Raw genomic sequence first — 72,089 nt, 5'->3', positions numbered from 1 at the left:
AGAGATTCTTGTATTATTGTGAGAGTTTTCATTGCAGGCACCAGAATCCTATCATTCAAGATAAATGTGTGGGTGTTAGCAATGCCACCCTGAGGGAGGCTTGTCACTATTCAGTAGAGGAAAAAAATCCAAATGTGAAAAGAGAGCAGGCATTTTTGTGAGAAATTTCAATTAGCCAAATAAACCAAGTATTTGGTTTGCTCTAGCACCAGCCCCCCAAAAGCAAAAAAAAAAAAAATCTTCAAGAGCTCTGGAACAGGGGACCCAAGTGCTGTTACTGAGAAAGAGCTGATAGGCAGGAGAAACACAACAGAGTCCCTTTAGGAACTGAACTTTTGTGGCCTAAAGGGGCAAGGGCTTAGATAAAGTGCTGCTACAGAACATGGTAAGAGGCTTAGTCTAGGGCCTCTGGAGAAAACCCTGGGAAAGAAAGACAGAAAGACCAAACTGGTGGCAGTACCTGCTAGTAATAGGGGAGACAAACTTCCTAATCAGAGGCTGCACTGAGCTCCAGAATGCAAACTAGTGCAGAGATTGCTGTTGAGAAGAAACTGGTTCCAGATGTGGACTTGCCTCTGACAAAGATAAACCAGAGGCCAATGAGGCTAAAATGAGATAATAGAAAACTCCCGTGCCAGACCTCTTAGATAGGGTTCAGCTCACCAGCCAGGCTAGGGGCAGACATGCAAAAAGCCTGAGCCTGAATTGATGCAATCTTTGCAGGTTAGTTTAACCTGCCTAGGCTGAACTGGTTTGTAACCACACAGACATCCCCTGTGGACTGAGAAAATGTCGGCACATGCCTGCAGTGACTCAAGCTAGAAGCTGGGGGGTGCTAGAGCAGCCCTCCCTTTCCTTCCACCGTAATGAGCTGGGGCGGCGGGGTATGGCCAGGCCCCGGCAAGACACTCTGATTAGGGAAGCGTTCGCCCCCTCCCTTTGCTGCTCCTGACCAGCGAGGGAGCCTGCATGAAGTTAAAACTGTGAATTCTTTTATTCATTAAGAATTTACAAGGCACATTTCTAGGATACTCAGAAATGTTGATGTTGCATTCAATTTCTAAGGACAGTTTCAATTGCTACATTGAAAGTCAATAAGTTTTCTTACCAGCCTTCACCTGGTTATAATTTACTACAGATTATGAATTGAGCTAATTATTCACTGTATAAGGAACAGAATTTACCAGCTTCACTGGCAAGGCCATCATGGATGGCATTTTATAATATTACTGTAAAATTAATATTATTACTGTAAAATTAATATTTACATTATTAGCACAGCATTAACTTACATAGCAGGGAGTTATACAGGAAGTTGATAACAGTGCAATTATCAGCCCATCAACAAAACAAAAGCCTCTCTCATTAGTTCAGGCCCTTCTTAAGCAGCTTTTTCCAAGGAAGGAATGGAGGGACATTACCAGCTACCTGTTGACTAGCTCCAAAAAGCCCTAAGTGGGCACTGTTCTGTCTGCCTTACACAGACACCTCTCAGCATTAGCTAGCACACCACACACTGGCTATGGTCCATGCTGTGGGAGAGGGGAGGGGGGAATCCCTGCTTGAGCAGGGAGTGGTGTTCGGGTGGGGCAGGGGGAAGCTAGGCAGACTCTGCTGTACCTCCCATCTCTGCCGGAGCTTCAGTCAGGGAGCAGAGTGGCAGGGCCAGCCCAACTCTCTGGAGCAGAGAGTCCCGCCCAGGACTGCAAAGCATCTGAGATGCTGTGGGACTCTGATTTAAGTTAAACCAGGAAGGATTCTGGGACAGACCGGTTTGACCCAAATCAGTTAAGTCTGATACTACATTCAACCAGGTTTGTCTCATACCGGTTTCAGCCATTTTCATAGTGGCTTGTGTGCACTGAATGTCTGTTCTATTACAGGTTTCAACCAGTTTCTGATCACTTAAACCAGTTTATGTGTAATGTCTGTTCCTAACCTGGGGAGGAGCTGGGTCAGTATATACATTGATTCCAGGAAAGGAGGACAGTTAACCCAGAGTACCAAGAAAGTAGAAGCGTTCTTGCAGAGTGGGTAAGCTGTGGCTGAGGCAACTCCTTGGAATTAGAGAGACTGTTTACAGAGGATAGAGAAGTTTTGTTTTTGGCAGGTGAGTGTGCCTAGAAGGGTTAAAGGTTTTATTGAGAGCTATTTCAGTTCTAGTTGGGAGTGTGTTGAGTCACCACTACTGGTTTAAGAGTGGCTAGAGATGGTTTGGAGGCCATACAGTGGTGTGTCTGGGTGCTCTGCAAATGGATTCCTGCGTGGAGCAGAGGTAATAAGTGGGCTGATGCTAAGGAGCTGAAGCCAGCAGTCTCAGGCTGAAAGCTACAGCTAAGATAATTCAGCTAAGGCTGAGGAGGCTGACCCTTGGACAGAGGACCTGTGCCAGAGTGAGCAGAAACAAGTATCCAAGCTGCAAGGCTCAACATGTGGAAACTGTATAATACCTGTGAGGTACGGGCATGGCTATGAGGGATGCTGGGGGTACAATTCCCACTAAATTTAAATCTGATTGCTCTTATCCTTAAAGCTGGTATTTCACTTGGCCACTTTCCTCATTAGCATAACACTTCCCATGGCCAGACCAACTGCTTAAACTGTCTGTCCTACTTTGAATTTTCCTTCTAAAGAAGGAACAGTTGTTAGAGTAGAGAGGTAGGGACTAAAAGCAGGAAGGTTTTAAACAGGAAACTGAGCATGTAAAATGCAGATGTTGGGATGTATCTTCTTACGTCATGCTTGTCTGCTTTCAGATTGGAAAATCATGCTGTTCCTTCCTGGGGAGGTGTAACTCTCCTGTTCTAAATCCAGACTGTGGTGGGACCCACCATTTCCTGTACATTGGGATACTTTCTGTGCTCTGAGGAGACCAAGCTTGGGAAGGAGAGAGAGAGAGAGGCAGAAGCTGGGCAGGAGCAACAGGTCAGAGCTGACTGTGGAGAGGCCTTGGCTATATGGGAGTTGGGTGAAGAGAGAGAGAGCACCTGTGGCTGTGGCATGTGAAGGACAAGATACAGAGGTTATACTAAGTTAACTGCCCTGGATTAGCAACTCTTGATGTGCCACTTCTGTGTAACTAGAACCAATTGGGCCTTCTATATTTGTATTTTTTTTCTGACAGTGCTTATTTACTGATGACTAGAGCCTGAAGCGCCTTGTGCTTGCCTTGGAGGCTGTGGAATGCTCTGTATGCTCCAGCTAGGGACAGACATTCAAAAAGCCGGCACCTGAATTGATTCAATCTTTGCAGGTTAGTCTAACCTGCCTAGATGGTGTAGTAGTAATGGTTAGCTCCTTTACTAAAGAGTGATGTCTTCCATAAGAAAGGGTCAGTTGACCATTTTGGGTCAGGGGTTAGTTGCTACAGTAAAGGCTTAATGAGGACAAAGAGTCTTCCTGCTTGTTCCTAAGATCCAGAATAACACAGAATGAACTGATTTGCAAGTGAACAGACATTCCCTCTGGACTGAGGAAAAGTAGGCACATGCCTGCAGTCACTCAGGCCAGGAGCCGAGGGGTGCTAGAGCAGCCCTTGGCTTCAGGGAAGCTGTACTGGGGGGCGGGGCAGTGGCCAGCCCCAGCAGTAGCCTAAAGTGAACTGGCAAGGAGAAAACTTAATTTCGCCCTCCCTGTCCCATGGACCTGAACTGGGGTCCACCTGGCATTGGCACTGGCACTCTTCCCACCACCCCCCACAACTACTACAGGGGCCAAGGCGCCAAACTCCAACCAGCATGGCCGCTTGAGGCAGAGGGGGCATGGAGGGGGTTTATTATACCCCCCCCCGGCTCCACTTCCTCTGCCCCTGGGGAACCATAGCCAAAGTCTGCCAGCCCCAGCCACTGCCAATCACTCCCTGCATGGGGCAAGTGGCAGAATAACCCCCCTCTGCCAGATGCTGGGCTGCAGAGCATGCTGGGATGCTGAGGACTCTGGTTTAACTTAAACCAGGAAGGACTCTGGGACAGAAGTTTCATAAACTGGTTTGAGTTCAATCTGTTAAGTCTGCTACATTCAAACAGGTTTATCTCAAACTGCCTTCAGCCATTTTGAAACTGGTTTATGTGCACTGAGCTTCTGTTCTGTTACAGGTTTAAACCAGTTTCTGCTCACTTAAACCAGTTTATGAGTAACGTCTGTCCCTAGCTGGACACATAAAGGACTATGCAGTGACCCTTGCAGTGGATCTAGTTATGGCAACGTCATTTGTTGGAAACCATCAGGACAGGATGAGTAACAACAGGTCAATTCTCTGTCTCCAGTAACAGCTTCGATGTTTACAGAAACTCAATTGAAGTTATTTTCTGGGAGGTAAATGCCACTGCTGATCTTACAAGACCTTCAGGTAAGCATATACCTTTCCAACTAAAAATTAAACTAGATCTTTAGGACTACAAATAGTCCTGATGGGCCTGGCTTCTACTCGCTGAAACTGCTATTTGTTTGTTTTTTTTAATTCATTTTACTTATCCTCATTTTACATAGATATAAATGACCTCAAGGAATACAATGTAGTGGAAGTCATTGGGGGTGAAGTAGGAGAGTGGTTTTTGTTTTGTTTATATTCTTTTCTTTTCCCCAGCATAGAATACATGCAAGATGAATAAGTATTTCTAAAGGTTACAACACGCTATGGCAAGAGTTAACCAAAAATGGAAGGTCTAATAAACTACAGTGAATCTTTCTGTTCTATTGGTAAATCTGAAATAAGGTTTTTTGAGCTTCCCATACATGAATGAAGCTTTTTTGTGCATTAATAATATTAATTTTACAGTAATATTATAAAATACCATCCATGGTAGCCTAGCCACTGAAGCTGGTAAATTCTATCTGGTCTTTATATAGTGAATAAACTCTATTCATAATCTGTAGTAAATTATAACCAGGTGACAGCTGGTAAGAAAACTTATTGGCTTTCAATGTAGCAACTGAAACTGTCCTTAGAAATTGAGCGCAACATCAACATTTCTGAGCATCCTAGAAACGTGCCTTGTAAATTCTTAATGCATAAAAGAGTCGCAGTTTAATTGGCTTGTCTGATCTCAGCCCTTTGTGGGAACAAACAGATTTGTTTACAGTGGCATCCTGGTAGCTATTCTAGGTTTTGATATTTTGCTTTCTGAAACATAAGATATTTTGTTTTTGTTTGTGGCAATTTTTTTTAATGCATATCACTTAAGGTGAACTTTTTTGTATGTTTCTAGCCTGTAGTTTAACATAAGTTTATTTAAGTATAAAGAAGTGATGTGTGGGGCATTTTTATTGAATTCCAACTCCTATCCAAAAACAGCTTGACACAAATCACTAGGATTTAAAAACAAAACAAAACTACGAAGTAAAAAATGCACTTCACCATCTTACCATGATAAAAGGTAGAACTATAGAATTAGAATGCATTTGTGTTAATCCCATCCAGGAAGAGCACACACCAACTGCTGAAGCTTCCTTAGCCTGACGAAGGGTTTTTGAACCCAAAAGCTTGCTTAATAACTATTCTCCAACCATTCGGGTTGGTCTAATAAAAGATATCAAATTCACCCAAGGAACCTTGTCTGTTTGTGTTAATCTATGTTTTAATGCATTATTTGTCTGCAATAATCTTAATGCATTTATTTGTTTTGTGTGTGTGTGTGTGGTTGTTTGTTTGTTTGTTTGTTTGTGTTCTCCTTTTCTGACCAAAAAGTTCTAAATTCATCATAAAGGCTACATTTAGCTGACACTAGCATCTTAATGAGTACCAACCAATTGTTGGCTCTACATTTAGGACCCAGATGCCTTGTTCCAAGCAAGGGTGACCCACCCTCAGGCCGACCACAACCTTTCCATTCAATAATAGGCAAACTTATTGATACACAGTGATAACAGATAAGAAGCAATATAAACAATCAAGTAATTCTATATATCTACCAAATCCTAGGGCTGTCATGAGAGTCAAAGTATATCTGGCCAGGATGCAGTCTTCTCTCTGAGGCTGACTTAGGTGTCAGATGTCAGCAGTCTGGAGATGGGATGTTGAGCCCCCCTCACCCCCCACCCCCAGTGGGGTGGATGAGATGTGCTGGGGGTATGGCCTCGAGGACCCCTCTTAGGGAAGAGGAAGACCAGGGTGGAACCAGGGAGGAGGGACCCTTTGTTGCTCTCATGTCTCTGCTTTGTATTCTCCTTCCCTCCTGATGATTCCTGATGACTCTTCAACCATGGCTGTCACTGGTTGGTCTCTCTGAGTTCATCACACATCCATGTAGCTCATCACATGCACACATACTAATTTGGTGTTTCTGGGCCTTCTTCTAATTTGGTCTGTTCCCCCCAAAACTGGGACTCAGCCTCCCTCCGCCCCCCCCCCCCAAATTCTCTGGGGCCTTGTTAGCTGGTGCCACCTTATCTCATGTTATGGACCAGTATGGTACATGCCGCCAGTTTCTCAGACTGTCTGTATGTCCATTGGTCTTGTTATGTTAGACAGCCTGTCTACTTCAAAGGCTATGTGAAACTGTGTGAGAGACACCCAGATTTTCAGAAATTAATTAACCCCTGCTACCCATCCTGAACCATTCTAATGCATATACATATACCTGTAAGCCAGTCATGGGAATTAACGAGTTAATTAACTAGTTAAAAAGTTAAAGTAATAGCTAACTTTTAACTTTAACTAGTTAAAAAAGGGTTAACTTTAACTTTTTTTAAAGTATAAGTTAAAAGTTAAAAAAAATTTAAATTCAGCTTTTCCTACCTAACACAGCCACTCTCTAGGACTTACATGGAGTGATATTTCTTTATTAAAACTCTAGGACTTCTTGTTTGAGAGACAGAGAGTAGTGTGCCTTCTTATGAAATATGGTCTCTTAAGAACTACAAAATCCCAGAATTCCTTAGGTCATGCTGACATTTTCTGTGCATTGGCAGAAGTCAACAGGGCAGCCAGTTGGCTGCAGGAGAGGGAACAAGCACAAGTAAGCAGAGACATTGATCCCAGTAAGAGTGGGAGCAAGTAGTGAGGGTGAAGCAGATGATGACTTCTTAAAATTTTAATGAAGATTAGAACCAGCAGCCCAGAGCCCAAGACGTTGAGCATTACTTCTCATCTGTGAGAAACCTATCTGTCACCTACTATGAAAAAACTATTAATCCATTATAATACAAGCATTCTCTCATCTGCCCATGAAGGGTGCATCCACATATGCAAGCATGTGTGCTTGCAGCAGCTCAAATAGAAGCAGTGCAAATTTGAGCCGGGGCTTTTTGCCTCAGCACGTGCTTGGACATGTACTTTGGTGTGGAGCAAATTGTGCCACTTGGGGCAAAATAACCCTGCCTGGCTCCTCCCAAATCTGCAGCCAGGGGGAGCTAGAAGCTGGGGCTAGCACCTGTGCTGTCCCCAGCAGTATAAAAAGCTGCCCTGTCCTGGCCCCAGCAGTATAAAAAGCCACCCTGGCAAGTAGCTCAGGGCTACTAACTCTCAGGAGCTTCTGGGGCCCAGCCAGTTGGTACCTGGGGACACTACCCCTTGTGTCAGCTGGACTTTTGAAGCAGCCCTGAGAATTCCTTGTACCCTCTACCCACTGCAGCAGTCTGGCAGTGGGGACTGCTGCCTGGCTGTGACCTGCTGTGCACCTGCCAGACCTGGATGGGGACTGGACAGCCAATGGAGGCATCAGCCCCTCTGGGCCAGCTGCCAGTGGACTGTGGTTGCAGGGTTGGCCTCTGTGTGGCACTACCGCCACGTGTGCTCTCTGCCCAGACATCTGGGCAACTATCACCTGGAAGATGTTCCCAGTGTGGTGACCTGCTTTGAACTGTCAAAGTATGTCATACTGGCTCCATTTGGTCAGGAGATCAGCCACAGCCAGCTGGGTCCAAGGTGCCAGCTCTGAGCAAGCAGGGTCCTGCCACTGGCCTCCCTAGTAGGAATTCTGGTGTTCCCTATTGGAAAACTGAAAAATCCCTGATAAAAAAAATCCCCAAATCACGCTCTAAAATACCCACAAATCCATGTTCCTCCACAAGTAAAACAAAAGACCACTATAAAGAGAAAGAGTGAGACAGAGACAGCGATCAGTTGGACAATGTTTTATTGATATATCTACAGTATTAAAGCACGTCTCATCATAATAATAAAGTAAACTCTAAATACATGTTTCATGAATTCATGAATATATATTTTGATGCCCTCCCACAGGGGCAATGGCCCCCACACAGGGGTTATGGCCCCCCAACAGGGCTACAGCCCCCACACAAGGCCTATGGCCCTCCAACAGGGGATTCAGCCCCCCAAAAGGGCTTCGGCCCCCACACAAGGGGTTCAGCCCCCCGACAGGGCTATGGCCCCCACACAAGGGGTGCGGCCCCCCAGCAGGGACCAAATAGCCCCTGCAGGGGCTACCCCACCCACAAGGCCCACATGCCCCACCCCAGCCCCCCCAATGGTTGCCCCACTTCCCCAGACACCACAATGGCTGCCCTACCCAGCCTCACCCCCCATCTTGCACCCCCAGGCCCCTAAGGCTACTTCTACACCCCCAAGCACCATCACTTAAAAAAAAACACCCAGGAAAAAAAATGGAAAAAAAAGCCTCTACTTACCTTAAAAGTGGGGGGGGGAGGGGGTTGCGGCTCCAGGGCCTCCTAGCAGAGCCTGCTAGGCAGTGCAGGACAGCAGGCTGGGGCCGCTGGGGCTGTCACCCTGCTCAGCAGTGTGCGGGCTGGGCGCCAGTCAGCCAGATGGCGGCTCCAACTGCTGGTAAGTGCCGGGGTTTTTGGGTTGTTGTTTTTTTAACTATGGGGGAGGGGCAGGGATTGGGGGATTGGGGGGGGCTGGGGCCGGGCAGGGCAGGGGTCGGGGCTGGTGGCGGGAGGGGCCAGCCAGGGCAGGGGTTGGGGGGAAAGGGGGAGTGGACAGGGCCATCGGTGGTCCCCCCCATAGTCCCCTCCCCACTCCTCCAGCCCCCCTGGCCCCTTACCGGCACTGGAGCCCTGGTGCTAAAACATGCAGCCTGGCTGGCTGCATGTTTCAGCACCAGGGCGAGAGGCCAACCACAGAGATGCTCTGGCAGCCAGAGCATCTCCGTGGAGGACCCAGCCTCCAGTTGCCTCAGGGCATGGTCCAGGACCATTCCCTGCTCCGCTTTTTTAAACTTTGATTTTTTTAGACCCCTGGATATCCAAAGGGGTTTGAGATGGGGCAAGAGGCACATGCACGCTCGTCTGGACGCGCCCATAGAGTGATTGTTCAGTAGTGGGGGCTTACTTTTGCAAGACAGAAGAGGAAAATTGTCAGATGTAAATTTTGAAATGCAGCTTTTTCTGTAGTTCAGTAAGCATGTTCAAACAGTTTCTGCTATGCAACTGGACATTCTTTTTCTCATTTAAACTGATTTTCTCATTTCAGTCTAATTTTGATTTTCAGACACTTTCATTATTTCTAATTCAGATGTATTTCATTCCTTTTTGTTATCTTTTGAGCAATAAAAATTGTAACAACAGAGGTTTTTTGTGGGAACAGCTTTCATTTGTCACCTGGCTATGAATATCTCCTTTCTGTTATTCTGGTATACCTATATGATGCAATGACTTTTACAAAGTACTCCACGTAGAGAGGGTGAGAAGGATCTAACATTACATATGTATTGGTAAATTGTTATTCTGAAAACTGTATAATGTTCTTTTCAAGTAAAGCAGGGTGAGTTCCAAGTAAATTAGTGTGCTTCTGTAGGCTTATGGAAAAGAAACCCACTCATTGTATTTGAAAAATGTAAAATGATGCTAAGAGGCAATTCACCGTGTTTCACGCATTTCTCACAAATCAACTTCACTTTAACTAGTTACATTCTTTTTAATTTACCTTTTTACTAGTTGAAAGTGGAAAAATTTAACTTTTAACTTAAGTTAATTTTAAAGGCTGCTAACTTTTAACTTTAACTAGTTACAATTTTTATAAACTTTTCCCATGAATGCTATAAGCCAATTCCCAAAAAGCAAACCTTTAAATACCAATTTTAAGCCGTCAGCAATGAGAATCAGCTTTTGTTTAAAAAGTGATTAAAGGTAGATATGCCAAATGAGATGATAAAAATCTGTGATTTGAATCGAGGCTTTGGGATTGCAATTAGCATACAAGAATAAAAAAAAAATTCAGTGTGAGGCTTTTTTTTTTTTTATCAATCCAGCCTAACTTCTGTTGAGGTTGCCAGCTGTCAGTTGTGCTAACAGTTATGCTTTTGGACAGTTGTTCTCCAGGAACTGGAGTAAGATCACTGATTGGCACAGGCTGCCAGTCAGCCATTAGATGGCAATAGCTTTTGATCATTTCAGACTTGGGCTGGATTAGAAGCAATGAACTGAAAGAAAAGAGCTTAATATTCTACTACTGCCATCCTGAGCCTTCCAGTCCTCTGCTGTCAGATCCTTTTAATGTAGCACACAGTTGGGAATATTTATAGCTAATTTGGTAGGAGTGAAGCATGGCTTCATCATTATTCAGTAGTGTCAAGGCTGCATAATGCAGACAAAGTTTCTGCCTCTGAGTCTTGTATTGTGCTACTTTATTTAGAGCCCCACTTAGGGGTGATGCAGAACAGTACTGCCTCTGAAGGAATTCAGGGATTCTTCCTTAAGCTCTTCATTCAGTACATGGGAGCACCTGTTTCTGCATTTCATGTGGGGTGCATCTTGCTCCCACTTCTTCCCTATGTCCATCCTCACTTACAAGTTGGTACACACGTACCTACCTTCTTCCAGCCTCTTGCTACTGCATTTGGGGTGCTAAGTTCCTTCTACACCAAGACTGCAATTGTGCCAAGCCCTCAACCTGGTCATGCATGTGTGGGGGACAGGCTTATTCTATTCAATTCCACGCTTCCAACCTTCTCCCCCCTGCACCTCCAATGTACCTCTACAAGTATCAGGAACAAGTTGGCATTGAGTTAGAATGCTGTTGAGCAATGCTGCTCAACTTCTTGACCCTATGGGCCAGATGACTGATGTGGGGCCAGTCTGCAGGCCAGATTTGAGCCATGGGGCCCAGAACAATTCCTCTCTGCCCTGTACTCTGGAACTGGTCTCTAGGAACCTGGTGCTGCCCCCATGCACAGGGGTTGGGGCCTGGTGTTGCCCTCACTTAGCCCTGTGTGCTGGTGCCCCATTCTTCACACAGGCCCGGGGCTCCCCATGGGCCCAGAAATTTGGCACTGGGGATCAATGACACTACTTCCCCACTACCAAATTTCTGGACATGTGAGAGATGCATGACATGGTGCTGTTGACCGGGGTTTAAGCACCCTTGCTCTAGATCCATTAAAACAGTTAACGGACGGTGTGACCAAAAGATGAGCCAATCTTGGAATCAAGCTGCAATATCTGATCCCAGAGCTTGGGGGCATTTGGTACAGAGTTTAGCTTCACCCTTCGTAGGAACATAGGTTGGCCATTGTTTGCTTTGTATAAGGAGTTGAGGTCTTCTGTAATTTTAGTTCCCAGGTACTTTATCCTGCTTAAAGCAGAACAAACTGAAATATTACTCTCTAGAAATCTTTCATCACTATCTATATTTGCAAAAATCCATGCACAGGATTTATAGCAACCTGACAGGATATAAAATAAACTATAGGCTTCAGTACTTCTTACAACTTCTGGTACTGATCTGCTTGTTTGGGATGTATATTTAATATCATATCATCTGCATATAATACAACCTTATACTTCCTTTTTGAGAATATAACTCCTCTGATACCTTTGTTCTCCCTGATACTATGAACTAGTGACTCAAGGGCTAGATTAAACAGCAGCAAAGAGAGGAAGGGAACAACTCTATCTTGTAATTCTCTCTAACTGAAAGGGCTCAGTGAGATTATTGTTGATTGATTTAAGATTTGTGATTTGTTTTTTTGTCAATTGCAGTATGCCTCCCATTAAACCGCATTTAACTCAGTCTCAAAGGCCATTCAATCCTGCCACATGCCTTTTCTGCATCTAATGAAACAGTTAGCTGCTGTTCCTTGCTTTGTGTATTATTTACAGTTCTTTTGATATGTTTTTATCCATTTCAAATCTACCAGGGATGAATCCAACTTAGTCTAGATTTATCTGCATGCTGATATCTTGTCTGTTGCAGCTTCTGATTAAGATTTTTGATATTTAGTTTTAACAGAGATAGCAGTCTATAATTTTTCACATTCTTCTTCCCCTCTAACATCTTTTATGGTAAGCCATTGTACAGATGTTCATTTATTACCAGGAGAGTGGCTGTGTTTGTGGGGGCCTTACTGCAATTTACAAAAAAACTAAAATCACAAATCCTAAATTGATCAACAATAATCTTATATTCTTCCCTAGTTATTTGTCCAAGATTTCCACTTCTTATAAACTTCTTTTTTGTGATTTAGTTTACTGAAGAGTTCCCTGCTAAACCAAGCTGGTCTTCTGCCATACTTGCTAGTCTTCCTGTGCATTGGGATGGTTTGTTTCTGCACTCTCAGTAAGGCTTCTTTTGAAGTACAACCAGGTTTCCTGGACTCCTATCCCCCTCAGTCAGGCATCCCAGGGGATTCTGCCCATGAGTTCCCCAAGTGAGTCAAAGTCTGCTTTTCTGAAGTCCAGGGTCCTTACTTTGCTGCTCTCCATCCTTCCTTTCCTCAGGATCCTGAACTCAATCATCTCATGGTCACTGCTGCCAAAATTGCAATCCACCACTACATTCCCCACCAATTCTTCCCTGTTTGTGAGCAGCAGGGAAAGAAGAGCATGGCCCCTAGTTGGCCACTCCAGCACTTGCACCAGGAAGTTGTCCCATTTACTCTCCAAAAACTTCCTGGATGTACAGACATTCAAGACCTGACTTCTTCCAGTAGCAAAAATGGTGGTTCCAGAAGGAAAAAAAAACCCATCCCAGTCTGGTAACCCTATCTGGAAGGCTGGTTATTGATAACACTTACCCTTTTGATAGAAGCTGCAGCACAGTCCTCCAGCATTTCAGGATACTTTGCTCCTGGTACCCCCTGCCCCTGCCACCCTGCATCCAGGCAAACTATCGCTTGGCCTGGACTCTACTGCTCCAGCAGAATGGGAAACTAAATGCACTCCCTAAGGGCTCTGAGGCTGGAAAAGTCCAGCCCTTTCTTCATCATTATGCTGTGCTCTATGTGAAAGCAAACCCCCTGGGTCTAGGTTTTCAGTCTATATGAAAGCTCCCCACCCTGGGAATCTAGTCCTACATAAAACTCCACACTCCCGGCACTGTGCTGTGCTCCCACTTCTGCCCAATGCAACTCCACCTCCTCCCCGTCAGCTCTGCCACTTCCCTACCTACTCCCCTGAGCGAGCAGGTTTCAGCTGCAGCAAGTGTCCTGCCTGGGAGCTGCTGGCTGGGCAGAGCCCTTCTGCCCACAAGCGTGGGAGCAAGGCCCAATAGGGTATGCTGGAGGTGGGAGGAGAAGGGGACACCTTGCTCCCACCCTTATGGGTGGAAGGGTTGGGTGGGGTGCAATTTGTTGGGGGATGCCAGGTAGCTCAGATGTGGCCCGCAGACTATATGTTGCCCACCCTAGATCTAGTCAGATCTGTTTAATGGCTGGTAAACCGCACAGTTGCATTCAGTCCCCTGTTTCCCCATCTCTTGTAGCTTTCAGTATAAAGTCTGGTTATTTTTTTAACAGCCAGGATTTTACCAACATATATTAAAATGACAAATTTCTCCACGTCACCCCCACTTTCCCAAGTCTACTTGCAACAGCCACGTTGACTTCAGTCCTGATGTTGGGGATTGCAGATGCTGTTTCCTTCATCCTCTGGACTGTTGGAGGTAGATGAAAGCTCTGGATGTTTCCTCATGAGAACCTGTAGGTCTCTTATTATAAAATCGGCACCTTCCTCAAAATATGCAAATCAGCTTTGCAAGTTCAAAGTAGAAGCTTTTAAGTCTAGTTTAGTCAAGTTCTCCCTGGGAAGATTCCACTTTCTCCTCTTTAAGTGTTGCTGCACTTAAGTCTAGAAAAAGAATATTTTTCCTTTTGTGACTGACCTTCTCCAATTTTTAGCTTCTCAATTTTTGGTATCTGAAAAATTTTACTGTGATAACTCTGAGAGGATTGCTTTCTGTAGGTCACAGCCTCTGAGCTCTACTGGTGGAGGATTGAATGGGAAGAAGAACTTTTAGTTTAGTCTCTATGAATTTCTGTATCAATTCCATACAGTTATCTTCTTCAATCCCTTCCCTGAACCCCAAGAAACGTAAATTAGCCCTCTGGCTCCTGTTTTCAGTATCTTCAGCCTTAACAGAAAGGAATTCTTATAGGCTTGGCAGTGCTATGTTGGCTAGCACTATGCAAGAAAGAGACTTGGGGGTCATCATTGACCACAAGATGCACATGAGACTGCAGTGAGATGCTGCGGCTAGTAAAGCGACCAAAACGCTGGCTTGCATCCATAGATGCTTCTCAAGCAAATCCCGGGACGTCATTCTCCCCCTGTACTCGGCCTTAGTGAGGCCGCAGCTGGAGTACTGAGTCCAGTTTTGGGCTCCACAATTCAAAAAGGATGTGGAGAAGCTTGAGAGAGTCCAGAGAAGAGCCACGCGCATGATCAGAGGTCAGGGAAGCAGACCCTACGATGACAGGCTGAGAGCCCTGGGGCTCTCTAGCCTGGAAAAGCGCAGGCTCAGGGGTGATCTGATCTCCACCTATAAGTTTATCAGGGATGACCACCAGTATCTGGGGGAACGTTTGTTCACCAGAGTGCCCCAAGGGATGACGACTAGGTTGAATGGTCATAAACTACTACAAGACCGTTTCAGATTTCATAGATTTCATAGATTTCATAGACATTAGGGCTGGAAGGGACCTCGGAAGATCATCGAGTCCAGCCCCCCGCCCAAAGGGCAGGACGTCAGCTGGGGTCATAGGATCCCAGCAAGATAAGCATCCAGTTTCATCTTGAAGGTGTTCAATGAAGGCGCTTGAACAACCTCCGGTGGCAGGCTGTTCCAGTCCTTGGGGGCTCGGACAGTAAAGAAATTCTTCCTTATGTCCAGCCTGAAACGATCTTGTAGCAGTTTGTGACCATTCGTCCTCGTCATCCCTTGGGGCGCTCTGGTGAACAAACGTTCCCCTAGATACTGGTGGTCACCCCTGATAAACTTGTAGGTGGCCATCAGATCACCCCTGAGCCTGCGCTTTTCCAGGCTAAAGAGCCCCAGGGCTCTCAGCCTGTCATCGTAGGGTCTGCTTCCCTGACCTCTGATCATGCGCGTGGCTCTTCTCTGGACTCTCTCAAGCTTCTCCACATCCTTTTTGAATTGTGGAGCCCAAAACTGGACGCAGTACTCCAGCTGCGGCCTCACTAAGGCCGAGTACAGGGGGAGAATGACGTCCCGGGATTTGCTTGAGAAGCATCTATGGATGCAAGCCAGCGTTTTGGTCGCTTTACTAGCCACAGCATCGCATTGCAGGCTCATGTTCATCTTGTGGTCAATGATGACCCCCAAGTCTCTTTCTTGCATAGTGCTAACCAACATAGCACTGCTGAGCCTATAAGGATGCTGCGGGTTTTTTTCCCCAAGGTGGAGAACCTTGCATTTATCGGCGTTGAACACCATCAGATTCTCATCCTCCCACTTGCTGAGCCTGTCCAGGTCAGCCTGGATCATCCGCCTGTCTTCTGGTGTGGATGCTTTGCCCCAAAGTTTGGTGTCATCTGCGAACTTGGCCAGTCCGCTTCTGACTCCAGTGTCCACATCATTAATGAAGATGTTGAACAGTATGGGTCCAAGGACAGAGCCCTGGGGGACCCCACTGGTCACAGGACACCACGATGAGTGACTTCCATCAGTTACTACCCTCTGGGTCAGACCCCAGAGCCAATTTTCCAGCCAGTAGATCGTGGAGGACCCAAGGTGACAATTGGCCAATTTCTCCAAGAGACGATCATGGGACACCAGATCGAAGGCTTTTTTTAAGTCAAGATATATGACATCAATCTCATCTCCCTTGTCCAGGTGATAGGTCACCTGGTCGTAGAAGGAAATGAGATTGGTCAAGCAAGACCTACCCGCAAGAAACCCGTGCTGGCTATCCCTTAAGATGTTGGCGTCGGCCAGTCCATTAAGGATGGCCTCCTTAATAAACTTTTCTAAGATCTTCCCTGGGATAGAAGTCAGGCTGATGGGCCTATAGTTAGCCGGATCCACTTTCCTCCCTTTCTTGAAGATAGGCACCACGTTGGCCTTCTTCCAGTCTTCGGGCACGACACCAGAGCGCCAAGAGTTTTCAAAGATCCGCGCTAGAGGCTGGGCTATGATGCTCGCCAGCTCCTTGAGTACCCTGGGGTGAAGATTGTCAGGGCCGGCTGACTTGAAGGTATCCAGCTTCTCAAGATGTTCCTTCACAAAGTCAGCATTAATGGAGGGCAGGGGATCACCCTCACCCGGACTTCCCGGCCCTGTAGCGGGCACGGGCGTCCCATGGGGCTGATGAAAGACCGACGCAAAGTACCTATTTAATAGGTTGGCTTTTTCCTGGGCGTCAGTTGTCAGTTGCCCCATCTGGTTCAGCAGGGGTCCAACGTTGCCCCTGCTTTTCCTCCGGCTCCCCACATATCTGAAAAAGGACTTTTTATTGTCGTTGATGCTCAAAGCTAGCTGGAGTTCAGTTGCAGCCTTGGCTTTCCTGGTCTGCTCCCTACAGGACCGGACCAGTGCAGAATAATCCTCCTTGGAGGTGACTCCCATCCTTTGTAGGCCTTTCTTTTTAGCCTCAGGAGGTCTGCTAGGTCCCTGGAGAGCCAGGGGGGCTGCTGTCCCCTCTTGCTGCCTTTCCTCCGAGATGGAATAGACTTTGTTTGTGCATTGAGGATCGTTCCCTTGAGGAGCAACCACTCTTCTTGAACTCCCCTCTCCCTGTGGTCACAGTCCCTTAGGGCCTCACTGACAAGCCTCCTGAGCTTGTCAAAGTCGGCTTTCCTGAAGTCAAGGACTTGCGTGTTGCTGACTGACTTGTCAGCTTTTCGGCGGATGGTGAAGGTGATCAGCTCGTGGTCACTGTCACCCAGCTTCCCATCAATCACTAGGTCGCCGACTAGGTCCTCCCCAGTAGCCAGCACCAGGTCGAGCAGCGCTTTGCCTCTCGTTGGCCCATAGACTTCTTGAGTCAGGTAGAGGTCATCCACGCACGAGAGGAAGCTCTGCGACCGCTCAGATTTTGCTGAGCGATCCTCCCACGAGATGTCTGGGTAATTGAAGTCACCCATGACAACCATGGTCCGGGAGCAAGTTGCCTCAGCCAGTTCCTGGGCAAACTCCTGGTCTAGCTCAGGACTTTGGGTGGGAGGTTTGTAATAGACTCCCACCATTGTGTCCCCTGTGCCGTGTTCCCCACGGATTTTAACCCAGAGGGTCTCCAGCCGTCCACCCTGGTCACCAATATCGGCTTGCAGGGACGCGTAGCTTTCCTTAACATAGAGAGCTACACCCCCGCCCCTTTTCTCTACACGATCCCTCCTGTACAGGGTATAGCCATCTATCCCCGTGGTCCAGTCATGGGTGGAGTCCCACCAGGTCTCCGTGATCCCTATGACATCGTAATTGTTTGTACTGAGCAGGAGGATGAGCTCCTCCTGCTTATTCCCCAAACTCCTGGCATTTGTGTACAGGCAGGCAAGTGCCCCCTGGGGGGCTCCTTCCTTGCCCACAGATTTTACCAGGGCTGGGGCTGGGGTGGGCTCCCTTGAGTGCCGTGGTCTGCTGGCTTTGCAAGGATTGTTCAGCGGGCCAGCAGTGGTGGTAGTCCCCCCGTCCCCCAGCGGGCTTAGTTTAAAGCTTTTTCCCGGTCGGCGGGCCCTTTTAAACTGCGCGCATGCGCAGTGGGCCTGCCGTCGAGGAAGCTGCTCTTAAGGCAAATAAGGGGACCCTGCCCGGGGTTTGGGGGACCCTGCCTTACTGGAGGGGGGCTGGTGAGAACCCCCCTTCTCTCTCTCTCTCTCTCTCTCCCTGGGGGGCCGGGCCAAGTAGGGGCCCGGGCGGGGCCCGACCCGGCCCGGCTCCACCCAGCCGCCGCCCCCCACACACACACCAAGGGGGCCAGCCCCCCCTCCACGGGCCCCACCCACCCCGGCTGCGCCGGGGGCCAGCAGGGGGCCCCGCGGCTGCCGGAGGGCCCCTGGGGGGCCCCGGGGGAGCGGGGGCACAGCGAGCCCCCACCCGCGCGTCTCTCGCCGCTCCCGCGTCCAACCATGTCAGGCTGGACATAAGGAAGAATTTCTTTACTGTCTGAGCCCCCAAGGTCTGGAACAGCCTGCCACCGGAGGTGGTTCAAGCGCCTACATTGAACACCTTCAAGAGCAAACTGGATGCTCATCTTGCTGGGATCCTATGAACCCAGCTGACTTCCTCCCCTTTGGGCAGGGGGCTGGACTCAATGATCTTCCGAGGTCCCTTCCAGCCCTAATGTCTATGAAATCTATGAATTCCACTATTTTTCCCTCCCCTTATCAGGGCAGTTCTTTCTCCTATAAAGTATGCCAGTCTTCTAAATAATGGCTTTTGTATTTTGTATTTTAGACTGTAAGGCATATGTCTTGCCTTTTTTATTTCATTACCAGATATCTTAATTCCTCTTTATTTCTAACAGCACAGTTTCCCTGCTGGGCCTTCCTTCTTCCAGCTTCACCTTCATTTCTTTGCAGTAGAAGGGCTGTGTTCCTCAGTGGACCTTGTTGGGGTGGAACATAGATAGCAAGCAGTGGTGTGGCATCCCCCAGTGCTGGACTGTTTTAAAATCATCCAAATGATCTCCCAGAGAGCACATGTGAATGGTTTGGAAAAGATTGTCTGCCTCAGTTGGCTACAAAGAAGAATCATATACAAATTGATATTGCACCTTGTTCTGTGGCAGGAAGAGGGGAAAAAAATTAAAAATCAGCAGGGTGCAGTATTTCCTAGTTCTAAATATGGTGACTTTGGTCCAAGTATTTGTCTAAGCTCAGCCCTCTTCACTGAGTCCTTTTTTAATGTGGGATGAAAAATGAAGAGCAGACTATGGTGATTTATTTGATTTTCATTCCATCTTTCATTTGTCATTCTGGCTTCACCAGATGGTTAAAAAAAATCAAAATAATACTATGAAAAATGACTGCTTCTCTTGTAACTTTCTTTCTTTTCAGTAAAAGTCTTTCTTTTGACTATGCTCAGTGCTGTAGTAACAAAGTTTGGTGCCCGGGCTGAAGGCCACAGCGGCAGCCTGCCTTCACCCCATGCACAGATCCATGGGGAACATGTCCCCCCACTCCCCGCATGCTTGCCCAGGAGTGCACGCAGTGGCGGGCCTGCCCTTCCCCCATCCCTGCACCCTTTCATATGAACTGCTCACAGCTCTGTCCCGCACCCTGTCTCAGCTGGGCAGTGCCTGTTGGCATCCCTTCACTTCAGCACCTGGGGCGGTCGCCCCACTCACACCCCACCCCCCGACTTTTTATTCTTTATTCTTTATGCTGTCTTTATAGATTAGATTATGCTTTACACAAAAACAATTTCAGATCTGCCCTTACTTCTCATATACATATTTTTCAGTCATGGGAATTAACTAGTTAATTAACTAGTTAAAAAGTTAAAGAAATGGCTAACTCTTAACTTTAGTTAAATTTTCAGCTGTCAACTTTTAATTAACTAAAAAAAAAAGATTAACTTTAACTTTTTTTAAAGTATAAGTTAAAAGTTAAACAAAATTGAAATTCAGCTTTCCCAAAGTTTTTCCTAACACAGCCACTCTAGGACTTACATGGAATGGTGTTTCTTTATTGAAACTCTAGGACTTCTTGTTTGAGAGACTGAGAGTAGTGTGCCTTCCTATGAGATATGGTCTCTTAAGAACTTCAAATCCCAGAGTTTCTTAGCTCATGTTGGCATTTTCTGTGCATTTGCAGAAGTCAATAGGGCAGCTGGTTTGCTGCAGGACAGAGAACAAGCATTCCCTCATCTGCCCATGTAGAGTGATTGTTCAGTAGTGGGGGCTTACTTTTGCAAGACAGAAGAGGAAAATTGTCAGATGTAAATTTTGAAATGCAGCTTTTTCTGTAGTTCAGTAAGTCAGTAAGCACGTTTAAACAGTTTCTGCTATGCAACTGGACATTCTTTTTCTCATTTAAGCTGATTTTCTCATTTCAGTCTAATTTTGATTTTCAGACACTTTCATTATTTCTAATTCAGATGTATTTCATTCCTTTTTGTTATCTTTTGAGCAATAAAAATTGTAACAACAGAGGTTTTTTGTGGGAACAGCTTTCATTTGTCACCTGGCTATGAATATCTCCTTTCTGTTATTCTGGCACACGTGTAAGATGCTTTAATTTTTACAAAGTACTTCACCTGAAGAGGGTGAGAAGGATCTAATATTACATGGGTACTGGTAAATTGTTATTCTGAAAACTGTATGCCAAGTATAACATTGTTTTCAGGTAAAGCAGGGTGAGTTCTGAGTAAATTAGTGTGCTTCTGTAGGCTTATGGAAAAGAAACCCACTCATTGCATTTGAAAATGTAAAATGATGCTAAGAGGCAATTCACCATGTTTCATGCATTTCTCACGAATCAGCTTCACTTAGTTACTCTCTTTTTAACTTATCTTTTAACTAGTTGAAAGTGGAAATATTTAACTTATAACTTAATTTTAAAGGCTGCTAACTTTTAACTTTAACTAGTTACAATTTTTATAAACTTTTCCCATGACTGATATTTTGGTCTCTTAATACTTCTGGATTAAAAGAGAAGAGCAGACCCTCTCCCTGTAGAGGGCAGGGAATTGTCACTGTCATCCTGCCGCCTCCTCTCTCTTTGAGAAGACCTAAGCAAACAGTGAGATGGTTGGTACTAAAGAAAGATTTGATTGGTACTAAAGAAAGACTGGTCTGTCACCATGGCACATGATGACCAGTGGCGTCCATCAGGGTTCAGTATTCTGACCAGTACTTTTTAATATATTCATAAATGATCTAGATTCAGGTGTTAGAAGTGGACTGAGTAAGTTTGGAGATGACACCAAAGTATGGGGAAGTGCGGTCACGCTAGAAGATATAATTTTTAGCTGTCACACTCCACTCCTTCCTTGCTGAAGCACTATGATAGCTACAGTTGAGATGGTAAAGATACATGCGCTACATCAGGGAATGGGGAGGGATTTAACTTGCACAGCATGAACAGATTTACGACAACAACGGTTAAAACACCATTTAGCTGTTGCCACTAGGGCAATGCAGAACACTATGCCGCTTAAAATGTTTAGCCATGTAGTTGAGGTGATACCCGGTGACAAGCGAACAGTGCAAATCACATCGTACCATTTACATGACTCGGGCACATTGACAGCCAAACTGATGATTTGCCCACTTTCTCGAACAAGGAGAGCCAACTGAGTGCCTTGCCGAGCTTTTGCTTCAAGGCTTTGCAGCTTATTTTTTATCTCATTCCTGTTTTCTAACTGTGGCATGTCTACATCTGATACCCATGAAGTAGGTATCATAAAGTTCTTTTACCCCCTGCACCAGGAATGAACAGTTTCTTTATCACAGCCTTCCCAAATGGTAATCCAGGTACTTTGATAGGAGTATCTTTCTTTAAATGTTGAAGGCATTCCATGATGCTTTAAGCCAGGGGGCCATTCCCTGTTCATAATGTTGTTTATTACCTGGGAAAAATGCATGTTTAATGATAACTGAACTTGCGCACAAGCACTACTCCAAGTTTGATTTTTGTCCGCTTTAAAAGCAGTGGTCTGGGCAAGATGGGCTGTCTCTAATCCTACATCAGTTAGCAATTCATCAGTGTGCTTCAAAGTTTTCCCTTTGAGCATGCCTCCCCTGGTGAGCAGCCCTACTGCCTGTCAGAGATTGGCTACTTCTTTAGTATTTCTCTGGGATTTATCTAAGTTCCATACATGCATAGCCGAGTTAAGTCCGTCCTAAAGATAACCTGGAACATCTCTTTGTCTGCGGGACCTAACTGCATTCGTGGAACGGAAAATGATTGGCCATTCTCACCTAAGTAATCCTTCAGCTATGCGGGCTCCTGCTGAACAGTTTGGAAAGGTAGCTTGGACATACCATTGTTCTGGTCTGAACAATACCCAGGCAGTGAACAATGAAGCGTTTAGGAGGGTTGGGATTTTAACCTGTGACCTCCACCAGGTTGTGGAGTTATACACGGGCTGTGTTGGGGACAGCCAGAGATAGTAGTGAACACCCCATTCTCTAACAGATTACATTTATCCTTCTCTCCTTGGGAGCCTGTAACCATGCTTCACCTTCTAGAGAGCGAAAGCGTTCCCACTGTCGCTCATGGGGACAATGTACCAGGTTGATGAAATGGCACTGCCCTGGCAGAATCATAGCACTAATTTGCTTTAGGAACCCCACTGGTATAAAAAGATGGGAATAAGTGGTGGAGACTTGCAGATACAGCTTCCTTTTAGTTGTATTAAAGTGGGTACCATTCCATCATGCCTCTGTGTAGGTATGATTTACAAACCATGTAATAACTTCATTTTAACCTGTAACGTGCCCTCCCACCTGGTGGCTTCACATCATCACTGGAGAGTGTTGTCAGCCATCGGAATGGGAGGGGGCAGATTCTCCCATAAATGCAGTGGCTCAAGAGGCTGAACAGCTGCAGAATGCACAATCGGGGGCACAGACTTAGGGGCATTGAGCTTAATGGGGTTTCCCTCAGGAAGTATGTAACAACAAACCCCTAAATGAACAGAGCTACAACAATTACTTCCCCTCCCACAGCTAGCCATTCCAGCCTTCAGGTAGGAAACGTACCCAAGATAATAACTGGTGCCACAGGCACACTAACAGTTACCACCTTGCCAGTCAACTATCCTGTTTCTTCTACTCAGAGACCAGGACTTCACTTGCTCTGGAGTGGTGGGTTTCTTTCAAGATGGATATTGCAGCTGGACCATGTGAAGGTCATCTGAGTGCATTTCTGGAGGATGCTCTTCAGGGTCAGGCTACTCCTTTAGGTCTTCAGGAGCAAGTTCATTAATGTCTAGGTAATAAGAAGGATAGTAGACATGCCCTACCTAGGAAACACAATAAGACATTAACAAGAAGAATACAGTTCTAACAGTCTACACTTTATGGTGCCAGTTAATTCAGACTGGTGAGAGAGCAGGACTCGTCTTCAGTGACAGGCTTAATTACGAGTGGCTATGGCTGCATTTGTGGACAGATCCAATCTGTAGGAACAAGACAACAAGGAGCTTGGCTCCTGTTAGATGAATCTGACTTAAATACCTTCCAAGTATTATGCATACCTTTTGCCAATAGTGTCCCCTTCTATTTATCTTCCTGAGGATGCTTTATTACCACCCAATCTCCTGCCTGGAGCTTTCCTGGGTCACCACCCCAAGTCGCTCTACTGCTGGCTCGTGGGGACCACCTAATCCAAAGGCCTCTTGCATACGGCTACCTCCTGGATGAGATCAGTTATTGGCCCAATTGATAGCTTGATCCAGGTACAAGTCCCAGTCCTTAAGAGCTGGGCCAGCAGCCAATCGCAAATTACATTTGAGGATGCCATTGGCTCGCTCTAGCAATCCATTAGACTGCGGATGGTATGGGATGTTATATGTCTATAACATGCCATGTTTTGTGGTCCAGTCACACATAAGATGATTGTGGAAGTGAGGGCCATTATTGTTCTGTAGTTCTATGGGTGGTGGATACACAGCTAGCAGAGTTTCCAGTGCTGCACAAATGTCCTGGGCTGTAGCTCTCGCCAAGGTGCAGGCAAACGTTATTCCTGTGACAACTTTTACAGCTACAAACACATACTGTCACTTCTGGGAAGTTTGAGAGAGGAGGGCCTATGAAATTGCATTGCCATATTTGCCATGCTACCTTTCCCTCATGTAATTACAATGGGACAGTCAGGCAAGGTTTTAGTCGCATCTTGATCTCGCGGCAGGTGATGCAAGCGTTAACTATTTCTTGTACCTCTTTTTTTAGTTACATGAATGCCCCAAGATGCAGCCACGTGGGCATTTCCATCATGCCCGGGATGCCCGTGTTGTCGATGTAGCCATTCTGTGCCTCATTCCCCAGGTGTACAGTGGGAGGAGGAATCAGACAATGATGGACTAACTGCTTTATTTTCTTCTTTAACATACAAGGTTTCAGCACCCTTTTCCCTTGTTAGCTGATCAACTCGCCTATTCTACTTTGCCTCCGGGCCTTCTCTTGCCTTACTCCCATGTGCTGCACTCACATGTCAGATGTGTAGAGGAAGCTCATCTTGGGCTAACTTCCATAAGGTCTCCCATTCTTCATAGCTCCAAATGTCTTGTCTTCATCTTTTGAAGTTTTCTTTGTTCCATAGGGGTAGCCATTTAGTACGTCCTTCTACCACCATCTGGGAGTCACCAAAAATATAAATAGGCTTTACAGGATGTGGACCTTCTACTAATTCCCACACAGCCATGCCGAGCACTGCTTCGAGCTTAGCATACTGTGCACTTTTTCCGAGGCCTTGTAATACTACTTGCTTGGCATCTCGAATCCTCAAGGCGGCTGCTGTCTAAGCACGACCTCGAGCAGACCCATCTGTAAACCAGACTTCAACATTGACTGAGGTCTCCATTTCATGTGAGAAAGGAGGGGCTTCTTTGATGGGTGAAGGTTCACTGCAGCTTGTTTGGTCAGGATAAACATTAATTGTACTTTCTGTGACTCTTTTAACTAATGCAGGGCGTCCCTTTGGGGTTACTCGTTCGACCTGGCTTAAGATGTAATGAATCTTCTTTTGGACTGTGGTGTCTTGGGCTCTTCCCCTAGGTGGCAGCTGGCAGTCTGACAGAGCCATTCTGAGAATAGGTATTGGAGTAGTGATAACTGTGGGTAATTCCCCTCTCAGTGCTTCTGTGGCTTCTAGGGCCACTGTTGCTGCACACAACATCTATTCTAAGAGAGTATACCTTGCTTCCGCCCCTCTCCAGCCTCGGCTCCAGAATCCAAGGGGTTTTCCTTCTGCTTCTGAGGACTCCTTCTGCCACAGGCTCCAGTGTGGTCCTCCTTCCGAGACACCCATATGGAACCAAAGCTCTCCTTCGAGATGTCATGCTGCTAGGGAGGCATGGACAGTTACTGCTTCTTTAAGGGCCCATAAGGCATATTCATGTTCAGGACCCCGTTCCTATTTAGTCCTCTTCTTACACAGGTTATACAAGGGACGAGCTAATACACTAAACTCAGGAACATGCATACGCCAAAAAAAGAGCGCTCCCAATTGGGCCTGCAGTTCTTTCACATTAGTGGGAGTTGGGGTCTCTACTATACTTTGCAGCCCTTCAGTTGGTATTGTGGGCCCCCCGTTGTACCATTCTATCCCTAGAAATTCACACTGGGGCTCTACTTCTTGGATTTTCTGATCAGACAGAGTGAATCTGAAGATACGCACTTTTTCTTCTAATGATTCGAAGGCCTTGGTGACAGCCTCTTTCTCTTGACTGCCTACCATGACGTCATCTATATATTGCCACATGCGTACATCGGGGTACTTTTCTTGGACTTCATGAACTACTGTAGCTAGGACCCTGTGAACCAGAGTGGGGTTGTGTATCCACCCCTGGGGCAACACAGTGTTGGTATACTGCTGCCCTATCCATGTGAAAGCAAATACTGGCCAGTGACTCTCATGAATGGGAATAGCAAAAAAACATGCCCTTGATATCAACGGATCCCATCTACGCAGGCCCATAACACCGGATGCTTTCTGTTAAGGCTGGTAGTGATGGGACAGGAGCCATCAAGGAGTCAGTATTAGCATTTAAAGCTCGGAAGTCAATAGTCAGCCACCACCCTCCATTTGGCTTGCGCACTGGCCACACTGGATTGTTATACAGAGAGTGGGTTCGGATAATAGTCCCGTCTTCTAACTGCTGGCTTATAATACACTGGATAGGTTGTGTGGCCTCGGGGGGAGTTCGATACTGGGGTCTGTGTACTCCTTTCATGGGAGGCAGGGTTAATGGGGTCATGCTACATTGAATTACAGCTGTTATAGCTGTTTCTTCTGGTTCTTGGTGAGGCACTGCGCATCCAAACTGCCAATTCTCTTGCTCAAGGGCAAACCGCTGTTCTCTTAGTATATTAAGTCCCAGTAAGCTTGGTCCCCCTTTAAGTATTACTGCTGCCACCGTCACCTTAGAGCCATTAGGTAATGCAAAGGCTGCTCGGACTAGATGTCCTGGTCATCTGGTGCCTCCAACTCCAATTATTTGATAAGGGATTCCTTTCTTCCCCTTCCAATCTGTGGAATCTAAAATGCAAATCTGGGTACCTGTGTCTAATAGCATATCAATTGACTTTTTACTTTTACCTAATTGAATCTTGTCACAACCCAATTAAGTAGTGCCCATGTCACAAACAAGTAAAACCATTCAAAACAGGTTTTTTTCTGCACTAGGTTAACTAAGGGTTAACAATAATGATAGTAACCGCTTTTTTGCTGCGCATGTCAGAAAGAGATTTATAACTGTGACACTAACTAGAAATGAAACTTAGCCTTCTGTGCTGTACATAAATCATTATAACTGGTCAGAGAAAACAGGGAGTAACCCTGTGAGATAACACCCTAGCGAAGACCGCTAGATAATTGGCGATTCTAATTAAATTTATGATGTGGCGAAAAGCAATTGGCTATTACACAAATAAAACCCGTCTTCACTTCTGTGAAGAACGGGAGACCTCCGCACACACACCTAAAAAACCTCTGAACGTATGCGTGAGAATAACTGACAAATTAATCGCTTGTCAGTCTCCCCCGTCTCGACCTTATCAGACGTAAATCAACGACCTGCCGGCTCGATTTTTCTCCATTTATCTGCCCAACCAAAGAACTTTTATGCAGACCAACCTTCGAACCTTAAGCTGTAACTAACCAAATATCTCTGACCTCCGCTATTCACCACCTTGACGGCGTGAGTAAATAATCTTGCTTTGCAACCGATAAGCGTCCGCCTAATTAATTCCACTCCAAGCGTCACAAATACCTGCCTGACGGCCTTCTAAGGCCCCGGACCCTTATCTGCCCGGGTGGGAGTCAGGGAGAGCTGCTGGCCGGCTGCCCTGGGTCCCAACAAATCTGTACAGGTATCTGAATTGAGGGGCCAATATTAACTTTAGGTACCGGTCCCCAGCTCACTACTGCCCCCATTGTGGCCCCTTTCTTTGGGGTTTGGGCTGGCCGGACTCCATAGGCCAAGTGATCAGGGGGGAGGAGTAAAGTCTGGCGGCCCCACATGTGCCTGGGAAAATGTCAACAGTTCTGGCCTCAGGGCAGAGACTCCCTCCAGTGACCCCGCTGGTGGTGCAGACGGCTCCGCTTTTGGGCTTGCCTTTTCACTACAGTGAAAACAGCCCTCACAAGACATTGGTGGGCAATCCATTAATTTGCACCTCATTGAAACCAGCAGCTAACAAGTCTTTCCACATTTTTATTCACGGAGTCTTGGGCCAGTCTTCCCCGGCTTTTTCCAACAATTCAGGGGGGCCAAGGGGTTTGTCTTTTGCTGAGGCCGCCGCCGTTGGCTTGGCAAGTCCTGGCTTCTGCAAAATGGGTAAAAGCTGCACTGATCACCGGATTGCATCTCTTACCGGGTGATTCACTGCCTCTGGCTCCAAGGCCAACAGGGCTGAGGTGCACTCTGTTTGTGCTCGTCGGCAAAACCTCCTGCACAATGGTGCTGTCACGATTTCTGCATCTGGCGTGTGAGTCCAAACTGCTGCACGAATGATTTCAGTCAATGTTAATGATACAAGCAGCAGACAGCCTCCTTTAAATTGGCCCACACCCGAGGGGCAGGGTTAAGCTGTTCTTCCATATTACCATAACTGGCCGCAGTTGCCTGAAGTGCAGCTGAAAACAAAGTAACATTTTCATCACCTCCTGCAAACTGATTTAACTGGAGCTCAGGGCACAGAACGATTTGTGCTGCTTTGGCCCTACTCACTGAAATTGCGGATGCCCCTTTACTATACATTTGAACTAGCCAGTCTATCACTGGCTCTCCTGGCTTGGACTTATGCTGTTCCTGTATATCTCAGATCTCTGCACGGGTAAAGGAACGTAGCTTTGTTCGGGGATTCCCTCCTTGCAGCCCTGAATGGGTTACCACCATGGGGAAGACCTAGCTAGGTTCCTCCCTCTGGGCAGGGACATACGGGGGTGGTTCAGCACCAGGCTCATCATCAGTCTCCTCCTTTCCATCAATCTCCTCCTCTTGATCTTCCCAGAGCTTAGCTGCCAGTTTCTCTCCATACAAACACTGCTGCACCTTGTGGAAGGATGGCTCCACAGCCTGTGCTAACTGCGCCCTCTTCTGGAGGGAAGCGGCCACGCGCACGATTATAATTTTTCCTTCCTTCCGTTCTAATGTTTCCAAGCGACTCTGAGTAGCTCGCGCCTCCTCGCATGCCACGCTGTTGGAATCTCTCACGTCTTCTAACTCTTTACTCAGCCAGGTGACCTTTTCCCAGAGCTGGCATTCTCTTTGGCTCCTAACTTCAGGCATGTGGCCAGCAGCCATGACAGGCATTCCTTCTTGGGCTTACCTCGGGCAGCAGTAGCAAACCTAGCCCAATGATTGGGTACAGTTCCCGGGTCACTCCAGGCAAGTCTCAACCTATCCTTATGCCACCCGGGATTCTCTATCCCTGTCACTTCCTTAAGCAAAGCCACCAACGGGGCCCACGCAACTCCCTCGATTCTGACCTTTCTCTCCAGACCAGAGTCTCCTAATCCTGTTCGTGACACCAATTTATGTCTCAGCCGCCTGTGGAGGGTTCGGGATAGATTGAGAGTGTGGTCAGGGGGTAGAAAGGTGAGAAAGGTTTATTGACTTACCGAAAACACAAGTACACGTAGTATACTAAGACAGATAACGACAGACGATAATAATTTGTGCCGGCAACATATCGGCAGTCCCCTCTGATGCCTGATGTACGACAAGTTTCTTTTTTACAAAGCTCAGTGATGTTAGGTGTCCCTGATCAGTGCTGTCTGAGAGGTACTGGGAAGGATCCTGGTATTCAGTTCTTGGGCTCCTCAAGATTCATGGGCCCACTGATCCAGGTCAACAGCTAATTAGTAGTTCCTTTCACAGAGCTGTATCTTCATTCTAAATGATTTCCGGATGTGCCAGCCAATTTATAACTTCTGAGCTGTGCTGATAACTTACAGCCATTCAGATTCTTTTTACTTCAACTGTCTTTAGACTGACCAACAGCAGTACAAGCCTTGGATTCTTCTGATAAGGTTAATTTTAACTACGTCACAGGGCCTACCATTATTTCTATAAGGCTTTGCTAAATTTACTAGGCCCTACTTTATATAAGGCCTTACTACATCTTAAACTTTAATTAGGCTCTTAGCAACAACATATAGCTTAATATCTGAACAAATAACAGAAAAACACTTGGTTTAATCTTCACAGAGCCTTCAGCAAGCACCTTTATCACACAGACATAATTTTGAGCTGTCACAGAGAGCTACGTGCATGATTAGAGGTCAAGAGAGCAGGCCTTGTGAGGAGAGGCTAAAAGGCATAGGACTCATAGATTCATAGATGTTAGGGTCGGAAGGGACCTCAATAGATCATTGAGTCCGACCCCCTGCATAAGCAGGAAAGAGTGCTGGGTCTAGATGACCCCAGCTAGATGCTTATCTAACCTCCTCTTGAAGACCCCCAGGGTACGGGAGAGTACCACCTCCCTTGTGAGCCCGTTCCTGACCTTGGCCACCCAAACTGTGAAGAAGTTCTTCCTAATGTCCAATCTAAATCTGCTGTATGCTAGCTTGTGGCCATTATTTCTTGTAACCCCCGGGGGCACCTTGGTGAATAAAACCTCACCAATTCCCTTCTGTGCCCCCATGATGAACTTATAGGCAGCCACAAGTTCGCCTCTCAACCTTCTCTTGCGGAGGCTGAAAAGGTCCAGTTTCTCTAGTCTCTCCTCGTAGGGCTTGGCCTGCAAGCCCTTAACCATATGAGTGGCCCTTTTCTGGACCCTCTCCAGGTTATCCACACCCCTCTTGAAGTGCGGCGCCCAAAACTGCATGCAGTACTCCAACTGCGGTCTGACCAGCGCCTGATAGAGGGGAAGTATCACCTCCTTGGATCTATTCGTCATGCATCTGCTGATACACGATAAAGTGCCATTGGCTTTTCTGATGGCTTCGTCACACTGCCGGCTCATGTTCATCTTGGAGTCCACTAGGACTCCAAGATCCCTTTCCACTTCCGTGCCACCCAGCAGGTCATTCCCTAGGCTGTAGGTGTGCTGGACATTTTTCCTCCCTAGGTGCAGCACTTTGCATTTCTCCTTGTTGAACTGCATTCTGTTGTTTTCTGCCCACTTGTCCAACCTGTCCAAGTCTGCTTGCAGCTGTTCCCTGCCCTCCGGCATGTCCACTTCTCCCCATAGCTTTGTGTCATCTGCAAACTTGGACAGAGTACATTTCACTCCCTCGTCCCTCGTCCAAGTCACTGATGAAGACATTAAAGAGTATCGGTCCAAGGACCGAGCCCTGCGGGACCCCACCACCCACACCCTTCCAGGTTGAAACCGACCCATCCACCACGACTCTCTGGGTGTGACCCTCCAGCCAATTTGCCACCCACCGGACTGTGTAGTCATCCAAGTCACAGCCTCTTAACTTGTTCACCAGTATGGGGTGGGATACCGTATCGAAGGCCTTCCTGAAGTCTAAGTATACGACATCCACCCCTCCTCCTGTGTCCAGGTGTTTTGTAACCTGGTCATAAAAAGAGACTAGATTAGTCAGGCATGATCTGCCTGCTACGATCCCGTGCTGGTTTCCCCTCAGCATAATTTGTCCTGCTGGGCTCTCACAAATGTGAGCCTTGATAATTTTTTCAAAGATTTTGCCAAGGATGGAGGTGAGACTGACTGGCCTATAGTTGCCCGGGTCCTCCTTCCTCCCCTTCTTGAAGATGGGGACCACATTGGCCCTTTTCCAGTCCTCCGGGACTTGGCCCATGCGCCACGAGCATTCAAATATTCCTGCCAGTGGCTCTGCAATGATGTCGGCCAGTGCCTTCAGCACCCTTGGATGGAGCTCATCCGGGACTGCCAGCTTAAAGGCATCCAGTTCTTCCAAGTGACTCTGCACCATCTCAGGATCTACTCATGGTAGTCTAGCGCCTTGCTGCTGCCTCTCTACAACCCCAGTGAGAGACTTGTCTTGCCCCTCGCTTAGGAACACTGAGGCAAAGAACTCGTTGAGGAGTTCAGCCTTGTCCCCCCTGTCTGTCACCAATTGTTTCTGGCCATTTAGCAGGGGTCCTATTCCTCCCTGTGCCTTCTTTTTACTCCCTATATATCTAAAAAACAATTTCTTGTTGTCCTGTACTTGGGATGCCATCCTCAGCTCCATGGTAGCTTTGGCCCGTCTAACTGCCTCCCTACAAGCACGAGCAGAGGAGGTATATTCATCTTTGGTGATCTCTCCCTGTTTCCACTTTTTATGTGCTCCCCTTTTGGCCCTTAGGCTGCCCTGGATTTCTCTGGTCAGCCAAGGAAGCCTCCTGGCCCCTTTCCCTCTTTTTCCTTGCATCGGGATCGTCTCGCTTTGTGCCCAAAGGATCGTTTCCTTAAGGCACAGCCACCCTTCTTGGGCTCCCATCACTTCAAAACTCCTACTCTGCAATGCGTCCTTGACTAATTGCCTGAGTTCATTGAAATCAGCTTTCCTAAAGTCTAGCACTTTCACCCTACTAGTTACCTTACCCACTCGACGTCTTATGGTGAATTCTATTATTAGGTGATCACTGTCCCCCAGATGGCTACCGATCTGTAGGTCCCCTACCATGTCACCCCCTATTGCCAATACCAGATCCAGTATGGCATTCGCCCTAGTGGGACCGTGTACCTCCTGTGTCGGGTGGAGGTCCTGTACACAGATTAAAAACCTGCGTGAATGGTGGGACTTTGCCGTCTGCGTCTCCCAGCAGATGTCTGGGTAGTTTAGGTCCCCCATGACTACCGCCTCTTTAGCTTTTATGGTCTCTGAGAGCTGCCTCAGGAGCCCCGAATCTATTTTTTCCCCTTGGTGTGGGGGTCTGTAGCAGACCCCTACCACCAAATCCCTTTCTCCTTGCCCCCCATGTAGCCTAACCCACAATCCTTCTACTTCCTCATCCTTTGATTCCGACTCTTCAGCTTGGAGAAGTAAAGGCTCAGGGGGGGACTTGGTGGCAGCCTATAAGTCTATAAGAGTTGTGCATCAGAAACTGGGAGAATGTCTGTTCACCAGGGCACCCCAAGAGAAGACAAAGTCTAACCATCACAAACTGCTGGAAGACGGTTTTAGACTGGACATAAGGAAAAACTTCTTTACTGTCCGAGTCTCCAGAGTTTGGAATAGACTCCCTCCAGAAGTGGTGCAAGCACCTACTCTGGATATGTTCAAGAAATGCCTGGATGCTTACCTTGCTGGGGTCATCTGACCCCAGCTGACTTCCTGCCCTTTGGGCAGGAGGCTGGACCCGATGATCTTACAAGGTCCCTTCCAGCCCTAATGTCTATGAACTCTATTTAATTGGTTTCCATGTTCATCCTGTGACAAACTACTCAAAAACATGAGATACTGTATCCTCATTACTCAACTGAATGTTTAGTTTCAACACCTGTAAATAGTTTCAGGGGGATGAGGGAGCTTTACTGGTGATGTGTGTTTGGGGTTTTTGGGAAGGGGGGGTGGTGTCGGGAAGGAGGGGGTCTGTTGGTGTGTTGCAGGTGAAAATAAAGTTTTTAATGTTTGAACGCTGCCTGCAGTATCTGTTCGGCATTGCATTGTGGGCCTGGGATCTATGGACAGCGCCCTACTGAAGAGGTGGTAGAGGAGGTGGCTTGTGAGTGCCTCGTGGATATGGTGTTGTGGTTGCCACAGCTGGATGTGTTGCTTACCCAAGTCTTCCAGAGGGCCTGACCCATCCTCATCACCTCAGCTCATGCTCCCAGTGCCAGGCATCCTCAACGTGCCATGCCTTCTCTGCCCAGCCCTTGCAGAAGAGCTTCCCCCAGGCACACACAGCCAGCATGTGGCTCCAGCCCAGACATTAGTTGAAGTGTACCTGGTGTTGACTGAGGTAGCCAATGTAAGGGCACATGACTGCACCAGGTATTCAGAGTCCCTGATGAGGAGGAGCAAGACTGTCACATCACCTATATGTAGGTCCAGGACTCCTGGCACAAAGTGGCCACTCTGTCCATCAGGGCTGGCAGGGCAGAGTTCTGGAAAATCCAACTGTTGCAGGTGCTGCCAGCCCAGCTGGTGCAGTTGTTTGTGAAGACCTCTTGGTGGTCCACCACAGCCTGCAGCATAGAATCATACAACAGGAAGGGACCTGTAAGATCAACAAGTCCAGTCCCCTGCCATGGGCAGGAAGTTATTGGGCTCAGATGAGCTCGACAAGGTGCCTGTTTAGCCTCATCTTGAACAACTCCAAGGATGGTGACTGTACCACCTCTGCTGAGACCTGATGCACTGGTGGAAGCCAAGTGCTTGGAAGTCTACCACCACCTCCAGGGCATCAGTGACCCGGACCATGGTGTTGACGAGCACGTCCTGGAGGGCACTACAGATCTGAAGAATAGCCTTCCTGACAGTTGCCTTGCCCACCCTAAACTTGTGGGTGATTGTAGCAGAGGCTGGTGGGCATGGCAAGCTTCAGAATGGCAGTGACCATGTGGGTCTCCACAGGGAGGGCCTAGCGCATGGTGGTGGGTTGGCACTCCAGATGCTGGCTGAGCTCCTGGACTAAGTTGTGGAGCATAGGCCAGGTCATGTGGAATGAGTCCAGCCACTGATCATTGTCCCAGGTGTGCAAGATGATGCAGTATCACCAGTCCTGGCTTGTGGGGTGAGCCCAAAAGTGGCGGGGCTACAGTACCATAAGCTCATGGGTGCCAGCCTCATCAGCATCCATGTGGCCATCACTGGTGTCACTGCTGGGGTCCAGGAGGTGGGCCAGAGGCTGAAGGTGGATGGTGCAGTGGGGCATGGGCTGGGCCAGGGGCCCAGCTGCGGGACTACAGGGCAGGGTGGGGAGGATGAGATGAGGGTCATCAGGGACAGGTGGCCCTCAGTGCAGGTCTGCAATGTGACCATCTTGTCAGTAAGCAGAAGGCCATGGTGCTGGTCATCACTACTGGGTGTAGGGTGAGGAGCATCCACGTTGTACTGGGCACAAGCTCTTGAGACCAGCACCCTGGAGGGCTGCCAGAGAAGCATGTGGCCAGGGAACAAAGCATGGGGCAGCTTTTTAAACAGTGAGCTGGTGCCCAGGTTGCTGTGGTTGGTTGCAGGGGTTGCAGCTGGAGCCTGGAGCTCCCTCTGCTTGCTGTGGCAGGGCAGGAGCAGCTCTGCCATGGCTCAAACTGCTGCTGTCCCAGGCACATGTGTAGACACTATGCTTGGGAGTAGTTTACTCTGGCTCAAACACTCTGGAGTTTATTACTTTAAATTATTTGTATATGCAGATGTATCCAGTACTACTATACTTCAAAGTAAGCAAACAAGTTTTCATGGGTTTGTGGTCCAAAGGACCAGAAAGTGGCTTTGAATGTCAAAGTAGTCATATTTTGAACCGTCTGTATTGTAGGACACACAAAAACCTATTCGTTCAGCTGGGTAGTGACAATAGTTTTGAGGTATCCAACACTTTGAACTATCTCATGTTGCATTTAACTAGGTTGTGCTGTGTATAGAGCAAGTCAATGAGGTTTTTGGATATATCCTGAGAGTCAGCTCACTAAAATTCCCCAGAATCCTCCAGACTAGTCCTTCTTGTATCCTAGTAGACTGTTTTTGAAGAGAGTAAATACATGCTCTAGAATCTAAAACCGTCTCTCTGCTTGCAGTGGCCTCTTGTGACTGGTGACCACCATTAAAGGACATAATACTCCAAAGAGGCAATGGCATGATAATATCCTTTTATGTAATACACCCTCCCTGTTATGCAGTCTAATGTGCCACTAACATTCTTTAACTGTACAGCATGTTAAGCATTAGGCTTGTGTGAAGCAGTAACTATTCGATTCTGATTTGTATTCAGCCAATTCAGAGAGACAGTGATTCCATTCAGTAATTCGAATCGCTGTTCCCAATTCGATTCGGCTGAATTGGATCCGAAGATTTGGCTCCACTTTGAAGATTCAGTCATAGACTAAACAGGCAGCAGACCTTGATGCTGGACACAGCTGCCACCAGCTGGTAAGTCTGTTGTGGTGGGCGGAGGGGGGAAGGACAGGCCTGGGGAGGGGCAGCTCAAAGCTCCCACAGCAAGATAGGGATTGGGGCTGGGGCTGGGGCTGGGGCTGGGACCCAAGCTGAGGCAAGTGCTGCCCAGATCAAAACCCCAGACAGACATTCTCTGTTTGCTCTGAGAAATATGAATTGATTGGGGAAGGACATGTCAATAAGGAGGAGACGATTGCCTAGGGAGGGGCAGTTATCCATAAACGGTTTAGCAAAAGTAAACAGGTGTATCTAAAACCAGCATGGGAGATGAGATCAGCTGTGATTGCTTCATTTCAAATGGCCTGTCACAATCTTACATTCTTGTGCAAGGTGCAACTGTTGTAATGTGGTATTTTAAATTCCGTATGTGGGTCCAGCCAAGCTTCAAGACTAGCACTCCTCCTCATGCATGCATCAGTCTAGTTGGTTGAACTGACCCTTGAGCTAGGGCTGTACAGGTTGCCTGCTTTCAAATCTGCTACCGAGCTCTGATTGAATCTAGGAGGAATCTGTTTCATCAGAGTGCTGCATTTTTCTGAAGGGTGTGCCAGGTTGAAGAGGGAGACAGATATTGGTGGGCTTTTGAGATTGCTAAGCAGCAGAGGGTAGCAGCTATGCTGATGGGTAGCTGGCATTAGAGACTTGTGCTTTTTTATGAGAAAATGACACAAACGAATGGGAAAAATACAACTGGCAGAGTTAATGGATGCTGCTACTTGCTGGGTTGCAGTACCTCTTAAGTCATGTTTAGCAACTTCCGACCTAGGGTAGGCCATCCCTTGTGATCTAGCCAGAGCTACAGACAGCTGAACCCAGCTGCTGCTCCAGCTCCTCTGTGCTCCATGCCTAGGGCTGTTTTCTTTCTCCACACAGAGGCTCCCCATTGCCTCCAGCAAATGTGGTGAGCAAGGATTTGGAGTGGCTAATTTGGCAGGGATAGTGAACAGAGGCTGCAGTGTCAGAGCAGGATAGCAGCCCCTTTACACAGAGCATGATGTAGATCAAGCAGGATTTCTTCCCAGGTGGTGTCAGATGGCAGGCATGATGGCAAAATGAATTAACATTTTTCTTCTGTGCAAAAATGAAGTTTACTTCCTACATATGGGGGAAGGAAAATGTTCATTCATTTCATTCTTCATTTTTTGCTTCATTTCATTGCTGAACAACAAGAAAGATTTCTATACCTCCTTGCCTGCTATCTGTCACCACCAGGGAAGAAATCCTGCTTGATCTACATAACAGAGATGAAGCTCACAGAGAGACTCTCATGGACCCAGAGAGATAGTTTTCCAGCTTCTGCTTCCTCTGTGCAAAAATGAAGTTTATTTCCTACTTATGGGGACTTTTTACCATGTTGAACTTCCCCTGAGCCTGATGAAGGGTGCATAAGCCCAAAAGCTTGCAGAAAAAGATTTTTTAATTTTTTTTTTGCAATTTCTCAGTTGGTCTAATAAAGGTATCATTTTGGAACCAAGAGTTTTAGATTTTTGCAGGAGAAAAAGGAGCAGTGATGTATGCAGCAAATACAGTGAGAAATCTTTGACTTGGTGTGTAGGTGTCTTTAAAATCTACTTTTCATAAGTACAAGTTAGAGTATACGCTCCTGTTGCAAGATATTGCCCTGCCTCAAGTGACATCTGAAGGAGTTGGGACAAATGTGAAAGAGGGGAGCTTTTGGAGATCTGGGAAAAGGAGGTTTTAAGGGGGTGGTTTTTAGCAGGCTTAGGACTTTGTCTGTGAGGGAACAGAGTTGAAGGAGGGGTGGATAGCAGAAGGTGTCTGGTCTAGCAGGAGTAGGTCTTTGGGAGGAAACATGTTAACAATTTTGAGCAAGGTGGGAAGGGTGAGAGAATTTAAATGGACGATTGGGTCAGTCCAACCAATGTTACAAGTTTATTGATTAATGGACAAAAATAAGATTAATTGCTAAGGATAAGTATAATCTTACAGGATGAGTCTCTTTTCCATGGAGCCGTCTCGGCCTGCATTTCCACAGCATGGTGGGGGGCAATCCTCCTTAAATGTTCTATCAGGCAAGCGTCTTGGTACATGCAGGAGTCCCACAGGTGTGAAGAGTTACCCCCCAATTCCTTCCAGTTACATTTCCTATTTATGAGTGGCTGGTAAACATGATCTTAATATTCTAATCAAAGATTGCTAATTGGCTTTATTTAAATTACTTTGTTTCACTGAAGCCTTCAGAGCTGGATCAGACCAAATTCTTCTTTGTGGATATGAAAGGTGTCACTTAATTGGGGATGCATACCTTTAGTAGCAGGGTACTTCTTCATTTTCTTTCTTTTACACTACTGTCTCTCCATTTATCTAAACATCAATCCACTCAATACTTCATGTATTTGCTATTGCAGCTTATTGTATCTGGTTCCAAACAGATTTCAGCACTAGGATATTGGCTTCCCTTGAGATGCAAATGCAGACTTCTGTTATGCAAAATCAACCTGATATTGTCACCTGGCTGTTTGCTCTAAGTTGGATAGAGGCCCACACACATCACAACTGCTTCAGTTTTCTGGCCATATGTCACAAATGTTAGTTCTGTGCCAACAGAGGTGAGTGAACAGTTCTCGGTGGAGAAGCATGGGAGAGATTTCTGAAAGGAATGGTGGTGGGAAAGCAATAGTGGTAGGGTGATGGGGAGTACTGAGTAGAGGATGTATTTGGGAGCGTGGAGCAATTTTAGTGGGCTCAGAGTTTGGAAGGGACTAATTTGGGGGAACAAAGAGTGAGCGGTTTTCAGACTCAAAGGAATAAAGAGGGAAGCCACTGAGTATTAAAGGAGGCATAAAAGGTCAAAAAATGGGATGGGAGGTTACAGGGTTTAAATGACAAAAAAATTAAGAAGTATTTGGTATTGCTGGAGCTCCAATACATCAAAGAAACTCAAGGCTTCAAAGAATTATCCCATAACCTTGCAGGTACTGGAATGAGACTGAGATAAGGTGGACACTGGACAGCCCATCAGTATAACCTAAATGAACACGGGCAGGGATATGGGTAAAATAGATCCAGAATTTGAGTGCCAGCAGAAGGGGAAGAATAGGTGTCAGTGACTCCTGTAGAGATAGTACTTAACATTTATTTTTATCCAAGAATGAGGAAGAAGGATGTTGCTGGACCAAGCAGTTCGATGGCTGCAACATAGATAAAATCCAACAACCCTAGGAAGTGATTATCTGTTTTCTGCATTGACCTTGTGGAGATCTATTTTAAAGTATTGGCAGTACAGTAGAGCTGTATGCTGACATGTGAAAGGTGAGCAATAGATTTGCAAATGAACTGTGCTATATTGGCAGGCAGGTGTTGCATTGCTTCTTGTTTCCAACTTGGCTTTCTACCCACCCAGAGCAGCAGCAGATATTTCTGTCTTCCAGCCAGGCAGAGTCCAGATGGTCACGAACTTGTCAGGTTGACATCAGGAGTAAGATGCGCTATTATGACATCACAGCCAAGTCATTTATTGCTCTCCCTTCATTTGCATGCATCAGTCCAGCTGGATGAAGTGACCCCAACAGTAGGGCTGTCCAGCCTGCCTGTTTGCAAAGAGGAACTATTACCAAGTGCTGATTCTAGAAGAAACCAGTCCTGAGTGCTCCCTCCTTCTGAAAGGTATGCCATGTTACCCAAGTTTAATATTAGAATTTAGGTGGTGGCATTGATGTCATAAAAATGGCTGGACAAGAACTGTCTGTTCTCTAAACAGAACATTTGAGTACAGTAATTTACAATTTTAAGCATAAGACAAAGAAACAACAGAAAACTTTTGCTTAAGTTGAAACACAATGGAAACTTTGCAAAACTCTCAGGTAGTCCTGAGGACAGAGCATCTCCCTACAATTGGCTGGGTGTTAAAAAGTCTTTTAATAGAATCATAGAAAGTTAGGGTTGGAAGGGACCTCAGGAGATCATCTAATCCAACCTCCTGCTCAGAGCAGGGCCATCTCCAACTAGATCATCCCAGCCAAAGCTTTGTCTAGCTGGGTTTTGAAAACATCCAAGGATGGAGCTTCCACCACCTCTCTGGGTAACCTGTTCCAGTGTTTTACTACCCTCCTGGTGAGAAAGTTCTTCCTAATATCTAACCTAAACTTCCGTCGCTGCAACTTGAGATTGTTGCTCTTTGTTCTGTCATCTGCCACCACTGAGAACAGTGTAGTTCCATCCTCTTTCGAACACCCCTTCAGGTAGTTGAAGGTCCTCTCAGTCTCCTCTTCTCTAGACTAAATAAGCCCAATTCCCTCAGTGTTTCCTCATAAGTCATGTCCCCCATCCCCCTCACCATTTTTGTTGCCCTCCACTGGACTTTCTCCAACTTTTCCACATCCTTTCTGTGGTGGGGTGCTGAAAACTGGACACAGTACTCCAGATGTGGCCTTACCAGTGCTGAATACAGGGAAATAATCTCTTTCCTCGACAAGGCAACACATCTACCAATGCAGCCCAGTATGCCTTTAGCCTTCCTGGCAACAAAGGCAGACTGCTGGCTCATATTCAACATCTTATCCACTGTAACCCACATGTCCTTTTCTGCAGAGCTGCTGCCCAGCCAGTCAGCCCCCAGCCTGTACTGGTGCATGGGGTTCTTCCGTCCTAAGTGCAGGATTTTGAACTTGTCCTTTTTGAAACTCATGAGATTCCTTTTGGCCTAATCCTCCAATTTGTCTAGGTCACTCTGAATCCTATCCCCACCCTCCAGCATATCTACTACTCCTCCCAGCTTGGTGTCATCTGCAGACTTGCTGAGGGTACACTCTATGCCATCTTCTAGATCACTGATGAAGACATTGAACAAAACTGGCTCCAGGACCAACCCCTGGGAAAATCCTTTAAGTTTTTTTTCCCATTCCTTCCCCCTTTCCTTTTTCAATAAGTACCAAAATCAAACTTCTTTCTTAGATGATTTCCTGACTCTTACCTTGCCTGTTCTCCAGCCCAGCAGAGTCTAGACTGGGTATTGACTTGTCAGGCTGACTGTAGTAAAGGGCAGTACTACTATAACCTCATAGCTAAGTCAGGCGTTGCTCTCTCCTCCTCACTTGCATGCATGAGTCTAACTGGGTGAAGTGACCCCAGCAGTGGGGCTGTCAAAGTCCTCTGCTTGTAAAGAGGATCTGTCACCAGGTGCTGATTCTAGAAGGAATCTGTTATATCTGAATGCTCCCTCCTTCTGAAAGGTATGTTAGGTTGAGGAGTCAAGACACTGGTGGGTCTTTGTGTTGTGATCACTGTGGCAGGGCACTTTTGGTGCCTGCCACTTTAAGGGCTGAGCCAAACAGCTATCAGGTGCTTGATTACAGTGGCCATTTTAGAACTTTGGCCACCTATATAAACAGAGCAGTTTTCTGCTGGCAGGCCAGGCAGAAACATCACCTGGCTGAAAGGCTGTATGAAACATCTTGGAGGTAAGGGCAGAGCTTATGGGGATGGTTTGGAGGCTCCTTGTCCTAGGCATGACCTGAAACTGCACCCTGCCAGGAGTGGGTGGCCTGATGGGGCTCCCAGTGGAGCGGGAGCCTCCAGGAAAATACCAGACCAGTTACCACCCTGGTAGAAGGTGGGTTGGGGTGCCTCAATAACCCCTAGCCCCCACATTACTGTGGGTAGCAGTTGGGGCCAGGCACAGCTACAGCCACCTGAGCCCCCACTGGGGAGGGAAGCCCTGTAGCTCCATTGAGGGGGCAGAAGATGTGGAGCCCCAGTGAAGGGGAAACCAGAGGGCTAGGAGCCTGGTGTGCGTGTGTGAGTTTGTATAGTGTTGCCCCAGGTGGGGCCAGAGCAAGCTTGGCCTTGATTGGGTAATTGGCTGGCCACTACCCTGGTGAGGGTCATGGGGGAGGCCCAAAAGACGGTCCGCCTGCCAGCCAAGGTATGTGCTAGATAAAGCCTATGGCTGAAGGGGCCTGCTCCGAGAGGGAGCAAGGTGGTATAAGTTGTTGATGCGTGAAAAGGACCCTGTGAGAGGGGGTGGAGTGTAAGAGGCCCTAGTGAAAGGAGGGCAGTATAAATGTGTGTGTGTGTCTGAGGCCTGAGGGCTAAGCTTGGTCCGGCTGTAGGCCGGGAGCATTGTGTTATCTGGATGCCATCTGCGAGGCTTGGGCTGCGGTGTAGAGCAGGAATGGAGACGCAGATAGTGCCCCCTGGCATCTGGACAAGAATGGGCATCCTCCTGCCTTATTAGAGCCAATTAAGAGACAACAAGGTGTGGCAGGAGAGGAGGTGGGCGGTTGGCCCAGAAACAGGTGGGTGGACCAATGGCAGACCGGCCCTGGGAAAGCCCCCTGTTGCATCACCAACCAAGGACTGTTGTGCTCTGTGGTACATATTGACCCAGGGCTTGAAGCTAAGTTCAAATTGTTTTGCTTTCAGGAGAAGAACCCAGGGCATTACAGCTTGTTTCTGAGGCCAGAAAAAGACTGTTGCTGGGACCAAATTAAGGGGCTCAAGGACTGATTTGAGCCAGGCTAGCCAGCAACCTGCTACATGCAGGTCATGGTTGCTGGTGCACTGGTTGTCCTAGCAGCCTGCCTGGTCCACCAAATGTTGCTGTCTGTCAGCCTGGAGTGGAACTTTGTTTTTTTTATGAAGTACACTGTTGAAAATGCTTGTTTGCAGATGTGTTAATCCAAACTTGGCCATGTACTACAGAACCAGGTTACATCAATAAGAGGAAAAAGCTTGTGAATTTGAATTTCCAGATTGAGAAGAGAGCTTCATTTGCTGGTGATAGATGATCATAATTTCTTGACCTTCATATATTGGCCTGAATTGTGTTTCAGTTCCAAAATTTCAAGATGCATCTTGGGTAGATAATTTTCAACTTCTCCTCTGAAGTAGAAAATGGGTTACCAAGAAGCTGTACATTCTTCTTGTCTGCCACAAAATAGGTGAAACAGTTTTCCAATGTGAGCAATAGTCCAAAGATCTACCTTCTTGGCCTTGACCAAAAACTGCATAATACCAAACTGAGTTGTTCTTGCTGACAGTACGTTGGCATGTTTTGTGCTATCAGTGCAGCTGCATGTGTCTTGTGACGACTCTCATATTGAGAGCCCCCTAGGGCATGCTAAAGCCCCCTTGCCTGCCACATCTTATTTGATGTTCTTATGAGCCTCCAGTTTGGTCGAGGAGCTGTTTTTGTTAATCCTGTTTCTCCCTGTATTCCAGGCATTAACAGCAGGCCTCAAATCACTGTAGATGCAGCCTGAGCCAGTCTTATTGCCTCTCTTCAAGTCCTACTCTAAATTAAATTAACTACCACCTCCTTCACCAACAATATTCCTGGGCCTGGCTCGCCTGTACTGCGGCCTCTCTCAAGCTTGTTTCTCCCCTGGCCATCAGGAGTTCATTCCTAGCAGAGCTCCTTCCTTCAGGCTGTCACCTATCTAACTGCCTAACACTTTAGCAAGGCATCTTATATAACCCCAGAAAGAGGTGTAGCTCCTGCTCTGTGCCTACAGACTTAAAGAATCATGACCTTTTCAACATAATGGAGGTGGCGGTCCTATATTAGTCTTGTACAATGCCATGTAGTATAGGGCACACTTCTAACACCAGCTGCCTGCTTTCCTTGTTTTCTCAAATTGATTCTTTGAAATCCCTGTCTGTAGTCCAAGCAGGCTCAAATGTACATGTTCTGCCTACTTTGCTTTTAGTGAGAGGTTCATCTGCCATTGTAAGATGATCATTTACTCTTTTTTTCCTCCACTGCCACTTCTTATACACACCGCTAACATGAGTGATGACAAACTTGACAAACAACGTTTTACTTGACCATAGTAATTTGTTTTGCGCTGTGCTGCCCCCAGCCTAGACTTCCCCCTACTCACTCTCTACCCATTCAGTGGGAGTGGGTCTTGGAGAGATGAACACAAAGTTCCCAGTGGAGGAGTATGTGGGGAGTGGTGCAGAAAAATGAGTGGTGTTGTGGAATAAATAAGGATAGGGTGAAAGAGTGGTGAGTAGAGCATGGACTTAGACTAGAGGGATAATTCCAATGGATTACGAGTTTGGAGGGGACTCATTTGGGTGTGATGGAGGAAGAGAGTGAGTGATGGTTAGAGAGAGAGGCAAAGTTTTGAGGGTAGGAGAGGGCTTGAGAGGTAAAATTGGATGAAAGGATAAGATGTCTACCTAGTAGTAGGATTTTAGGAGGCTGATGGTCCAGGATGAAAGTACTGTAGTATTTAAACCAGGGGTGGGCAAAATGGTCAATCCGGCCAGAAGCTGGACTCCATTTCCCAGCAGCCCCTGCCTGCATGACTGGGGTCGGTTGCCATGGAGACCAGACAGACTTTTTTTTTTCCTCTGAGGTATCAGGTATTGACCACTACTGGAGCAGGATACTGGCTTTGCTAAGCCAGCTGCCTCATTCAGGATGGCTAGTCTTGTATTCTTACACAGTGTCTAAAAGTATGTTCCTAATACAAGTCTGCCATATGCCCAGTGTTATTGCAAGAACATTTCTGAATAGCATTTCTGAATGGATTGGATATTTAAATGCATCCTAATTGTGATTTAATGACTTTCACTGCAATTAGCCTGGAGGAAAAACCATTTTCAATTAACAAATGTAAACCTAGTGTCTGATTACACCCTTAATGTTGCCGCTAAATTTCCTGATTTAAGAGTTCATACAGTGTGGGGCCAGAGCCTGCAGAACTACAGATCCATACAGTGCAGGGCATGGGCACAGAGATGGCTTCAAATGTATTTTTTTCTTTGCTTATGAGATTATGGTCCCCCTTCCTCAGGGTGAGTAGCTATCTGCAAAGCTCCTTTTTTCCTCCATCTGTGGCTGAGATTGGAGGCAGGATGGTATAAAAGCTGAGTAGATAGTCATCTGCCACCAGGGGGATCACTCACACACTGGGTTGGTTACCTTTTCCCTCTTGCTGTCCCACCTTTATAATCAAATACTGCAGGCCATACAGTACAAAGTAGTTTGGACTGGAGAATCTATCCCATGTAAAAAGCCAAGTGAAAACTTCTAGCTGATGCTTTTTTGCCACCTCAAAATGAAGAATGAAGGTCTGGGTCGATCAAAGTATTTCACGTATTTAAAAAAAAAAGTAAAAAACTACTACAGCTAATAGTTTTGGCCAAAACTATGGGAAAAATAACTTAGTTAAGTGGATTGTTGCAGCCAAGCGCCCCCTCACTAGCTGCAACAGCCCTGTGGTACAGGCTCCCTGGGGGCTGCCCCCGGTGCCTTGTTCGTGTACCTCCCACAGCAAAAGTCCTGGGGGGGTGACAGTGGAGTCGGGAGTGGTTAAATTCTGGTTCACCTCTTCCCCTAATTCACCGCTGTGCTGTAGCAAAGGCTCCCCGGGGAGTGGGCTTTTAGCTACTTCCTGCTGTTGCTGGACATTGGGTAGGTCCTGTCCTGAATCGTGGATTGTTGCTGGGGCAGCCACTAGATTCTTCTAATCCCTGTCCCCTTCTGCTCTGTCTTACATCCAGAGTTTTTCTGTCCATTACTTATTGCTCCACTATCTTAAGCTACTCTTGCTCAATGCTGCAATAGTTTGTAGGTGCCACTGTGCCGAGTTGCACAGGGTCATCTAGGTTATTGTCTCTGTATCTCAGCTGCCAGTGTTCTACCCAGCAAGACCTCAAGCTCCTAGCTTTCATCCTGTAACCATTCCCTACTGGGACCTTTACCATCCATTATACATAAATGTCATTTGTACTAAGTGCTCTCCAGTGGTACATCTGTTTCCTGGTCTCCAGCCTCTTTCAGAGTCACATGTTTCTTAAGGGGATGCTTCTGCTTTACAGTAGCCCCTTTCTCTCCTAAGGGTGAGAGAGGAATTGATTTGTCAGAGTAGCACAGCCTGTACACACCCCCCCCCCCCACTGTTTTCCCACAGAGATTCTTTGAGCTAAGTAGCCCAGAGGAGTAATTCTGCTCCACCTGTCACACTCTGCAGCTGAGGCAGGTGCAGTCCGTCCAGCACTGGGCCTATTTCCCTTTGAAAATGAAGATGCCACAACCTCAGACAATGCACTTCAGACCATAGGGTTCTAAACTTGACTATGACAGTGGGAATGGTGGAAATCTGCTGGTGTGGTGTGTGCTCTCCTTCTTGGGTGGGATTTCTGTGCTTGAGAACAGGTACAAAAAGGAAGGAGGTAAGAGTAAAGCTTCATCCCATCCTTGTTTTGTCCTTTCCCTCAGTGGACCTCTCCTCTTCTGATTCCTCAAGGTTTCTCTTTGCTCTTAGTGACTGTTCTCCATCATATCTCAGGGGTTGTAGTCTAGCCAGGGAACCTGGCCCTTACAGGAAAATATGGGCATGAAGTACACAAATCTATACCTCTAATGGAGCACCCAAATGTCAGTTCAAACTAGACATTTTTGTTTATACAGTCCCAAACTGGAAACTTTCAGTGTTTGGATATTTGTTTTATTGTTTACAAGGAATTACTTTTTTTAAACTTCGTAGAATCATAGAAAAATAAGGGTTGAGAAGGACCTCAGGAGGTATAGTCCAGCCCCCTGCTCAAAGCAGGACCAACCCCAACTAGATCATCCCAGCCAAAGCTTTGTCTAGCTGGGTCTTGAAAACCTCCAAGAATCCCTCCTAGTGAGAAGTGACCAATCCAAGTTATGAATTAAGGAATTTAACATTTGTGTATGTTTTAGGGGATTGGATGCATCTTTAAAGCCAGATACTTATCTTTAATCAACAGTGCTCCCGTAAGTCAATGTCTACAAAGGATACTTGTAGTTTCTTCTCTTATTTTCAGACAATTACTTTGTTTCCGTTTAAGTATTTGTTTCTTCAGCCTAACACATAACCTTCGGAATAGTTCACTCCTCACTGCATTTTTCCTCAGAACGCTGTATAATACAAAGCGCCGTCTCTTCCACTCATCTATATTCTTTAGTTTTCAAAGTCATTCTAAATTTTATTCTTAAGTGTTATCTCATAGAACTTGCAGTTCCCTTCAGTATTCACAAAAGTTTTTTTTCAGTCTTTCTCGATTGAAGACAGGAGCTGATCCTTTTTCAGCAAATTCCAAGAATTTTCACCAAATTTTTAAGTATGCCTTTTTTTCCTTTTTCCCCTCTAGAACACTGACTTATTAGGAAAGGTTTACTGACACTTACCTTCCCAGAAGATGTCAGGAAAGTGTCTCAATTAGGAGTATTGGGAAATATTAGTATTGGGATTTTAATGTCTTTGAAAGATCCAAGTATATTGTCTTGGAATAATTGTCCAAAATTTATTATACCTATATGTTCCCAGATAGTAAAGTTTCCTAATAAATAATTATGATTAAATTCAATATGATTATGTATAGGTGCTGAAGGTGATGGGTATGAGCTCTGCAGCATGTAATTATTGAATCTAGGTTTCTTATTTCCCTCGCCCGACACTTCAATTAGGTTCTCCCCTCTAGCATTCAAACCCCACATGTCTCCAGTTCTGGTAGTGTTCCAGATGTAACCAAATTGCACAAGATTTACTTACTCAGGAAGTTCATTCCTGTTACTCACTTTCACACAAGTCCTTCTAGCAAATCAATAGCTTTAAAACTCTTTGTCCCAGACATCCTTTCTTTATTTCTCTAAGGCTTGTATTATTTATTACCAATTTTCTATTCTTTGTTTCTGTTTTATGCTTCAGCATCTGTTTGGAACTGCTTGTTTCAGAGTAGTCTTCTACAGTTTTTAATTTACTGAGGACTCTGACTCAAAGCTTAAAGGAGTGGCCCCATCTATTTTATTTCTGCTTCTCTGAAATGGGTTGAAATCTCTTTCAGTTCTTGTTTAGAGTGGAGTATGAAGAGTCTTTGGAAAATCTGTACTTTGTGCCCACCCAACTCAAGTATCTGGTTATTACTGCGTACAATATTCTGTTAGCATTCTTTTAATACTGAGAGTTAGGCACGTGCTCATTTCTAATTAAGTAACTGATTGACTGATGTATTCAAACAGATTTGTTCAGTGTGCAGTTTGTTCAGCTGCGTTCACTGTTGCCTGGAGCCAGATATAGCAAGTGCTCGTGCTAGGGGTGGTTGTGAAGATTTTGCCGGCTGCCTGCTGGCTATGCATGGTGTAATGCATGCTGTGCACTTTGTGTAAAGCACAAAAGTTACAGCACAATTGGAAATGCCTTTTGATCACTTGTGTAAGCACCCCTAGAGAACTATCTTAAAGATGCACTGAAAAGGGTGTGAATAAATTCTGAGGTTTTAGGTCACAATGCTGTGAGCATATAGCTTACTCTGATATTTTTCCAGTCCTTTTTGATGTTTCTGAAGTTAGGTGTTGCCCTTTCTTACCTTCTATTCTTACTTTTAATCAAACTTAAATGTATTTCTGGACTTCAGATCTTTTCTGAGAAGCGATTTAAAAACAAAACAAAATCCAAAAAAACCCAAACAGTGCATCATGAAAGATAAAGAGCTTAACCTGAACTTAGTTCTCCTTATTAAAAAGCAGAAAAGTTATTTTAAATTTTAACTGTTGCTTTTATTAATAAGAACCCTAGGAAATGCTCAATTTCTTTCCTGCTTTTAAAGAACATATAAAAACTTTTCCTGCAGAAATACCTTAGGGTCATGATAATTTACTAAAATCCATTCATCAAGTAACTTTAATAATTTTGTCATCTTTACTTAAATCATTTTGATAGCTATGGTAACAACTGAGGCAGCAGTTACCTTTTTGCAGTTGTACTCAATAAGCCTTGAGTTTTGGTACTATAGCTAAATTGGCCTGGAAAGTCCCCACTGATTCTGGTGTGATCTTTGCAGCCTGACTGCCATATTTGGGTCTCCTTTACCCTTTTCACTTGCATTCTGTCCGTTAATGTAGTGTCATCACAGCTATTTTCAAAACAGCAGGCTTGATGTCAGTTTTCTACTAGCAGCCAATTTTCTCCTAGGAATAGCCGATTTCTAACATTTTGTTCTGTTTGCTAAAATTTGCCTGGAATTAGCCCTGAAAAAATAGCAGAAATGAAGAGACAAGCAGCCAGAAATTGTTGCTACTTGTCCATCAACAGGTTATTTACTAATTTTTCTTTATGTATCTGCCAACAGCCTAAACGTAATGGAGTTTTATATGCTTCATTAAGGACATAATATGGCCTACAGGATGTTTTGAACTGGTAGTGATGCACGGGAAAGAATATGGGATGACTCTTGGAGCCCTGCATAAGTTTGCTGGACTGGGAATTAAGGTAACTTTCTGCTTATGATGAACTGGGAACCTTTGATACAGAAATGATTGAGAGGTAGGAAACATGAGAATTCAATGTGCTCTAAACAGTGCGGGCATGCCCGCAGCCTCTGGACTCCCTGAAAGCAGGGGCTGGCATGTGAGGCTGGGGTGTTGGGTGCCTCCCTCCAGGCCCCATGCCCTAGCTGCCTCCTTCCCACTGTTTTTCCCCCTTGGACAGTTGTAAATAGACACCTATAAATAGTTCCATGGGGATGTGGGTGCTTTATTGGTGGTGCACTTTGGGGATGGGGGTGGCTGTTGGAGGGAAGGAGGGAATCTGTGTGTTGGGGAAGGACATAAAGTTTTTGGAGCTGGTTGAAAACTGACCACATTGTGCATGTTCTTGGTGTTCCACTGTTGGCCTGGGGTGTGTGGGCAGTGGCCCAGGCACCCTACTATGGGGGTTGGAGTGGAAGAGGTTGTCTGCAAGTGCCTCAGATTCAGTACCCTGGCCGCTGCTGCTGGGTGTGCTGTTCACCCAGGTCTTCAAGGGGGCTGGTCCATCCTCGCTGCTTCTGCTGCAGCTCCCGCTCCCCATGCCAGGCATCTTCAGTGTGCCATACTTCCTCTGCACAGGCCTCACAGAAGAGCTCCCCCTAGCCTCTCGGATATTGTGCAGGACACAGGCTGCAGTGATGACCTGGGGGTTGTTGGTCTTAGCCAACTCGGTATGCGTGCACCAGTGTCACCTGAGGCACTGGTTGAAGTGTGCCTGGCATCAGGGAAGGTGGCCAGTCTAGGGACACGTGAGTGATGGCAGCAGCAGGTATGTGGCTTCCTCAGTGAGGAGGGTTGGTCCAGTCACATTGCCTGCTGCATGTCTGGGACTCCTGGTGTGAAACAGGGTGGAGTTTTGGAAAATCTGGATATTGTGGGCACTGACAGCCCAGCTGGTGCAGATGTTCATGAACGCTCTCCAGTGGTCCACCACAGCATTATGGAGTGGAAGCCCCATTAGCTGTACTAAGGATGGTCTGCCTGGGGTGGGCAGGTGACAGGGATGTGTGTCCCATTGAGCGCCCTGATGCACTGGGTGAAGCAGAGTGCTTGGAAGTCTGCCACTACCTCCAAGGGGTTGATGACCCAGACCATGCTGTTGGCCAGCACGTCTGGTTGAGGGCAGCCAGCACACATCTGGAGTGCAGCAGTAAGCAGAAGGCCGTGATGCTAGTTGTCGCTGCCGGGTGGAGGGTGAGGAACATCGATGGTGCACTGGGCACAGGCTCTCAGGACAATGTCCTGGAGGGTTGTCTCAACAGGTTGCAGACTGCTTGGAGCCAAAGAAGCATATGACCTGGGGACAAAGTGTGGGGCAGTCTTTTAAAAAGCAGAGCTGGCACCCCAGTGGCCAGAGCCTGGAGCTCCCCCTGGCTGCTGCAGTAGGACAGAGCAAGGCAGAAGCATCTTTAATGTAAACTGCTCTGACCTGTCTCAAAGTGCTGCTGTCCTGGGCACACATCTAGATGCTGTGCCTGGAAGTAGTTTACTCTGGCTCAAACTGCCCCTGAGTTTGTTGCTTCTTATTAATTGCATGTGCAGATACACGTGGAAACAACTAGATGGAAAAAGTGTTTGCAAAATATTGGCAAGCCTACAAAATCGTGTATTACTGGCAGTAATTTTTTGGGGGGAGATCTCAAAGATCAATCTGTCTTTAGAGTAAAACATCCAGAACTCTGAAAGAAGCTATTGGATGCTTTATGAGAAGGAACATCTATTAGTGAGATCTATGGACACAGCTGTATTAACTGAAGCCACAAACAGAAGTGGGGGAAAAGTACCAGCTCCGGAGAGTAATTGACTTCATTTTCTTCACCTCCTGCTGGGGCCCCAGAGAAGCAGGTTGGGACATTTCAAAAGATCCCAGTGAGACAGTTGAAGCCTCTCTTTCTAACACTTAAGGTCATGACATTGGTAAGAGCATTGGCTTTTGAATAAGCACAGTACAAGATTTGCCTACAACCCAGGCTTGACACAGCACTTTTACAGCACACCAAAGGAGATGCTAAGAGAAAGCTATCAGTGTGCTACTGAACCTGGTACGTGACTGTAGTGGAGTTGGCCATTCCCATAAGAAAAGGTGAGCAAATTGTACTACTTCATAAAACCGTGGTAGAAAATGAACAGATATCATGCCCCCTATCATATTAATATACAGGAACATCAGCATACATGGTTACTTGAGGGGTTATACAATACAGTGTTTCTTGGTTGAGATTAAAAGCATATTATTTTTCCTAGGCAGACACGGCTCCTTGGGTGAATTTGATATCTTTTATTAGACTAACCCAAATGGTTGGAGAATAGTTATTAAGCAAGCTTTCGGGTTCAAAAACCCTTCGTCAGGCTAAGGAAGTTTCAGCAGTTGGTGTGTGCTCTTCCTGGATGGAATGAAAAGTAAAGAAGCCAGGGGCTGGGCAGGGGAGTCAGTTGCCAGACAGATTATAATGTTTATTATAATGATTATTTTTCCTGAAAGATTAAAGCAAAGGGAAAATTGAAAAATTAGGCAGCCTTCTTGTCACTGAAAAGTAGAAGGATAGCTAACATCTTTTCATATTTTTGTTTTTGTATTGTCTTTCCTCATTCCACCTTTCCAAAACAAGGTGGAATGAAGAAAAGATTGTTCCCTTGAAAGTACCAGTAAGTCATTTAACATAAATTAAAAAAAAAAATCTTACAAAGAACAAGTCATAAAATACAAAAAACTACATGAATGGGTTTTTCATGTACCTAACACCCCTCGTTGCAATGTTGTGGTGTGTCTCTACAAGAGAATTTAACAATCTCACGTTAGAAGCTGATGAAGGGTTGTTTTTTTTAAAAAAAAAACCAACAAAACAATCTAACAAGAGATAAGAGAATTAAAACAATGAGGACAAATCTTACAAGACTCACCTTTACTCTTTATTGTTGCTGCCTCCTGAGGAACTTAGTTCGTCTGCATTACTTTCCATCACAGCATAATTCTTTTTTACCATCCAGATTGTTAAAAATGCAGCACCTCTTAAAACTTTAAATTATGAAGTCTGCCAGGATGAGATTCCACACAGCCTTGATCCACTTGCATAGCTGCCCTATTAGTTTGGCATCAAAGTGGTGGTTATTCACCATCCATTCTGCATATAGTTGTTTCATGTTTGCTTTGAAAGGATGCCTTATGCTGACATCTAGGGGATGAAACATGTATGTCATGCCTCCTGGTATTGTGACCTGGTCCGCATAGGCACATCTACACAAGATGCTAAATGCACAGTAGACTAATTCTATTGTGCACTAGTGTGGTAAGCAAAAACTGTGCTAATGCATAGTAAAACTAGTCTACTGGGCATTAGCATCACAAAAAAGCATGTGCCAGTGCTACTGTGCAGTAGCAGTGGCACATAATTTTAATGCGTCATAATTACAGCGCATTGATGCATCATAAATTTTAAAGCATCATCATTAAATTTAATACATCATATATTTTAATGTATCATAATTATAGCGCATTAATGAATGTGTAGCTGCTCCCCACTGCTATCTTTCAGTCATGTCTTCACTTCCTTTGTATGGTGTCTCATAAAACTATCCAGACGAGCATGTTTTCTTCTCTTAAAAGACCACCAGGTTGGCATTCCCATTCATACTTAACATAGTCCATCACTCATTTGGTGTCCATCCACCCTATTTTCTTGTGCAGTGACAATAATCTCTTGTGGCAATTTCTCTTTAGTGAGGGTTTCTTTTTTAAAAACCACATAAGCTGATAACTTCATTCTAGCAAGAAGTAGCATTAACATAACAGTGAAGCATATAACAGTACTTTTTGTACCCAACTGTTCCTATGTAGACAGTTTTTGCTCCACTTATTTACTGTGGTTATCAGATAATACCACAAATACAGAATGAAAAACAAACACCAGTCAATTTTGAAAACATCAGTCTATTTTGAAATACTAAGTATGAGTACTGTTTCTGAAGACTGATCACATATCATTGAAAAGTTGTCAACTTCTCCCCGTATGCCTTAAGTAGATGCTGTGAAATTGTTGTGCATCTTTTTAATTGAAAGTCCATTTTTCTATAAAATTTGTGTATCCAACACTTGCTTGCCTTGAATTCAAGACAATCCAAGTTCTCTTGCAATTTTTAGCATTCTTATGTCTAGCATATTTCTGTTGATGTTGCATATCTGAACTTCAGTTTCACGCATACATGTTTTTCAAGCTCTGGGGGTTTTGCTCCTGAGCCACAAAGTGCGCATTTATTCCTATTGCTTTAAAGTAGTTTCTACTACTTCTTCGTCCAGTTGTTCATATAGGCTAAGTACAGACAGTCAAAAATCCTGAGGCTGAGCTGATTCAATCTTTACAGTTTAGTCTAAACTGCGTAAGCTTGTGATTCAGTGAACAGACATTCATTTTTGATTCTGGAAATACAGCCACGTGCCTGCAGTGGTGCAGGCCAGAAGATGAGAGGGCACTAGAGCACATCTCAGAGGTTGAGGGGGCCAGAGGCCGTAGCCCATGAGAGTGAAACCAGGGTCAGGAACCCAGAATCTGAGGAGACTGGAGCTCATAACCCAGGCCCAGGTGCAAGTTGGGGGGATGGAAGTCAGGGAAGGCTGAAACTCCAACAAGTGTTTGGAGTCTGGAGTAGGCCAGACTGTATTAAGGCAAGGTGACTCCTGAAAATATCTGATAACCTCTGCAAGGCATGAGCATGACTATGGGGGCAGCTGGAGGTCATAATTGTTGCCCCTAAAAGGCTTAGTTCCAAAGATTTAATTGGGGACTGCCTTAGAAGGGGAGATCCACCCCCTAGAGTTCAGGGCAGAGAAGCCTGGAGGATAGCACACCAAGTGGGAACACCTAGGAAAAGACTACCATGTCTCTACCAACAGCCTCTTGAATTAAAAACTCTTAAATATCAAGTAATGACAGGTGAGAGAGGAGGCAGAGTAGAGATTAGGGTTGTGAGCAGGCATGCTGAACTGCTAGGGGACTTCTGACACCAGGTCATTTGCCTAGAACCTGCTATAGAGATCTTATCAAAAGTCTTGCTAAAGTCCTCCTAGCTAAAGGCTTAACACCTCCACTGCTCTCCCCACATCCACAGAGCCAGTCTTCTTGTCATAGAAAGCAATCAGGTTGGTCAGGCATGACTTGCTCTTGGTGAATCCATGCTTACTATCCCTAATCACTTGGGGTGTGCAAAGTGGGCCTTATTCGGTTCGGATTTGGCCTGAATCAGGGACAGTGATTCGATTAATTGATTCGGATCACTGTTCTTGATTCGATTTGGCCAAATCCAAATCTAAAGAGTCGATGCTGATTCAGAGAATCAGCGATTCAGACATAGACACAGCTTTAAAAGTTTTTTCTACATACCTCAAGGTACCAGCATGGCTTTTGATTGCTGCGATGCTGGGGCGCATAGATAGTCCCACAAGAGAGCAGAGGAGCCCTCCACATGCTTGATGGCGAATCTGGAAGTGGCCTGGAAGTACTTCTGGTCCACTTCTGGGTCTGCTGGGGAGCGCTCTGCTCCTCCCCCCCACGCCCCCTTGGCTCAGCGATTGGCTGCAGGGGGACTTCAAGTGCCCAACCCAGACCCAAGAGGCACCAGTCACCGAGCCGGGAAGGTACAGGGGGTCCCCCATGTGCTGTCCGGCAGACCCGGAAGTGGACCAGAAGTGCTTCTGGTCCATTTCTGGGCCTGTGGCCGAGCACACTGGGGAGCCCCCCATGCTCCTGTGGGACGCTCCATCCACCCCAACACCACAGCAATCACAAGCTGCCTGCTACCTAGAGGTATGTAGAAAAAACTTTTAAAGCTGTGTCTATGTCCGAATCTCTGAATCGATTTGGAGGGTTCCAATTCAATTTGGAGAGATTAAAGGTCCTCTGGTTTGATTCAGATTTGGAGATATGGCCACCGAATCGGGGCCAAATCTCCACTGAATTGAATCGGGGACCGAAGCTTCACACAGCCCTACTAATCGCCACCTTCTCCTCCAAGTGCTTAGAAATGAATTCCTTGAGGACCTGTTCCATGACCTTTCCAGGAATTGAGGTGAGGCTGACCAGTCTGTAGTTCCTCAGATCTTCCCTTTCTTTAAGACAGGTGCTATATTTGCCCTTTTCCAATCATCCGGGACTTCTCCCAATCACCACAAGTTTTCAAACATAATGGCCAGCGGATACACAATCTCATCAGCTAACTCCCTCAGCACCCTTGGTTGCATCTCATCTAACCCCACAAACTTGTACACATTCAGCTTTTCTAAATAGTCCCTACCCTGTTCTTTTGCCACTGTTGGGAAGGATGTAAGCAGCCAAACTGTGCTGCCAGGGGCAGTAGTCTGGGAGCTGAACTTCCCTGTGAAGAGTGAACTAAAAAAATGCAGAAAAGGCTGAAGTATTCAATGCCTATCTGTCCCTGGGTTGCTTTCCCCATTCAGTAAGGGACCCACACTTTCTCTGACCTTCCTTTTGTTGCTGACATACTTGTAGAAGAAACTCTTCTTGTTACCCTTCATGTTCCTTGCTAACTGCAACTGCAGTTGCACTTTGGCCTTCTTGATTTCATCTCTATACGTCTGAGCAGCGTTTTTATACTCTTTCCTAATCATTTGTCCAGGTTTCCACTTTGTGTAAGCTTCCTTTTTATGTTATCTCAATGAAGAGTTCCCTGCTAAACCAAGCTGGTTTTCTGCCATACTTACTAGTCTTTCTGTGCATCAGGATGATGTGTTCCTGTGCCCTCAATAAGGTTTCTTTAAGGTAGAAGCAGCTCTCTTGGACTACTTTGATGCTCAGATGGGCCTCCCAGGGGATCCTACCCATTTAGTTCCCTGAGTGAGCTGAAATCTGCTTTTCTGCAGTCCAAGGTCCTTACTTTGCTGCTTTCCTTCCTTCCTTTCATCAGGAACCTGAACTCAATGATCTGTGTCACAGTTCCTGATGCCATACTTCCTTCCAGGAGCAGCATGGTATTTGCCATGAGAGTTAATTGTAGTTGAAGGAGATGTCCCCTCACTGATATCTAGAAATTGGCTGCCTTGTGCTTAAAATAGATTGGGAAGTGATGCACAGCAAGCTGGAAAGAGTTGGAAAATCTAAAGAAAATGGGAACCAGGATCACACATCTTTGGTAAAAGTGTTAATAGCAAGGCTAAAGTCACAGCTGTTGAAACCATTCCTAAATTCCTCCAGGCTAGACTTATATCTTATGCACTGCAAAAGCCTATAGAAAGACAACTGGATGCATTGTGAAAAAGCAGTATTCAATTTATCTGTAGAAGTCAATGAATGGGCTGCATTAATTGTGTGCAAGAGAGATGGTGACCATATGTCTGTGATTTAGATGTGGCTCAACATGTAATTCCTAAACCACAAGGTTAATTTGTAAATCTGATGTTTGGGGTAAGATTTACCAAACTAAAAGGTGGCATTGGAGCTAGAGTCAACAAAGGGTCTCTCTGTGAACATATCTAAGGTGTTAATTTACCCTTATTAAAAGTTTTACATCATTGGTTTACCAGTACACCTAGTATTCAAAAAAATAATGGGTCTTTTCTTATTGCTCTTCAAATATCAGATTATTTTCTTGAGGCACTGTATACCCTCATTGAGAGAAGACAGTGGTGCATTCTCAGCAGCTTCTATCACAGAATGTCTTGGATATTAGGTAGTTTTCTGGCTAGTAAGACTATGGGGGAGATGTTCCAGTTTTATCATCATTAATTAGTCTGATATCTTCCCTGTTACAGGAAAAAAAATGAAACAGGCTTGGACACCAAAGGAAAATTAAGTTTTGGAGAAAGTAAAAAGAAAAGCGTAGTCCCAGCCTATTGGCTGTATTTTAAACAGGGTTATCCATATCATCAGCATGTAATGGCTCTCCTGAAAGGAATGGGGTTGTCACTGACACATTTGTAGAGATGTGAGTAAAAAATGCCTGGTATTTGCCTTTCAAATACATGCAAGTCTGAGGGGAGCTATACTTAAATAGAAAAGAGGCCTTAGGGCTTATTAAATTCCATGACTACCTGTGTGGTATGTATTTATCCTCATGGCAAATCGTAAACTGCTAGTAAAAATATTGTGGATAAAGGAAGGCATTCCATAGCTGGCTGCAGCCAGGCTGAAGAAAGGCGCTTTGCTCCTAGCAGTTTCCCCATTATAACAGTTAATATGGAACTATCAGAATAACACATTCATGAAAATGTACTGCCTCTAATTTTAGCAGGGAATTTTGTGTAGAGAGTCTTTTTTTTTTTCCTGGAAGACTAAGGAAAATGTTCTGAAACTAGAAAAGCTCCCATTTTGATTGTGGTAATGAACTGTAATCTTTTGGAACGGTCACATCCCCAAATCATCTGTGGAGCATGGTGACTTGCTCTTGGGGGTACAAATTGGAACACCAGAAATCTTACAAAAAAGGATAGTACTGCAGTTACATGACCAGAACCAAGCTGGGTTGAAGTGGGGGTAGTTAAAATGAAAGAAGGCTGGAATATCTTTTTTGGACTGGCTTTTGATCAAAATAGAAATGGAAACTTGCCAGTGCATTTCCTGAAGGAGTTATCAAAATATGCCAGAAAAGACACCATGTTACATGTAGAAGTAGGCTATGAAGTGCTAATAATGGTTGCTCACTGATTTTTTTGAAGGGGGGAAAGTATAAAATGATTATGATTGTGGTTGTATTTATTCCTGGAGGGTAGAAGTAGTGTACAGAACAGCCACTTCTGATGTAAGAATGTAGTTGAAGTGATTTGTAACATATTTGCCACTTGCAGGTGCCTTGAAGTGCTGTGATTCAAATAATCATCCCCAATTTATTTCTGGGGAGTTGTAGACATTTCCACAGAAGCATTGAATAAAACTTACTAGGAGATCGGTCTATAATCCAGCTATAAATAGACTGGCAGAACGTTTTGTGCAGTTACTGAATTGGGTATTTGTCAAAAATGAATGATGAACTCTGTCATATTGTGTGTGACTAGGAAAGTTACAGTGCAGATCTGCACCACTGATTTAATACTAAGAACATCCCAGTGGGATTGCTTTTCAGGTATGAGATTTGTTTTACCATGACCAGACTTACCAAAGGTGCTTGAAGTAAAAGAGCAGATAGTAAAAAATCCAAAAGATAAAGATAGAACATCTAGGTTCTTTTATATTGTTTAGGCTTCTTGTAACATGATGGATGAAGGAAATCTGCCTTGGTTGATAGGCTTTTATTCCGTGAATGCTGGAAATTATTTTTCTGGATCCTAAGTAAATAAAGTGCTGGTTTGCATGTTTTGAAAGGGTGCTACTGCTGTTTATTCTTAACCTTCTTTTTGTATGTAAAAATATACCTGGCATCTCTTCAAAGTGCATGTTGTAGCTCAAACAGAAATTATAAACCTATTGTAGAGCTTACAGTTTGGCCCATGTAATACTGGAGGCCAAACTAGATGGTCATGACCTGAAAATCTACGAAACTCTGTCCAGCAGCTATGGGAAAGGAAGACTGAGCTTCAAAACTACACAAGAAGTGTAAAAGAAAATGGGAGATTTAAAAATTTTGTGTTTAAATTTAGTAATAAAACAATCTACCTATTACTATTCTCATTATAGTAGCACCCACTGGTGCCAACTGGGATCAGGGCTCCCCATTGATCAAGGCTCTACAAAAATCCAGTAAAACATCTTCCCTGATGTGAAGAGGTTATGATACAAATGGACAAGACACAAATAATGCTGGATGTGGTATTATTCTAATTCTAAATCCAGTCAAGTGAGGCACAGGCTTGCTTACTTTCACTCAGGAAAATTCAGTGTTACAAGTGGATATTTCTCTTGAGTCAAAGTCCAGTTTCTTGGCCATTCTTCCCATCTGGAAAGATTATTGGATCTGGAGTTTCTCTCTCATAATGAGGACAGAGCACACTGGAATTACCTCAAGTCATTGGTTAATACATTGCTAAAGAATACAGTGAAGTGGAACTGAGAATGCTAGTTCAGTATGATGTGTCACAGTCCTTGCTGCCAGGTCTTTACAGACTTTAGGAAAGCTGATTTCAATGAACTCAGGTGTTTAGTCAAGGGCGCACTGCAGAGTAGGAGTTTTGAAGAGATGGGAGCCCAGGAAGGGTGGCTGTGCCTTAAGGAAATGATCCTTCGGGCACAGAGGGAGACGATCCCGATGTGAGGAAAAAGAGGGAAAGAGGCCAGGAGGCTTCCTTGGCTGACCAGAGAAATCCAGGGCAGCCTAAGGGCCAAAAGGGGGGCACATAAAAAGTGGAAATGGGGAGAGATTACTAAAGAGGAGTATACCTCCTCTGCTCGCACTTGTAGGGAGGCAGTTAGACGGGCCAAAGCTACCGTGGAGCTGAGGATGGCATCCCAAGTAAATGATAACAAAAAATTGTTTTTTAGATATATAGGGAGTAAAAGGAAGGCCCAGGGTGGAATAGGACCCCTACTAGATGGGCATAAGCAATTGGTGACAGACAGGGGGACAAGGCTGAACTCCTCAATGAGTTCTTTGCCTCAGTGTTCCTAACTGAGGGGCAAGACAAGGCTCTCACTGGGATTGTAGAGAGGCAGCAGCGAGGCACCAGACTGCCATGCGTAGACCCTGAGATGGTCCAGAGTCACTTGGAAGAACTGAATGCCTTTAAGTCGGTAGGCCCGGATGAGCTCCATCCGAGGGTGCTGAAGGCACTGGCTGATGTCATTGCACAGCCACTGGCGGTAATATTTGAACAGTCGTGGCACATGGGCCAGGTCCCAGAGGACTGGAAAAGGGCCAATGTGGCCCCCATTTTTAAGAAGGGGAGGAAGGAGGACCCAGGCAACTATAGGCCAGTCAGTCTCACCTCCATCCTAGGCAAAGTCTTTGAAAAAATTATCAAGGCTCACATTTGCGAGAGCCTGGCAGGGCAAATTGTGCTGAGGGGAAACCAGCACGGGTTCATAGCAGGCAGATCATGCCTGACTAATCTAGTCTCTTTTTATGACCAGGTTACAAAACGCCTGGACGCAGGAGTAGGGGTTGATGTCATATACTTAGACTTCAGGAAGGCCTTCGATACGGTATCCCACCCCATACTGGTGAACAAGTTAAGAGGCTGTGACTTGGATGACTACACAGTCCGGTGGGTGGCAAATTGGCTAAAGGGTCGCACCCAGAGAGTCGTAGTGGATGGGTTGGTATCGACCTGGAAGGGTGTGGGCAGCGGGGTCCCGCAGGGCTCGGTCCTTGGACCAATACTCTTCAATGTCTTCATCAGCGACTTGGACGAGGGAGTGAAGTGTACTCTGTCCAAGTTTGCGGATGACACAAAACTGTGGGGAGAAGTGGACATGCTGGAGGGCAGGGAACAGCTGCAAACAGACCTGGACAGGTTGGACAAGTGGGCAGAAAATAACAGAATGCAATTCAACAAGGAGAAATGCAAAGTGCTGCACCTAGGGAGGAAAAATGTCCAGCATACCTACTGCCTAGGAAATTACCTGCTTGGTGGAACGGAAGCGGAAAGGGATCTTGGAGTCCTAGTGGACTCCAAGATGAACATGAGTCGGCAGTGTGATGAAGCCATCAGAAAAGCTAATGGCACTTTATCGTGCATCAGCAGATGCATGATGAACAGATCCAAGGAGGTGATACTTTCCCTCTATCAGGCGCTGGTCAGACCGCAGTTGGAATACTGTGTGCAGTTTTAGGCACTGCACTTTAAGAGGGATGTGGATAACCTGGAGAGGGTCCAGAGAAGGGCCACTCGTATGGTTAAGGGCTTGCAGGCCAAGCCCTATGAGGAGAGACTGGGGCACCTGGACCTCTTCAGCTTCCGCAAGAGAAGGTTGAGAGACAACCTTGTGACTGCCTGTTAGTTCATCACGGGGGCACAGAAGGGAATTGGTGAGGTTTTATTCACCAAGGCGCCCCCGGGGGTTACAAGAAATAATGGCCACAAGCTAGCATACAGCAGATTTAGACTAGACATTAGGAAGAACTTCTTCACAGCTCGAGTGGCCAAGGTCTGGAATGGGCTCCCAAGGGAGATGGTGCTCTCCCCTACCCTGGGGGTCTTCAAGAGGAGGTTAGATAGGCATCTAGCTGGGGTCATCTAGACCCAGCACTCTTTCCTGCCTATGCGGGGGGTCGGACTCGATGTTCTATTGAGGTCCCTTCCTACCCTAGCATCTATGAATCTATGAAAGCAACCACAGTTTTATAAGAGGTGTCTTGGTATTAGCAAAGGAAAATGAGAGCAACTGCAGAAAGATGTGCTTCACCCTAGATCTGTCTGCAACAGCTGTACAGGTTATGTAATTAAGCTAAATTGTTGATCTCTGTTACCATTTTTTTTCTTTCTCAAAAAAGCTGGAGTTTAATTTGCTGTCAGGTTATGACTAGTAATGAGACTGAACTGGAGGCTGGCATCTTTAACACATCCCTTCTGAGGAAGTATGACAGTAAAATGAGACACAATATGCCATATCAGCAGGGGGAAAAACACCTACCATAAAAGTAAAATGCCATTTAGTTTGTTTTATTACATTTGTATTCATAATTGATCATTATACAATTCTTTGATCCTCTTTGGGAATGGGAGGCAAGTAGAAATGCAAGTATTATTTAATTATTACTGTGCCCTGCTCCAGCTCAGATATCTGTCTAATCTTGCCCCTACCTGAACCCTTGGCTACCTGAATCCATGCTTCTGGACTCCTTGTTCATGACACCAGTTTGGACCCCTTGCTTCATTTTCCATGGTGCCTTCTATGAGTGGCTATAAAGTGAAACTTAAAAGTTCTACCAAGGAAATCAGACTTTCAATTTTCCAATTTTGAGACAGGATGAGCCAGAGCAACTTTTCCTGTCTATGAGGGCAAAGCTTCTAGACCTCCTGTCTATGAGGGGGGGACTGTTCTACTTGATGTTGAAAGCTGTACTTTGCTCAAGCAATCAGTATTGGAACACATCACCAGGAACACATCACCAAGCAATCAGTATCTGGAACACATCTTCAAGAAATCTATATAGAGCAGTTGTGAAAGATGAAGCTTTCAAACTACAGCCTTGCAGACTCTGCAGGCAGCAGGATCCATGGCCCTGCTACTTGCATCAAAAATGACCTGCCATATTCTACTAAGGGACATAGCACCTTCCAGAGTTCAGTAGAATGGAGTGTTATCCATATCAGTGACATCATCATCAACATAGATTCATAGATGTTAGGGTCGGAAGGGACCTCTGTAGGTCACCGAATCTGACCCCTTGCCCTGGGCAGGAAAGAGCGCTGAAGTCAGACAACCCCAGCTAGGTGCATATCCAGTCTCCTCTTGAAGACCCCCAGGGTAGGAGAGAGCACCACCTCCCTTGGAAGCCCATTCCACATTCTGGCAACCCTTACTGTGAAGATCTTTCTAATGTCCAACCTAAATCTGGTCTCCGTCAATTTGTGGCCATTGTTCCTAGTTACTACAGGGGGTGCTCTAGTAAATAGAGCATCTCCTATTCCCTGCTGCCCTCCCCTGATGGATTTATAGGCAACCACAAGATCACCTCTCAGCCTTCTCTTGCAAAGGCTAAAGAGATCTAGGTCCCTCAGTTTCTCCTCATAGGGCCTTGCCTGCAGGCCTCTGACCATATGAGTGGCCTTCCTCTGAACCCTCTCCAGATTCTCCACATACCACTTGAAGTGCGGTGCCCAAAGCTGGCCGCAGTACTCCAACTGCGGCCTGACCAGTGCCACACAGAGGGGAAGCATCACCTCCCTGGACCTGTTCGTCATGCATCTGCTAATGCACGATAAAGTGCTCTTAGCCTTGTTGATCACTTTGTCACATTGACAAATCATGTTCATCTTGGAGTCAGCTATGCCTCCAAGATCCCTTTCCACTGCTGTGCTGCTGAGAAGGTCATCCCCCAGCCTGTGAGTGTGTTGGTAGTTCTTTTTGCCTAGGTGCACCACTTTGCACTCATCTTTGTTAAACTGCATATTATTTTGTTCTGCCCATTTTTCCAACCTCTCCAGATCCACCTGGATCTGTTCCTTACCCTCTGGTGTGTTAACTTTCCCCCATAATTTGGTAATATCTGCGAACTTGGACAGGGTGCTCTCCACACCCTCATCTGAGTCACTGATGAAGACATTGAATAGCACCAGTCCAAGGACCAAGCCTTGCAGGACTCCACTGCCCACATCTTTCTAGTTCGATATCGACTCATCCACCACCACTCTCTGGGTGCAACCCCTAAGCCAATTTGCCACCCACCTGACCATGTAATCATCTACATCACAGCCTGTCAGTTTATTTAGGAGAACAGAATGCGATACTGTATCGAAGGCCATCTTAAAGTTTAGGTAGATGACATCTACCTCAACTCCTGCATCTAAGCATTTTGTGACCTGGTCATAAAAAGAAACAAGGTTAGTCAGGCAGGATCTACCTGCAATGAATCTTTGCTGATTTCCTTTCAGCATTATTTCCCCTGCTGGGCTCCCAAAAATGTGATCCTTAATGACTTTTTCCAGAGTTTTCCCAAGGATAGAGGTGAGACTAACTGGCTTGTAGTTTCCCAGATCCTCCCTCCTCCCCTTCTTGAAAATAGGGACCACATTGGCTCTTTTCCAGTCTTCTGGGACCTGACTGGAGCACCACAAGTGTGTGAATAGCTGTGCCAGCAGCTCTGCTATGACACTGGCCAATTTCTTTAGCACCCTTGGATGAAGTTCATCTGGGCTCCAAGTGCCCCTTCACTAAGTCTACGCTAACAGTGGGTGGGCTGGTGTCCCTCCTGTGTCTATCTATGATTCAGTTCGGAGATTTGTCTTGGTCTGTGTATAGGAATACAGATGCAAAGCACTCATTGAAGAGCTCAGCTTTGTCCCCCCTCTCTGTTACCAATTGCTCTAGTTTGTCCTGCAGGGGTCCTATGCTACCCTGCATCTTACTTTTGCTCCTTATATACCTGAAGAAGGACTTTTTGTTGTCTTTAATTTTTGTCACCAGCCTAAATTCTAATCCTGCTTTGGCCTTCCTAACTGAATCCCTGCAAATGTGAGCTAGGGAAGTATACTCCTCCTTGGTAGCTGTCCCCTGTTTCTACAGCCTGTATACTTCTTTCTTTGCCCTTAGGCCAGGGGCGATGCATAGGGGGTGCACAGGCGTGCATGTGCACCCCCTGAGAGCACTGGTGCACCCCCTACCAGTGCACCGGTGCACCTGTTTAGCCAGCAGGCAGGGGGGCAGGCGGGAGCACCAGTGCCCCACTGCAAGTGCCAGCCGGGGAGCAGGGCCACCAGCAAAAGCTGCCAGGGGACCACCCCCACCCAGTCACTGACTGGTGTCAGGAGGGGCATGTGCCGCCCCCCCCACCTCTCCCCGACTCAAGAGGCACCAGACACCCATGTCTTAAGCTTTCCTGGACTTCCCTGTTCAGCCAAGAGGGCTTCTTGGCTCCTTTGCCTCCTTTTAGGCACAATGAGATTGTTTCCTTCTGCGCCCATAGGATCGCTTCCTTGAGGAACGAGCACCCTTCCTGGACTCTCATTTCACCAATGCTCTTGAGTTTTAATGCCTTACTAAGTAATCTCCTGAGCACACTGAAGTTAGCCTTTCTGAAGTCTAGCACTTCAGCCCTGCTGGTTAGTTTACCCACCCTTCGATGGATAGTGAATTCAATCAATTGATGGTCTCTATCCCCTAGGTTACCTTGCACCTGCAGATTCCCTACCAGGTCATCCCCTATAGCTAACACCAAGTCCAGCAAGGCATTTTCCCTAGTGGGATCGTATACCTCCTGCATTAGGTGCAGGTCCTGTATTCAGGTTAAGAACCTACATGAGCAGTTAGATTTGGCTGACTGCTCCTCCCAGCAGATGTCAGGGTAGTTTAGGTCACCCATGACTACCATATCTCTCAACCGTACAGCTTCTGAGAGCTGTCTGGAGAATCTCAGATCTAGCTTAGCCTCCTGGTGTGGCAGTCTATAGTAGACCCCCACTACCAAGTCCCTTTCCTCCCAACCCCCTTGTATCCTGACACACACTACCTCAGTTTGGCCCTCCTTTGATCCCATCTTATTATAGAAGATGTATATTGTTCCTTAACATAGAGAGCAACACCCCTCCCCAGCTTTTTCCTCACTCTATCCTGTCTGTACAACCTGTAACCTTCAATGCCTACTGCCCTGTCATGAGTAGGGTCCCACCAGGTTTCAGTTAGTCCAACCAGGTCAAAGTTGTTGCTTGCAAGCAGGAGTGCAAGTTCCTCCTGCTTGTTCCCCATGCTCCTAGCACTAGTGTAGAGACATTTAAGCCCCCCAGTGAGTGCCCTTGGTACCCCGCTGTCCTAATGTCTATTGGGCCCCTTAGTGCTTACCTTAGTGCTTACCTGGGCTGATCCAGTGTATTGCTCATGGCTCGCTGATCCTAGGTTCTCCTTATTCTCTGCTTCCCCATCCCCCACAAGCCTAGTTTAAAGTCCTTTGGAGGAGATCAGCCAACCTGTAAGAGAACAGACTCTTACCTTTAGAAGAGAGATGAAGACCATCTCGTCTCAGGATGTCTCTCTCATGGAAGTACAGATCGTGTTTGTAGAAGCCAAAACCCACATGATGGCACCAACTCCAGAGCCGCAGGTTGACTTCCCTGATGCAAGTGTCCTGATGCTGATGGTGACCGCTGACCAGAAGACCACCTGTGCCCCCAACTTCCTAAGCCTGGCCCCCAGAGCCCTGTAGTCACTCATGACATGGTCTGGACTACTCCTGGCTGCATCATTCATACCCACATGGACAAGGACCATGGGATAGTAATCAGAGGGCCAGATGAGGTCCAGAATTCTCGCAGTGATGTCCCAGATCCTGGCTCCGGGTAGGCAGCAAACCTCCTGTGCTGCGGGATCCAGTCAACAGCTAGGCCTCTCTGTGTCTCTCAGGAGGGAGTTGCCCACCACAATGACCTGGCGTCTCTTCCTCCAGCTGCTCAGTTGTCACTCAGCCTGCCTGGTGTGTGTTGCAGACATGTCTTCCCCTACGGCTTCCTCTACTGTATCATCCTCCAGTGCTGCTCCAGTGCTTCATGTCTGTTCCCCAGTTGCGTTGGGGAAGCAGTCACAGCCACATGCTGTCTAGCTCTGGAGGTGACCGTCCTCCATTCAGCTGTCCTGGGACTCTCCCATGATGTCTCTGTGCTAGGTGTCTGGTCGTGCAGAAAATTAAAGTATCCATGAATCTCATCCTTTGCAGCCCTGACCCTTCACAGCCTGCTCACCTCTGCTTGGAGTTCCCTCACCTGCGCCTCCAGGGCCTCAATCTGGGCACATGTAGGACAGGAATGAGAACCCTTGGCCCCCATGCTACCCCCAGGCCTCAGAGGTCCCACCAGCCAACCCCACCCAGACCAGGGGCCAGGGCACTGCAGACCCATCCAAGGGACCTGTCTGGCTGGAGGCAGCAGCAGGGCAGGGTCCCTGGCTGCAGTCTGTGTCACCACCCCCACAGTAGCCCCCTTCCTCATTCACTTACCTGAAGTCTCTGTCAGAAGTTCCCGTGTACTCCTACATGGTGTATACTCCTACCCATGAACTGGCCTGCGAACTGCACCCCTGTTGGCAGTCCGTTTGCTGGCTCCCTGGTCACAGGCTAGCTGGTCACCTGGGGAGGCTCCTTTTATACCCTTCTGGGCCTGGGCTGACTCAGGCCCACGCAGCAATCTCACAGCAGTCAGCAATCCCACAGCAATCAACACTCACTCAGCAGTCAGTACTCACTCCCAGCTTCTTAGAGCACACCCCCCACCAAACAGTCAGCTAAACTCAAGGTACAGGCAGCTGGATCACTTACCTTTCCTGGGCAGGATCTGGTGCCTGGCCTGGCTTCTCTCCTCATTCTTCCTCCCTCTTCTTGCCTCCAACAACTGCCTGCAAGCTGCTTCCCTGGTGGCAGTCCCTGTTTGCTGGTTTCCTGCTCACAGAGATATATAGCATATATAAGCCACCCCCTGCCATGTTGTCAATCACATCCCTGCCTATTTATGACCAGATGACCTTACACGCAAGACTTCAGTTGTTAACATCAAGACTGGGGATACTCTGGTAACAGTAGCAATGGAGACTATCTTTGTCGGGCAAGCCTGAATGATATAATCCTCATATATGATCCGAAGGAGCCATGTTCCTTCCACTCTGGACATTGGAATATTCAGACAAATCTAGACCTTGGCTGGTGGAAGGGTGATGTAAGTAAAACACCGATAAGAACAGTACTTGACAAGTTTCCATAGTCTCAGCACACACCCTCACTTATCAGTAGTAAAAATATGATTTTGCAGCTCACACTATCCAGACCAGCTCCAAGATGGAACTTTTGGAAGGCAGATTGGCAAAAAAACCCAAAGGCCGACCGACACGAAAGCAAACCAATTAGAGTATCCATCAGATACCAACACTGATCGTGTCTACAATACATTTATGAATTGCCTAATTGAAGTAGCCAAACTCTGTGTACCTAGAGACTCTGGAAGTCATTGTGTCATGCTGGGATAAGCAGTGTGAACACCTCTTTAACATCATCAAGCAATGCAATAACCCTGCAATCACAAAACGAACTACAGAACAGCTGGCTACCATATTGAACAATATGAAAAAAGGAGAGATGGCTTACTACCATAGAAGGATTGGATGTGACCCACTTGAACAGACAAGCATGGGGCACTATTAACTGACTTACAAGTAAAGGAACCAAAACACAACCTTGCCCTGTGTCAGCAAACTCCATTGTGAAAATACTATACAACCAAGCAAGCACAGTAACCCAAGCAAGCAACACAGAAATAATTAGACACTTGACTCATGAACAACTTAAATTACCGTATGCCAGTCTTAACTTACTCGTCAGAGATGGGAGTGACTTTCAACGCAGCTGTTAAAGTAATCAAGACTAGCAAAGCTGCTGGACCAGATCAGATATTCAAAGAATTTGTTACGAAGCTCAGAACCACAATGAAAAGATGTCTTCAGAAATTCATGTGTAAATGTCTAGAAAGTAACAGACCTCCAAAAATCTGGAGAAAAGCTGGTGTCATTGCTATCCTGAACCCCAGTACATCACCAGAGGATACATAGCGCTACCAACCCATCTCACATAGATGTTCATAGCATCTATGTTACCCTCCGTGCAACATAGATGCTTATGGAGTGCATTATTCTGAATAAAATAGAGATCATCACTGACCCTCAGCTCCCAAAAGAAACTGTTTTTTGGAAAAAGCAGTGTACCACTGACCAAGCTAATTACTTGCAGAAAACATATTTGAAATGAGGCAGAAAACAGGTGCAGTCTTTATCAACATTACAGCTGCCTATGACACTGTATGGCACCAAGACTTCAAATATAAACTTCACTCTGATACCTGACCACAAACTATGCACTTTCCTCATGGACATGACCTCCAGTAGCTCATTCAAACCCACTACCAGCCAAAGAGAAAAAAAAAAACAGTACGAACTCTGAAGACTGGAGTCCCCCAGGGCTCAGTGGTAGCACCAGTACTGTTCAATGTATATACCTCAGACATCCTGTGTACAACATCTAAGCAATACATGTATGCTGACAATGTCACCATAGTAGCCCAAGGAATAGCTATCACAGAAGTGGAAAAGACACTGAGTACTGACTGATATGGAACTCATTGCTATCTCCACGTGGCGCTTAAATTTGAGCATCAATAATCAGTATCGTCACTCTTCCACCTGGACAATTGTTGGATCCAAGAATAGGCAACTATATCCTTCCCCATGAACATACCTCAACCTACCTAGGAGTTGCATTAGACTGTTCCCTTGCCTATAAACATCACATGCAGAAGGTCAGCAGTAAAGTCTCTTTACGATTAGCTGCCATAAGATGTGCCAACATTAAAGTGCTCAGAATCACTGCATTTGCAATGGTATATGCCCCAGCAGAATACTGTGCTCCTGTATGCTTCAGGAGTTGTCACACTAAAAATCTTGACACTGTACTTAGTGCTCAGAGACTCATAACACACTGCACAACTTATACACCTACAAATGTACTTCCTGTACTCTTGGGCATTAGATCAAGTGATACAAGAAGGAAAACCCTAACATCATTACTGGCAATAGAAGCAAGAGGTGAAAATCACCTCTTCCATTAACAGATGACCCGAACAGATGGAGGCTTAAAAGTCATAATCTGTGTGTACACAAAGCCCACAAGTTCCTGGAAGAGATTGGAGATGCTGAACCAACCCTATGGGCAGCAATGAAATGGGCTGACCACTGGGAAATTTCAGATCTGATTCTACAGCATCTTATACCAACACCAAACAAGTCCCCCATTTGGGCACCTCAGCAGAGAAGCATGTGGGTATAGTTGAACAAACTGAGATCTGGATATGTATGCTTCAAAACAGCAGTGTATAAAATGAACAGCTTGGACAGCCCCCTGTGTGAATGCAATGTCCAACAAACATCACAGCACTTAAATGAAAGCTGTAATCTTTACAAATGCCCCGACAGTGTAGATGGAATCTGCACACTGAATGGTAGTACTAGACAGTAGCTCATATATTTGGAGGTTGATATCTGATGCCATATGAAAGAAGGACCCCTGACGTTGGTTTGGCTTCTATGTTTTAAACCTTGACTCCCAAATATCAAACCCCCAACTGTTCCTGTCTTGGTTTCTTACAGCGAGAGCAGCCCCACCTGAAAAAACTACACCTACTTCAGGCAGTTGTCACCACCCATTCCTTTACCAGCTGACTTTCCCCAGAAGGTTTGATGGTTACCCTGCAGAGCTTGCACATGCAGGGAGTTCTTTGGGGTTGGCTTCATCCAGTCCAGCCCACTGACTCCAAAACCTCCAGTGGAGGTTGCAGACTCAGTCTGACCCACCAAGTTGTAGAGTTCCAAGTCGGAAAGTTTTAATCATGTTCCAAGCATGAAAGTTCCAGTCTGATGCTTCACGTTCCAGTCTTCCAAGTGTTGAAGTGTTTAAGCATGAGCACAAGCTAGGCCCCACCTCCTTTTTCTGGCTATGAGCCTGCAGTTGGCTGAGCTGGTCAGTGGCCATTGGGACAGCCTGGAGGAAGGAGCTTGGGAAAGAGCAGAGAGGCCTGAGTTGGCCTGATGGTGAATCTGAACAGTTGGCGAGGAAGATCCAGAAAGATAATGGAGAAAAAGCTGTGCTGATCTGTGGGACTGATCCCTAAGTGGGATTACGAAGGGCCACAGGCTGTGAACAGAACTGTTTGGGTGTGCAGGCTGGGAGCCCTGCAAATGGAGAACTTTTTGTTTGGGGCCTATGAATTAAGGATCTTCTCTATGGAAAGCTGGTCTGGTGATGAGGGAAAGAGTGCTGAGGTATGTGTCTGCCTTCCAACTTTGACTGGGGACCTGTGCCTAATGTAACACCAAAATCATGATGGGCAAGACTCAAATTTCTGAAAAGCTGGGAGTGTAAATTGGCAGGCAGGCAATGTTGACCCCCAAGGCAGCAGCTGAGTTGAAGGGTCCTGCTGATAGTCATCACACCATGAGTGAGGCATCTCAGAAAACCACATTTAATGCTTATAGAGTACAAGGGTGGAAAAATGCTGGCACTGTATCTCGGGTATAAAAATAGCTTAGCTGACCAGATGGCCCAGAATTTAAGCCATCCGTTCCAAAATTAAATTCACCACTTGGCAAGCTTTGTAGAAAAATGCTAACATGACTAAGGACCTTTCCAAAACAGAAAATTAAAAGAAAGGTTTGAGCCTCAGGTCCTTCAGGCCCCGAAGGGATGAACTGTATGACAAAATGTGTCCCTGTAATACTGATAGAGGCAGAGTCCGTCAGTTAAGTACATAATTAATCACCAAGTTATGCAATAGCATCCTTAGTGGCCATGTGCAGTTCCTGTAGTCCACTGCTGAACTTTGTCAGCAGGCAGTCATTGACAATTTGTGACATAGTGTGTGTTTTGCCACAGCTACAGTCTGGGTTGTTGATAAGACCCTAGCTGTGGAGGTTGGCTGTGCACAGACCTTGCTCTGTCTGGAACCTAGTCAACAAGGCCCACTGACGGTGTGGTAGGTTGAAGCCAGGTGGGTAGATTGTAGGATCTCTGATAAGGAACTTGTTTGGTGGTGATGTCAGTCTCCATTCCTCACACCACAGGGTCTCTGCCATGCGGTCCTGATGCAGCAGTTTGGGCCACAGTGGGTATTGTGATGCATGCAGCAAGTGGATTTAGAAGATTGTCATACAGCAGCAGGCTTGGGTTGGCATAGATTTTTTTCCAGTAACTTGCTAGTTGCAACTTCCCATTGGATATGAGGGCAAACCCTGCTGTTCAGGACTGGGAACCATGATACAGAGGCCAGTCAGAGTTCCCGAGATTATGCACATCCTCGAATGTAGATGCACATCAGTGAGTTTGATGTGTGATGACCAATACCAGACTGGTGCACAGTACTCTACTGCTAAGTACGAGATGGCAAGAGCTGACATCCTTAGGGTTGTGGCTCTTCCACCCCACAATGACCCAGCAGCTTGTTAAGGAGGTTGTTGCGTGTCTTAACTTACATTGCTGTTTCTTTCAAGTGTTCATGATAGCTGAGTCTAGCATCATGCCCAGGTAGATAGGTTGAGCTTTGTGCCTCAGCCTCTGGTCAGTCAGATAGATGTTCAGCTCCCAGGCAGCATTGGCATTGTGTAGGTGGAAAACATGGGAAATAGTCTCACTGATGCTTGGCTGGAGGTGGTGCCATGTCTTGCAGTAGTCAGCCAGTTTTGGGTGCCGTACTTCAAGAAGGATGTTGATAGACTTAATAGGGTTCGGAGGAGGGCTACTCATATGGTTAGGGGCTTACAGGACAAGCCCTATGAGGAGAGACTGAGGGAACTGGACCTCTTCAGCTTTCACAAGAGAAGGCTGAGAAGTGATCTTGTGGCCACCTACAAATCCATTAGGGGGACTCAGCAAGGAATCAGAAATGCTCTGTTCACCAGGATGCCTCTTGGGGTAACAAAGAACAATGGTCACAAACTGACAGAGAGCAGATTTAGGCAAGATATCGGGAAAAAACTTTTTCACGGTAAGGGTGGCCAAAATTTGGAATGGGCTTCCAAGGGAGGTGGTGTTCTCCCCTACCTTGAGGGTCTTTAACAGAAGGGTGGATAGGCAGCTTGCTGGGGTCATCTGACCCCAGCACTCTTTCCTGCCTAGGCAGGGGGTTGGACTCGATGATCTGTTGAGGTCCCTTCTGACCATAGCATCTATGAATCTATGAATAGAGCAAGTACAAGTGGGGAAAGAATTGTCATAGGATTTGCTGCATGTATCAAAGCTAACTTTAGCAACTGCAAAGTGTGCACTTGTAAGCAGAGACCTGGTCAACTGTGTAAGTAGTACCAGAATAAATGCAGGCAAATGTGGTTCATTCAGTTCAGGATGTGCCTTCAGATGGTCTTGAGGGACCAGTCAAGACATTGCAGAAATTGGAAACATCGGAACTGAGAAAAGGTTGGAG

General features: G+C 46.1%; 1 long non-coding RNA gene across 1 annotated transcript; it reads left to right on the top strand.

Moving 5' to 3' along the window:
• The first annotated feature begins 40,656 nt into the window (after window positions 1-40,656).
• Window positions 40,657-66,418, top strand: LOC132250657 (uncharacterized). The gene is made up of 3 exons (XR_009462260.1): window positions 40,657-40,724; window positions 48,376-48,515; window positions 65,020-66,418. It is a non-coding gene; the product is annotated as an uncharacterized LOC132250657 (long non-coding RNA).
• The last annotated feature ends 5,671 nt before the right edge of the window (window positions 66,419-72,089 follow it).

Source organism: Alligator mississippiensis, chromosome 5 (assembly GCF_030867095.1).
Source record: "Alligator mississippiensis isolate rAllMis1 chromosome 5, rAllMis1, whole genome shotgun sequence".
In the NCBI taxonomy this organism is placed as follows: domain Eukaryota; kingdom Metazoa; phylum Chordata; order Crocodylia; family Alligatoridae; genus Alligator; species Alligator mississippiensis.
Note: the sequence above shows the minus strand (reverse complement) of the source record. Positions and strands in the feature narration are given on the sequence as shown.